Source organism: Artibeus jamaicensis, unplaced genomic scaffold (assembly GCF_021234435.1).
Source record: "Artibeus jamaicensis isolate MK-2021 breed Jamaican fruit bat unplaced genomic scaffold, CSHL_Jam_final contig_233, whole genome shotgun sequence".
NCBI lineage: Eukaryota > Metazoa > Chordata > Mammalia > Chiroptera > Phyllostomidae > Artibeus > Artibeus jamaicensis.
Genome location: NW_026521486.1, coordinates 23345691 through 23413671, shown reverse-complemented (window position 1 = coordinate 23413671; position 67981 = coordinate 23345691). Strand labels below are relative to the sequence as shown.

General features: G+C 37.0%; 2 protein-coding genes across 2 annotated transcripts; both read right to left on the bottom strand.

Annotated features, from left to right (window-relative positions):
• Nucleotides 1-26434: 26434 nt before the first annotated feature.
• LOC119065720 (C-type lectin domain family 12 member A-like) lies at nucleotides 26435-43707 on the bottom strand. Its single transcript, XM_037167852.2, has 7 exons — nucleotides 43525-43707; nucleotides 42191-42274; nucleotides 35509-35607; nucleotides 33910-34122; nucleotides 31613-31719; nucleotides 28383-28492; nucleotides 26435-27652 (listed from the first exon to the last, which is right to left on the bottom strand). Exons 1-6 carry the CDS (start codon nucleotides 43613-43615, stop codon nucleotides 28409-28411), a joined length of 678 nt encoding a protein of 225 aa, XP_037023747.2. The 5' UTR covers nucleotides 43616-43707; the 3' UTR covers nucleotides 26435-27652; nucleotides 28383-28408.
• Nucleotides 43708-48776: 5069 nt separating this feature from the next.
• CLEC12A (C-type lectin domain family 12 member A) lies at nucleotides 48777-67734 on the bottom strand. The gene is made up of 6 exons (XM_037167886.2): nucleotides 67416-67734; nucleotides 63746-63844; nucleotides 55139-55327; nucleotides 53477-53628; nucleotides 52163-52269; nucleotides 48777-49054 (listed from the first exon to the last, which is right to left on the bottom strand). Exons 1-6 carry the CDS (start codon nucleotides 67504-67506, stop codon nucleotides 48877-48879), a joined length of 816 nt encoding a protein of 271 aa, XP_037023781.2. The 5' UTR covers nucleotides 67507-67734; the 3' UTR covers nucleotides 48777-48876.
• Between the last annotated feature and the right edge of the window lie 247 nt (nucleotides 67735-67981).

Here is a 67981-nt window from a genome sequence, read left to right as displayed (position 1 = left end):
GTACAAGCTAAAGAGAGTGGTAAACTCATCTGTGATGTTGATTTTGCTAGAACAAAGATCTGGAATTTACTGGAAAAACTGGAATTCCAAGCTAGGTTGCATTTCAGAATACTGTGACAGTTTTTTTTGGAAGAACATCTCCACACATACCACCTAGTAGACTGCTATTCTCTAAAGATTTGAAATTATGAGCTAATCAACATTTTCTTTCTGAAGCAACAGGAAGTCTAGAACAAAGGAGTTAAAGTGTAATGTGAAAATTTAGCAAGAATTTAAAATAAAATGTATTTAAGCACAACTTAAATATAATTATTTAAGCATCATTCACATAAACAGGGTATACCAATTTTCATACAGTACTGCTTTTTATAAAGCAACCTTGCTTCGTTTCTCTTTAGTAGCTTACTGCCAATGTCATTCTCACGAAGATACAATTATTTACTAAAGGTCAAGAACTCTGCCCCTGACTCTCACACATCTTGAGTTTTTCTAGATTCCTGCAGTAAAGATAATTTCTTCTTTTAGTCATCTATTTGTAACCATAGAAATATCTGACCTTAATAGTTAAAATATCTGCTTTGGTTATTTTGTTCCTATAAAGAAGTTACAAGTGTTTTTCCTCCTGTGGTATGTGGTATCTTCAAATTAGTACGGCACGTACGCTCTGACTTTCACACTCAGTGGGAAGACCATTTCTGTCTCTGACCTCGGAGTGGCCCTGGAATTTGTGGAGATCTTATTGCTCATAGACCTTTCCGCTGCCCTGCCACCATCATGGTGTCCCTGGCAGCCCCTCTACAGTAGATGAGTGACTCCAAAGCGTGGGACACCTCATGTCACAGTAATTCATCTCTTATTGCTTACTGCTGATGGCTTATGAAACATGGTGTATCTCAGGAATTTCAATCTCTCTCTCTCTCTTGCTTTATCTCTCTTCCTAGTCAAACTCCCTCAGAGATATTCACACACACACACACACACACACACACACACACACACATAAATTTCTTGGCAAAGGGCTGCGTTTGTTTTTATTTTGAATACCTTTTCTTCCCTCACTGAGTAGTTATGTGATTTCCAAACCAGCCTTCACATTAGATTTACATAAATAGTGTCTTAAAAGTTCATGTCTAAGATCTAGAGACTCACAATGGCTGGGCTCCATTGTGAATTTCCCAGGCTCCATAGGTAATTCTTAACTCAGCCAGTGTAATGTTTGGGTAAATGATCTAACTTCCTGAGCAAACATGCAGAAGCAAAGTGCTGGAACCAACCTTAAATTGGATGGCTCTATCTTTCCTCTCTTTTTTTTAAGTTTGATTACCACTTCCAGCACCCCACTGGAATGGCTCTTTTTTGCAATCATAGCAAAATTAATTTGGTTTGTACAGGTCAGTGCAGATCTAAACTGGTAGAGAAGTAATTGCAAATGTCAGCTATTTTATCAGGTGTAGCTTTGATCAACAACTCCTTAAAGAAGGGGTGTTATTGGATGGTCAGAATAGACAGGCAATCTGCAACTGGTCTATCTGATCCGTGTAGAAGTAAAGTAGTTCTCAATTTAGCTGCACATTGAAATCATACTGCCTGAGATTATCCCATCTCTTACGATTCTCATTTGTTTGCTCAGTGGTGTGGTTAAGCTATTAAAAAAATTGAATTTTCCTATGTGGTTATAATGTGTAGCTAAGGTTGAAAAACCACTGCAGAGAGATCGTTCTAGTGATCCTCATGTTGGTGTGTGTTGCATCCACCAACGCGAGGGACAAATTGTCAGAAACTTTCAGGATTCAGAGATGTTATTTTATTGGCCAAAGTTTTAACCTGCACAGGGGTGGACCCTCAGAGTGTCCGGAGACACAGTGCTCATAAGAGCTGCAAACGAGAGCCGCCCTAAGCTCTTACAGCTAAGTCTTTTTATAGACATGAGCAAGCAAGCATTGTATAGAAGCAAATGCGGCTGTTAGCGACTGGCTACTAGGGTGGCGTGAGCATGACCTAAGCTTTCTGGGTTTTGAGTAATGGAAAAATTTTAATCTAGACACTTGAACAGGTGGTCCTCTACTTGTTCAGCCCCACTGGTTTTGTAGTTCCGCCTTCTCCACTCCCTATGTTCTTTCTTAATTTCCTTGTGGTTTCTGCCTCCAGGCCAAATCTCTTTAAGGCAGTCCCTATTTTATTCTCTATTTTTCTGGTTTCAACAGTGTGGAAGTAGCGTATTGGTAAAATAGCCAATCCTCAATGACATGTAAGGGAGTGTCCCCCAAAAGCCATAATTATCTTCTGGAGAATGGGCCCCCTTTTAGTACTGGCTTTTGCCACTATGTGAGAGTTCTAGGAACCCATCTGTACCAGTGGACCAGCTGGCATCATTGTGAAAGGCTGCATTTGGCTTCCGTGAATTTTTTGGAAGACTCTTTCAATGCATTTTCCCATTTCATGATGGGTGATTTGTGAGTGCACCTGCCCACACTGCACTGAGTGTTCAGTAGTTTTTGACCAAAAATGGCATGACCCCAGTGCCACATCCTCCTATTCACCCCATCTCACTCTGAGTAACTTTTCTTTTGTTTCCCTGGATGAAAAAGTCCTCAAAGGGGAACTTTTTACTGATGTGGAAGAGGTAAAACAAAAAACAGCAGAAGCACTAAAAGGAATCAGAATTGAAGAGTTCAAAAACTTTTGAGCAGCAGAAAAAATGTCTCGATAGGTGTATTACATCAAATGGACAGTACTTTGAAGGTGACTGAAGTTTAAACGTGGAAGAACAAATCCACAACTTTTTATAAATAAATTCTAGGTTTTGGGGTTACCAAGTTTTGGGGGTATTAAGAAAGTAGGTGAGCTTGTCTCATTGGCAGGGACTCTATGGAGTTGGGACAGTGAGCATGGTGACTATTATCTCAGGATAAGCTTGATGATGTGTTCAAAGCTATCTGATGACTGATTTACAGGTAATCATGTGTGTATATGTTTGACCAGGTATGAAGAAAGGTGTGGTGAATGCATGGTTTACATTGTTTTCTCAGGGTAGATCTGATGGTAGCAAAATGAGACAGGAAGAAGAAATGACTGACTTTGTAAATTGAGAATTTATTGTGAAGCTGAAGACTGAAAGTAAGACAGATTCTGCACAGATGGCCAAAATTAGCAAGGTGGTCTTGAAGCAAATGTAACTCTTTATTCTTCAGGAATGTTAGCCTTGCTGAACCAGTAACATCAATTAATAGCATGGGTTTTTCACTCTCCTTCAACATGTATAATAATATAAATATGATAAAGTGCATCTTTCCTGAGTTTTCTCAAACTATGTATTAGCTTCCAAGATTTAGCCTTTCATTGGGGAGTCATATCATTTGCTGCTTAAAGTAACATATTTTCAAAGTCAGACAGTTGCAGGTTTATGTTCTTATTCTCCAGTGAAGAGCTGTATAAGCTTAGATAAGATTCATAAACTCTCAACAGCACAGGGTCACAAAAGTAGTCCCTGTCCCCCATGAAATTTGTGAAGGAAAAAGAGGCCACTTGAAGCACGTGGTGCAGGGAGCAACCGAGGCAGGTTAGACGTTATTACTGTTACACTCCCAGCTTCCACCTGAGGCGGATTCTCGTGACCGTCCGGGCCTGTGCACACTGCTGCGTGGTGCTCCATGATTTTCACCACCAGATCCTGTTTTTGTGTGCAGGAGCTGAATCTCTACTTCTGTGCCTGCAGGGTTTTTAAGAAGTTCATCTTGATGTAACAGAAAGGCAACCTTTTTTCTTATATAATGAAAGTTAGTGCGTACAACTAAACACCAGTTCATCAGAGTACAAAGGGCAGGGGCAAAAGGGCAAGTTGTAGGTGGGAGACAGCCCTAATTAATGCCTTGACACTGGTGCTGTTTCCCGTGGACTATTTTTGTGCTTTCTATGCCCTCTGTGATGTTCCTGGTCAGAAACAACGTAGGCAAGGGAAGGGTCCAGGCCCTTTGACTTTTTTAATTCCTTAACACTGAAATTGTTAGGAAACACTAATTTTTATTGTACCAAATGAAACTGTTAGGAAATACTCATTTTATTGTACCATCACTTTCAGTTCTCCAAATTTCTTTGATTCTAGACAGAATTTGTTCATATAAAAAGTTACTTTATATATCTTGAGGTTGCAAATTCCTTCCAACTCAGTTTTATTTCACAGATTACCTTGGATGTGGTAGTCACATGACTTTGAGCAGACCAATCAGTGGCCATCTCACTGGCCACAGTGATTGGCTCAGGGCAGAGCATGTGACCAATCAGCTCCCAGGGGTCAGCCGGTAGTGTTGGAATCCTGGGGGAAGAAAAGCTCTGTTTCGGTTGGAGAGCTGGGGGGGCTATGATATTAGACTGTGGCAGTTGGTGGCCATCTTGCTTTCATAAAAGGAGAGTCTCCATGAGAATGACGGCAGCAGAAAGCAAAGTAAGCTAAGCCAAGGGGTCAAGAGAGATGGTACCTGCCGAGGTCCTCAAGCACCCAGGTACAGTTTGCCTGAAGCTATCTGCCTTTAGGATTCTTAGTTACATAAACTATGTTTTCCTGCTTTGGTTATTTTCTTGTTTATGCCACTTTGAGATTTTCGCCACTGGCTAGCGAAACAATTCTGACTGTTCCTTCTAGCTTGTTAATTAGAATACCTTGGAACTGCAACTCTGTGGATTCAGGCTGTCTTTAAGGAAGATTTTCCAGGTAACACTGCAAGTCCAATCTAGGATCCAAATGGATTTCAGCACTCTCTGCTGAGAGCTGGCCACAGGCTGGACCACTCACTTTATCCAAGTTAATCCTCATGTGCTTAACCTTGTTAAGGTAGTGACTGTGTCCTGATTTTTGAGGGCAAGACTGAGCTTCAGAGAACATAGACCATACTGAGGAAGAGGGGAGCCATACTGCAAAGCCAGAGTCCCCCCCTGCTACCTGGGAAGATACATGGTGTGCCTTGTCTGTGTGGCAGGTGCACCCAGCCCCACACCCAGTGGGCTCCTGAGACTTGGCTACTACCATATGGCCATTAGGACACTCACAAAAGCAATTTGCACTTAAGGGAGGAAGGTGACCTTCCTCCATCAGCACCACCATACCCTCCCAGATCCTCGACATCCAACATCCCTTTCTCATGCTTCACTTGGCAATTACAGAGCCATGTTCATTTGACCCTTGGGCAGTCCCCCATTCACAGGCTGGTATCTGGAGCTGCTACAGGGAGAGCCAAGAGCCTCAGCCCCACCATACCTGGGGACATCTCCTTCCTTTGAACCTTGGGATACCCTACTTTCCACTCGCACACAAGAGGTCTTTTCTAAAATATGCAGAGAATCTCACTCAGTTTGGAATGGGATATATCCATCACTGGTCTTTCTATAGTCACTTAAAACTCTGCTGGTACACTCCTTTCTTTGCACTGTGGCCTCTTATGGCTGCTGCAAGAGAGTGAGGTGACAAAAAATCAGCAGCACCTAAAGACATCCTTGAGGTGAGATCTGACAACTCTGACCTCACACAGGACACATGTGGACAAGCCAGGCAGAGCATATAGCTCATGAGCTGCTTTCATAGATGGAGGGCCAGGAGACAGAGGTCAGAGAGCCAAGTCTGCTGGGGAACTACTGTTCAGCAGCCCATATTCCCAGGAGACTGGTCATCCCCAGCAGTTACAGTCACATGGGATAAGTACAAAGAGGGTTGAGTGTGCCAGGGTGGGGGTGGGGGCACTAGACAGGAGGGTCAGGAAAAATTTTTCTAGAATGAGGGCCTGGATAGAGAGGACAAAGAGAGGTGACAGAGGATTGGGTTCTGAGATCAAGATCCAGACAAGAAGGGGCAGGTGTGTAGTGGAGAAGGCTTGCTTACATTTAGACATTCATTAACTTGGGTTGGCAGGGTGGACTGTGGTATTCATTTCACAACACTGTTGAGTCCATGGAAGTCACCCAACAAACATGTGCTGACTTGGCCCAAATTCACCCACTTCCATGTTAAATCGCTGTGATAGAATTTGCTGAATTTAATAGATGGATGACCTAGGCTCATAAAACTAAGGATTACAAATTAAAGCAAAATACAGAATTGAGACAGAACTAAGAATCCACACTGATAACTAAGACTTTCAACATGCAGCCCACCGTGACCTCAGGGCCTTCGCACTTGCTGTTCTCAGCCTGGAACACTCAGCCCTCTACATTGCCTGCTGCCTAAATACCTTCAGGAATTTCCTCAAATGTTCTTCCTGACTTCATTTTTCTACATGGTACATATAACTGCCAAATTTGCCTATGTTTTAATTATTTTTTTCTCTGTCTCCCCCACTAGGCTGTTAGCTGCATGAGAATGGAGACCTCTGCCTTCATGACCCACTGCTATGCCTCAGTATCAGAAACTGGTCCAGGATGCAGTAGAGCCTCAGTGATTGGGTTCTGGGTGAGTGAACACTGTAGACTAAGATAGGAATGTTTCAGGTAGTGATAAGTTATTCATTCACTATTTGCTGAGCCTCAATTAAATGCCTGGCACTGACCTAGGCTGTAGACACAGAAGTAAATGAGAAAAAAAAAAAAAAAACTCTACTGCTTCTGTGGAGCTGACATTGTGGAAGGGAGACAGCGAAGACTGCATGTTAGAAAGGGTAAGTGCTATGGAGAAAAGCAGAGCTCAAGGAAGTCTGCAGGGCTGAAGTGGACCAAGGCAGGAAATGGGTGGAAGAAGAAATGAGAGAGAGGTTAGGGGTCTCAGATCACGCAGGGTCTGGCAGGCACTTTTCCTCTGGCTGGGGTTGCTGCAGCTGGGTGCTAACCAGGGGACAAACCCTGAATGCTATGAAGGGAGTCACGTGGGTAACGGCTGCAGAGACTGTCACTGTAGTTTGCACAGGTAGGGAAGGCTCCTCTAAGAGGCTGGTATCTGAGCTGCACCATGTGCAGACTGTGATTCTAGCTTCCGTAAAGTCATCTGCCCTGCACATAGCAGTATATCTAGACACACCTCATACTAAGTCACCTTGACTTGGCCTTGTGCCTCTGTTTTTGGCCACCTACCCTCTGCCCCTGTGGAGGAATTCTCTTTCTAGGGGCCCACATTTCAAATACAAACAACCGATCCAGTGTCCACAGCCCAACCACCTCTTCTTTGGACTATCATACTCCTGACATTACCCCCCCCGCCCTAACCACCCATGGACATTACCAGGCAACTTGGGAACAGCAGTATGCCACAGAGCTCATGAAATCAACAAACCAGCCAATCCTAAACCTGCTTACCGCACCTTATTCCCTCCTTCCTATAGAAACGATAGTAACGGCTCCTGCCCACAGCTCCCTCTGCTCCTAACCTACCCTGGGGCTCCTCTGTGGGCTCTGTGTGGCATGACTTGCCCTCTACTCTGGAACTGTGAGTAATGAGCTATCTTTCCAACAGTGGTCACCTCCTGATCTGTTGACCTCATATTCTATTAGTGCACTCTATTTTAGACCAGCCATAGAACACAGTACATACTTTTTTTTAATAATACCTTCATTTAATATATATTAATATTCCTTTTCCCCATACAAATCTCAGGCACTATAGGAGTGGGGGGCAAATACAAAATTACAGGGACAAGAGCAGACATTGACAATGAGGAAGTTCAAAATATCTGTCTCTCCAAACTGAGATCTCAGGCCAAGGTTAATCAAGTCCCCAGTCTCTGCCTTTATACAGCAAGTGGGATTTGGTTGGTTTTTCAGATTAAGCTTTTAAACTCATCAGCTTAGCAGAGAACTTGTCAATTCTGAACTCATCTTTCTAACAACGACCGAGTTACACCAGACATGAGACACTCTGTTCTCTGAGTTATTTCATTAGAATCTGCATATATTAGGGTGGCAAAGTTAGCATTCCATATTTCAAAACAAGCAGTATCTTTGGGAGAGAGTGTGTGGTGCACTCATGTGGGAGGAAAGAACAAGACGATGCCCCTGGAAGGGGTTTGCTCCAGACTAGTTTAGTGGGAGCCTTGGTCTTCACGGGTTAGATCCCAGAGGAGAGCCAGGAGAGGAGGGGAGGTTGGAACCGAGCTTGGCTGTCACCCCACGGAATACAGGGCTCAACATTTTACACAACTGTGGTTCTTCAAGCAGCCTGACCCTCCAGAACAGCTGCCCTGGTCGGGATGAGGTTTGCCTGTTATAAATAAGGACACCCATGTGGGAGTGGAAGATGGAAGGTTGCCTCTCTTTCCTGGTGAGTCTGGCTGGGCCACCCCAGGAAGCTCTCTCCCACACTGCCTCTTCATACTTGAGTACTTGCCCTCATGCACACAAACCAGGGAGAGGCTCCAGCCTCAAAGCTCACCTTTCCAACAGCAGGAAGAGGAAGAAGTAGAAAGAAGGGCCTGATTCTCTCCCCTAGGCAACATCCTAAGAGCTGTACAAATTGTTTTCCTTCCTATCGTGGAGAGGGGGCTTGGTCACACACCCAGCCTAGCTGCAAAAGAGGATGGGAACTGTGCCCCACTATAAGTCAGGTGTTTGGTTGTTCTCAGAGAGAAGTGGACAGGGCTGTTGGGAGACACCTGGACAACATATTTGCCATACCCTTTTAGTGTTTCCTTTCATCACCTGACCACTTCATACCCTGGGTTCTTGTTTTATGAAAGATTGTATATCAGACAAGTTGCAAATAGTTCATAATTCAGGAACCAGCTGAAAATCATGGGCTGGTGGTATTTTTCACTAGATTTTCTGGCATATCTCTAGTGGGATTCCAGTACTGATTCTGAGGCTCTCTCCCACCCAAGCCCATTATACACATGCAGCCAGAAGTATCGCATCCAGTGGAAGTTGATAACATCAGTCCCTGCTCATGGATCCCTTGCCCTGTAGAACAACACCCAAAGCCTGTCTTGTGTTACCGAGCTGGGAGTAATGAGGGACATCAGAGGCAGCCACTGGTCCAACCAGTCAAGGTCAAAGTTCACAGGAAGAGAAAGTCTCCTTAGCAGACCATGGGGTGGGTCATCAGAGCTGACTTCTTTCCATACCCTGAGCTGGGAATATTTTAGTATGGAGACACAGAGCAGAATGCACCAGTGGGGGCGGTCCTGGAGGCAAGGGGTGCTGTCCCAGTCCTTACTCCCAGCCCCACTTTCCACCCGTGTCCTGTATGTGCCTAACACTCCAGCTTCCTTCTGACCCCAAGCCTCTTCTTTATTTTCTGTGGTAAAACTCAGGCTTCAGGGCCCCCTCCCAGTGGGGAAAGGTAGAAGGCCTGACTCCCGTATTATAGTCAGGAAACTTAGCTGCACAGGTAAGTGACCCCTCAGCTGCTCAGAGGCCCACACCTCTCCCACTTCTCTGACTCCCCAAATAGACTGGTTCATGGGACTGTGTTGTCTTATTTGGACTTCTTGGTCATAATTGACATAGGCCAGAGGACCAGAAGTTCCCCTTAGTTCTGCAAATGTTAGGTAATGTGAGTGTGGGAAAGGAGCAAACAGTTTTCAGTTTCTGCCCTGCAGCGTAGCTACTGCCCTGTGGAGCTGCTTCTGTGCAGAAGCTCTTCTGTGGAGAGCTACTTTTCCCACGCCTGTTGCTACTGGAAGTTACCATGATAATTCTCTTGTGGAGAGCTACTTTTCCCACGCCTGTTGCTACTGGAAGTTACCATAATTCTCTTTTCTTCCCCCATTTAGTTGTTCTGATTAAGTCCCAAGTACTACATCACTACGTGCTTCTCAAACTGAAGGCTGCATGGGCCCAATTCTGTGCTGGGAGGATACAAAACAGAGCTTTCCATACATCTTCCAGAAACATCAAGTTTATTACAAGATTTGGTAAAACCAAGTACTTGAATAAGAACTGTCCCTTTCTGACCCATGGAAGAAAAAAAGAGAGCATGGGAAGCAAGAAGGGCCTCGGGAAGAACAGTCCAGTCTCTGAAGTTTCACCCAGGTTGGGGCCGAGTGGAAAACCTGTAGTGAGAGTGTCCTCTCCTCTGTCACCTGTGGGCTCCAGGCCATCCTCCAAGGTCACCAGGTGTTTTGATCTAATGTTTCAGAAGGTCATGAAGGTGCCAGTTAACCTCCTCATTTTACTCCCACGCAGAGACTGTTGTGGCCCTTTGCACACCTCCATCGTCCACTGGATCAAGTCCTCTTGCCCAGGGTCCTTGTACACACCGTGTACACTCCTTGCACCTCTCCATCCCTGTCTGGGTCCAGTCTCTGGATAATCCCTCGCACCACATGCCTGTGGCCAACATCTCCAAAGCTCAGCATCTTCAGTAGGGCCTTTAAAATCCAGGGAGCCCAGCTTAACCTCCCAGGAGTCCCGCGGCTCTGCTTTGGTTGTCCACAATTTACATTGGTTCTAACCTGTTTTTGCCACCTGCCTCTTGTGGGATGGCCTAAAGAAGAATTTTTCAAACATAAAGTTTAAGAACTTCCCAGCAACACCCCTTCCTTGTTCCTCATCCGGCTAACCCTGGCTGTGAGAGAGTGAAAAGCTGGGGTCCCACTATCAGATTACCCATCACAGATGGAAATTTGCTCATAGGACTTGGCTTGGGGGCAGCTGGTTCTTACTGGGAAACCCCCAGATCCATTATGGGTGTCTGGGCTTTGGGTGTCGATCCTCAACTCCTAGGTGGTCATAGGAATGTAAGGTTCTATAATCTTCTGCCCTGAATCCTGGCATTCAGGCTGCTGATCTGTCTTGCCTATTCAGATGGAAATAGCTGACTCACTCCAGTTTCCTTTTATTGGTGGGGAGGAGTAACAGAGACCTGCTGGACCTCCCCGGTGTAGAGGGAACTATACCTGGTGGGTTGATGGAAAGACAAGGGTCTTACCTTGATGGTGTGGACCTCCATATTGGTGTCTTTGTGCTTAGGATACAGTATGTGCCCATCATGTTGTCATACCTCTTGCTTCTTAAAGAGTCATTCACCTGGTACCACTGAAACCTCGTGTTCCTCAGGATCTCTGTTGTATGGCGTGCATGCTCTCACAGAGCTGCTCACTGTAAGACAAGTTCTTCCTCTTGGCCCATGTTTCATCATGGGTCCACCACAATTTCTTTTGAAGTTTCTCTGCTGTTGGGGTTCAAGGATCCTCAGTGTTTAAACAGTTGATTTCATTGAAAAGTTATAAAAACGGTATGTCCTATTGTCAGTTCAGTGTCCTGTGGTGAAGCTGCCATAGGTGCTCCTCACAAAAAGACAGGCCCCCAGTGAGCAGCTCACACAGCACCACTTCCAGGCTCCATGTGTCTACTTTGTGGCAGTCACAGCTTTGGCCGTGGGAGGAGCTCTGTGGCGAAGTAAGAGAGTCTGCCACAGAAGGTGCTCGGCTTGTGGCTGGTAACTCATTGCTGGGGTCAAAGTTATGTCATGTCTCTTTCTGTCAAATATTTTTCGTTGCCTCATGACAAAGTGCATTCCCTGACTTCAGGTCCCTGTGCACAAAGCCCTCTGGTGGCAGTACTGCCCAGTGAATTCCAGCAGCTGGAATTTTTGTCAAGCTACCTTTTAGGTAATGCTGCAGTGGCCCTGTAATTTATCTATGTGTTCCCACCATTCACATGTTCCATAGAAAGGAAAAGTGTTGTTCTCAAGGATATCACCTGGAATAATTTTGTAATGTTGGAGTGATTCATAGGTATATTTTATATGTATTATCTGTGTGCATTATCCACAACTTTTAAAGTGGGAGAAAATGCACATTTTTAAAAGAAAATAATGAATTTTCATTTACAAAAGGGAGATAGAGTCCATATTTTGGTCCTCCAACCTCCAGCCATGATGTCACAGTCAGGTGAACTGAAGCCCCCCGTGGCCGTGCCCAAACACCACATGCTACCGCTGTAACAAATGAGAAAAGAGGCAGGTAACTGCCCGACACCCTATATTCCTCTTCTATTTATGTTTGGATGGGAGTGAAAACTTTCAGGCTCTCTATTTGAGGGGGAAGAAAGCAACATTGGGTAAAAGGAGAAGTTATTCATCCATGCAATGCTGTTGCAACCGAGGCCTCAGTTGATGGGTGGGGACAGCTGGCTCTGAACTGGCAGTAATTCCAGGAGACCCCAAATGTCACTGTGGCCGACCAGTCAGAGTAGGGGCTTGTGGAAGTGTGGTGACCAGTAGAGTTGTAGCTCAGAGCCCTCTCACTGTGAGTCCCAGGGGTCCTCCAAACCCATCCCGGTATTTTCCTTTCCAGGAATGCACACTTAGCTTAGATACCCTCAGCAACTGGCAGAATCTGCACATAGTTTCCCTGATCTGTGCAGCGAGTGCTATTGTGGTGGGAACATCAGTCCAGGTGGATGATGTTCCTTCGCTGATCTGACGTGCAGATCCAGGTTGGAATCGCAGACTCACTACATCTTCCTTTTATTGTGGGGCAGAGATGTCCCACTAAACCTCCCCTGTTCAGGAAGGACTATACTGACTGGTAAGAGGAAAGGAAGGGCCTTAACTTGATGGTATAAACCTCCAACTTGGGTTCCTTTGTTCTTAGGATACTGTGTGTGCCCTTCATGCTGTCATAGCTCTTGCTTCTTAAAGAGTCATTCACCTGGTACCACTGAAACCTCGAGTTCCTCAGGATCTCTGTTGTATGGCGTGCATGCTCTCACAGAGCTGCTCACTGTAAGACTTAAGTTCTTCCTCTTGGCCCATGTTTCATCATGGGTCCACCACAACTTCTTTCGAAGTTTCTCTGCTTTTGGGGTTCAAGGATCCTCAGTGTTTAAACAGTTGATTTCATTGAAAAGTTATAAAAACGGTATGTCCTATTGTCAGTTCAGTGTCCTGTGGTGAAGCTGCCATAGGTGCTCCTCACAAAAAGACAGGCCCCCAGCGAGCAGCTCACACAGCACCACTTCCAGGCTCCATGTGTCTACTTTGCGGCAGTCACAGCTTTGGCCGTGGGGGGAGCTCTGTGGCGAAGTAAGAGAGTCTGCCACAGAAGGTGCTCGGCTTGTGGCTGGTAACTCATTGCTGGGGTCAAAGTTATGTCATGTCTCTTTCTGTCAAATATTTTTCGTTGCCTCATGACAAAGTGCATTCCCTGACTTCAGGTCCCTGTGCACAAAGCCCTTCAGGTGGTAGTACTGCCCACTGGTGGTACTGCCGCCTGGTGGTAGTGAATTCCAGCAGCTGGAATTTGCATTAAGCTTCACTCTTGGTAATGCTGCAGTGGTCCTGTAATTATCTGCATGTCCCCTGCATTTACATGTTCCATGAAGAAAAAGTATTGTTCTCCAGGCAATCGCCTTAACAGAATAACTTCGTAATGTTAAGGTGATTCATGGTACACATATATATTTTATATGTATTATCAGTGTGCATTATCCACAACTTTTAAAATGGAAGAAAATGCACATTTTTAAAAGAAAATAATGAATTTTCATTTTAAAAAGAGAGAGCCCCCACTTCGCCCCTACAACTCTTTTCTGTTATTAGAGGCAGAGGAACTAGCCTCCCTCATGCTATCAACTGCAAATGAGAAAAGAGGCAGGTACCTGCCAAACATGCTGTATTGCCTATTATTATATATGTTTGGGATGGAATGAGGAATTTCAAGCTCTTTATTTGAGGGTGAAGGAAGCAATATGGGCAAAGGAAAAATCCATGTTGTTTCGTCCATCCATCCACGCAATTCAGATGCAACAGTGGCCTCAGCTAATCTGTGGGGACTACTGCATCTGAACTGGCAGTAATTCCAGGAGACCCAAAATATGTGGCTGACCAGTCAGAGAAGAGGCTTATGGAGGTGAGGTGACCAATAGAGTTTTAGTTCAGATCCCTCTCACTGTGAGCCCAGTGAGCCTCCAAACCCATCCTGGTGTTTTCCTTTCCTGGAATGCAAATTGGAGTAGATATACTCCGCAGCTCAGTGCTGTCAGTGAGAAGTCCAAGTGGAAGCTATTCAATTGGCCAAAAATTTCATTCAGTATTAAAGCAAACATAAAAGACACAGTTTTCATTTTCATCAAGAACTTAGTTGAACACATGCACTGTTTTGTTCTACTACCCTCTGCTTTCAGGCAACTTTATAATTCCAACTTTCCAAAACTTTTTGTCTTTTTGAGTGAAGAATTCTTCTAGGTGCCTTTTGCAGTCTTCCAGGGAATTGGAATTTTTTCCCATTGAGAGAATTTTGAAAAGACAGAGATAACTGGCAATTTAATAATGGTGCAATGTCTTGTAAACACAGTAGATAAATGAGAACTTCCCAGCCAAGCCATAACAGTTTTTGCCTAGTCATCAAAGACACACGAGGCTTTGCATTACCCTGATAGAAGATTATGCATTTTCTGTTGACTAATTCTGGTCAACTGCTGCTTCCAATTGATATAGTTGGGAGAAGCACTTGTTGGAATTAATTGTTTGGTTTTCTGGAAAGAGTTCATAATAGGGCACTCCCAATCCCACCATATACACAACATCACCTTCTTTGGGTGAGGATGGCCTTTGGTGTGGTTGGTGGTGGTTCATTTCCCTTGCCCAATGACCCCTTCTGTTCCACATTGTTGTAAAGTACCTACTTTTCATTGCACATTATAATTTGCTTTAAAAATGGAACATTTTCATTACATTTAAGTAGAGAATCCCATGCAGAAATATGGTAAAGAGGGGGGGGTTGCTTAATTTATGTAGAACCCAAACACCAAAGTGGTTAACATAATCAAGGTGGCATGAAGGATATCCAACACATGATTGTGATTATTTTAGTATGTCAGTTATCTCCCATGTGAAATAACATTGATTGTTCTAATGTCTATTTAATCTCCATCAATTAATGTCTCTAAGTGACCATGGAGCATTGTCCAGCAAGAAATCTCCAGCATGAAATTTTGCAAACCACATTTGATATATTCAGTCAGTCACAACATCTTCCCCACACACTGCACAAATGGTTTTTTTTGCATTTCAGTTACATTTTTGCCTTTCTTGAAATAATAAAGCATAGTGTACCAAAAATGTTGCTTATTTTCTTCCATCTTCAATATTAAAATGGCCACACAAAAATTTACCAATTTTAATGATTTTTTAAAAATGCACACTGATGTGACATCTGTCACATAACAATCAAACAAAATTGTTTCAAATGAAGTTGAAATAACAGAGTGTTACTACAGTCATCTTACAGGAAAAAAATGAACAACCTTTTTGGCCACCCTACTTTGCAGATGTGACTTGCAGATCCAGGTTAGACTAGTAGACCCACTATAGCTTCCTCCTGTTAGGGAACAGAGATCTTGGTTGGGCAAAGGACCACAACTGTGTGGTTGAGGAGAAGGGAAGGGCCTTACCACGATGGTATAGACCTCCACCTTGGGCTTTTCAGTATAAGTTATGTAGCCATGCTGCTGTCATAACTCTTGCCTCATAATCAGTCATGGTCATGGTTTTATTCAAACCACATGAATTGGTAATAAACAACCAAAAGCAACACTGTATTTCTAGAAGATTTGTGGAGATTAGGGCCACCTACCATCAAGGTCTGAAAAATGCAGGGGTGGTGACTCTTACCCCATCTTCATCTAACTTGCCTATTTGATCTGTGAAGAAGGCAGATGGGTCTTGAAGGATTATAGTAGATTATATCAATCAGCTGGTTATTCGAGGTGAAGCTCCTCTACCAGCTCTGGTTGTTTTTTCTAAGCAAATTAATTCATTTCCTAGTATTTGGTGTGAAGCTATCGATCTGGAAAATGCTTTTTTCTTCATTCTTATCAATAAAACATTATGCTTATGTCATAATTTAGTTCACAGAAATTGTGATCACCTTTTCCTTCCACAGATTTCACACTGGCCCATTACATTGATGATGATATTCCAATTGAACCTTCTAAGAAAGAAGCCGCAACCCCTCTCGATTTAGTAGTAACACGTTGTGTGTCAGAGGGTGGGAAATAAATTTGCCCATTAGGGGTATTCTTTTTCAGTGAAATTTCTAAGGGTCCATTGGTGCAGGGCATAACAAGAAATCTAAGGTAAAATTATTTATTGTATGTGGGCTCTTCTACAACCAGAACTGAGATGCAATGCCTACTGGGCCTCTTTAAATTTTGGAGGCAACATGTTTTTCATGTGGGTATTATTCAGGTCTATTTATTTCTAGCTAGAAATAAAGATTTAAGTATTGTCCATATTTTCTACTTAAAGCCATGTGTAAAGGTGAGGCCCGCAAGAGTGTATATACAACAAAAAAATTAAATACAAGGTGGGGCAAAAGTAGGTTTACAGTTGTGAGTGCACAAAACAGAGTTTATTCTGTTCAATTGTTTATTCTGTGTAATTGTTTATTGATTATTGTATTATTTTCCATATGGACAGCATGGGTTTGCCAATCTGGAAATCACTGATGTTCTTTGAAAGTACAGTTTCGGTGCAGTAACAAAGGCTGAAGACAAAATAGGAGAAATGCTTTTGAGAAATAGAGAAAGCTAAGAGATGCTGTCCAGATTCTGGACTCTAAGGCTTTATCTCCCTTTATTTGAAATATCTTTGCAATTAATTTTGTATTTCCATGTCATTTATTGTATGAAATTACTGATTTTTTAAAATTTTACATTAACTTCTATTGTCATAATTTGCATCTTTCCAGTAAATAAAGACAGTTGTAACCAATTGAGAAAAAAACAGAAGATAAATTAATTTACTAACTAGGGACCTCAACTGAATGTGTCCTGGAACTTCCTAAGCAAATATTTTCTTAACACATTTTTTCTATTTCATCTCTACTTCTATTGAGTAAATTCAATCACGGAATGATATATAGTTATAAGGCTCCATTTATTCCTGTTCTGTAAATTCTGTAGTAATGTAATAATGTGGGAAAAGACAGAACACTGAGTATAATAATGATTGAATTATAATAATGTCTTGGCTTCACCATGTGTTAAATACAATCTTAGGCATAAAACCTGAATTCTAAAGTTCAATTTCTTTTTAATTGTGATATTCATAATGATAGCTTATGTAAATCACAAGGCAAGACAAGAAAATAATATCTGATAAGTTGTTTTTAATGTCAAGTGTCATACAAATAAAATTTTTTCTTAGTATCACTTTCTTTTTTATTCTTTGGTATATTGTTTCAAAAGGATAATGTGTAGATTCTAGTAATATAAGTGAAGAATTAGAGGTAGATTCTGGTTTCACATTAAACATGAAATTAAACTTCAGATTCAAATCTAAATGTAAAATAAAAATAGCAATACTTTGAGAAAACCCGCAATGTGGAGCATTTTATTTCAAAGAACACCATCAAACATAACACATGATAAACAAACTGGGGCAGTGTATGTTCACCGTCTAAGCATGCAGAGAACAGAAGCTGTTGCACTGCAGAAGTTGTCCGCATTCTATTTCTTCTCTGTGAGGTCCTTAGCAAAGTTTAGGAACTTGACTTTTATGCTCCCATTCTTATTTCTGGTTTGAACTTCAGATTGGCCTTATCATCTTCTTTCTCATCAGTCACTCTGTACATTTTTTTCTTCTACTTTTTTCCAGTTATTCTATGCCTTATGAAAGTAGGAAGAATATCTTGATTTCAGGACAAAAGACCAGGCTTTAAAATCAAACTAACGGTGGGAAACATATTTTTTCTACATTCTCCCAGATTAGTTTTGTTCTGCTATTTCACTAAAACTTGGCATCATTTAACAAAATCTGTTTTCACCCAATTCCTTAGAAAAGGACTCTTGTGCTAAACAATTCTTCCAACTTACAGTAGAGCAGTCACGAGTAGGACAGAATCTTTAGATGTGTGTCTCTGTGAAGGCCTCCAACACAGGACCAAAAGGTGTAAAGAAGAGGACGTGACTTAAGAATCTGAGAGAAAAATTTGTTCATTGCAGTGGGTGTAAAGAACAAAATGAAGGTTATGGATTTAGTTTTCAGGGAAAAGCTGCATTTTTTTCTGTAAAACATATCCATTATAGAACATTGAACCTACTGACAGTATAGTTCTCAATGGAAAACTTAAGTGCACACCTTTCTAAATCATAAAAAGGGAACTAACCTTTTTTCTCATGTCCTATGCTAAAATTTTGTATTTTTAAAACCAAGAAAAAAATTTTTGCTTACTATATTAGAAAGCAATAAAAACTTGCAAAAATTTGTTTGCATGTTCCCCTTTAGTCTTAATATTCTTTATTTTCTCTAATTATTCTAAATTACATGCATATTCTAAGGGGAAAATTCCCTTAAAGCGAACATTTGCTTGAGAAAAAGATTGAGATACCAAAGACATCTTCTGTGCTAATCTCATAAAAGGTAACAACGCTTGAGCAAGTGTGTCCAGTCTATCTTCAACACATCATTCTTTGATAAACCGGAAGTATTTCCAAAGGACTCTATGAGGACAAAGTGAGGCAAATACATGCTAAACATATGTTGGGACTGAGCTAAAACTCACGCTCTACATTCATCCTAAGAATTCCATATTAGCAACCATAATTGTTTCTAAATGTTTGTTTATTATCAGTAAACAGCTTGCCAGAACTGATTGGAGAATAGATAAGTAAAATTAAAATACAAAAAATATTTAGAAATTAAAAATGAAGTACAGTAAAGGTTTTCATTTTGTTTGTTTCTGCTGCTGCTGCAAGAAGTTACCACTCTATTGTCTCTCAAACACTGATCAATTAATAACGTGACTAAAGTTTATTTATTTATGTATTTACTTATTTACTTACTGACTTACTTATCTTTGGTAAGTAAGTGGAAGTGGAGAAAGTGGAAGGGAGGGAGAAAAAGAGGGAGAGAAACATCGACGTGTGGTTGCTTCCCATGGGCCACACTGGGGACCAGGCCTGCAGCCCAGGCATGTGCCCTGACTGGGAATCGAATGAGTGACCCTTTGGTCCACGGGCCATTGCTCAGTCCACCAAGCCACCCTAGCCAGGGCTGGAGTTATCTTAATGGGTTAAAATTTTTTTCTATGTTCTACTAGTATTAAATCACCTGCACTGGGTATGAAAGAATGATTAGGAATTAATATGATAAATACAAAATATAATATTAAAATTTCAAGGAGAAACCGTCAAAGACTTTGATGTAAGATATGTATTTTCTTGATTTTAGGAAATTAAACACTATAAATACTTATTTTATGAAGAAATGTGGTACATAATAACATTGGAGATATATTTTGCTTCCCATATGATTGAGAGTTTTATATGGCATATATGAACAGACTGTTCTGGGAGAAGAGATAAAAGAATGGAAGATACCCAAGTTATTTTATACTAAAATTGTATATAGAATGGAAAGTAAGGAGTAAATTTAAAAGTTTCAGGGGTGTGAGTTATCTCAAACTGATGGTTTACCGTACAAATAGCATAAATATACTGAGTATAGAGATCATGTATTAAGAAAATATACATTCGAATAACATAATATAATTAGTCCTAAGTTCTATGTAATGATGTCATAGTACATAATTAAGACTTTATAAAATGTGCTAAAATTTTGGTTATAGAAATGTATGAATTAGGAATTGGATGTTTTCTGATTTTTTTTAATGAAACCTAATAGATATTAGAATGGAGATGTGGAAAATGGCATTTTCACATAGATTAGGACATGGAATGAGCTGATTTGGAGAATGTGAAAGATACAGAAGAATAGAAAAAAGTTTCTAGATTAAAAATTATTTGACTTTGGTAGGAGAGTGGTTAAAACTGTGGCAAGAAATATTTCCCATGTTTCTCCACTGAAAAATTAAAAGTTGGTGTAATAAACTTGTCTTTATTGAGTCTGATGTTGTTTTGAATTAATAAAAAAAAAGTGAAAGGTTTTCTTAGGCTCCGCCGAGGAAGAAATGCCAATTAGCCACAAAGTTACGGAGTATAGAGCTTTACTGGGGTTTGGGCAAGGTTCCCCCATCCACAGACTGGGGCCTGGGAAGTCGTTCCCAAGCAGGGAATATGCCAGGGTTTCATTTGGGTTGGCTCTCTTCATGGGAGCTGGGGATTGGTCCTCTTTGAACAAAGCGGCAATATATCATTGGTGGCTTTCCCCGGGCTCAGGTTGCTGTGCGATAATCCGTCTTGGCAAAGCCCACTCTTTCGCCTCCCTCGTTTGACATCAGCCATTTTTCCCAGGTTGTAGTTCAGCTGCCAGTTTGTCCTACCCTGCCCATCTTGACAAAAAGCTGCTCAATTGGGAAGATAAAAAGTTTGCTCCCGAGTTTAAGAGACAGGATACTTGTAAAAATGATTTGGATATTATCAACATTTTGGTAAGTGTTAATATTTGGGCATATGCAGAAAACATGTATAAAGAGAAGAAGGTCTCAAGAAGAACCTCAACAAAGGACAGTGGAAAGGAAGAGCCTGAACTGGTAAAAAAGTAGTCAAAGAGGCAATAGGAGTACCTCTCATGAGTGAAGTTAAGGATGAGAGAATTTCAGAGGCATGTGTTATCTATAATATGAAATGTTCTGAAACTGAAAAGTGCCTCTTTAATGGCGATTTTATGATCAACAGTGTTCTTAAGTGTGACTAAAGTTCTCTTAGAGTGTGTTGAGAAGTAATCTAAAGGTGAAAAACTGCATAAAAATTACCCATGAAGCTTCTCTTAAAATGAAAGTTTTCCATATTTTTGATAAGAAAACATGTAATTGCCTGTATGCTTCACAGTATGACTCCCAGAATATGTGTGTCACTTTATCCACTGCTATGACTTTGGTTAAGGTTGCTAAAAACAGCTATTTAACTTATTATCTCCACCTAAGTTTTTTTCTTCCTTTACTTCCACTTATTCCCTTTTGACAATGCAACTTTCTAAACATATCACTTACTCCGTGCTAGACTGATTGTGATAGTTAATTTCATGTATCATCTTGCCTGGGCTAAGGGATGAACAGATAGCTAATAAAAATTATTTCTGTATATATCTGTGAGGTTGATTCCAGAAGAAATTAGCATTTGAGTCAGTTGACTGAGTAAAGAAAATCCACCTTCAACAACAACAGGCACCATCCAATTTGTTGAAGGACCAAATAGACCAAGAGGAATGGCAGATCTCTCTTCATGAGCTGGGACATTCATCTTCTGCCATTACACACGAGAGCTACTGATCCTTGGGCCTTCAGAATCTATGACTGACACAGCATTTGTCCTGTCACTAGGACTTTTGTACTATTGACTTCTCTGGTTTTCAGATTTGGATTGAAGTGATTTATAATATTGGCTTCCTGGATCTCCAGTTTGCATGTGGCAGATTGTGACGTATCTAAGCCAATCCCATAATAAATCTCTTTTTTTAAGAGAGAAGGGAAGGGAAGAAGAAATAGAGGGAGGGAACATCAATGTATGGTTGGTTTTCATATTTGGGACGTGGCTCAGCACCCAGGCACATGCCCTGGCCGAGAATCCAACCAGCGACCCATGGCTCAAAGGCTGCCACTCAACCCATTGAGCCACACCAGCCAGGACGAATGTCTTATTTTCTTATATCCTATTGGTTCAATTTCTCTGCAGAACCCTGAGTAATACATAGATTTTTATCGATTCAACTTCAATAGCTTGTGCGCTCTTACACTCTTGGCAATTTTCTTTTTTAATTCTCCACTCATTACTTTAACCAGCACCCATTTTTCTGTAATAATTCTAACATCTTTTAAAGGGAGGCTATAACTTACCTTTGTATTCAAAGTGGCTTCCATAAAATTGCTATTTAACACATTTTGTCAAATATTTAATAAACATAAACATTGATGGTTCAAAATTCATACCTCCAGATTCTTTTCCTCTTTCTTTCTCCTATCTTCCTCTTTTTTCTGAGCTCTAAACTTATATGTTTACATTCATGTAGTAAAAACTGAACTCACAGTTCACAATACAAATTCACCTCTATGTTTGTTTTATTATTACATTTTAATGAAATATATTAATATCCAGTCATTTAAATATAAACTTGATTTATTTTGGATTTCTTTTCCTACCCTCTCTAAGAAAATTGGATTATATAAGATTGAGAAGAGCAGGATTAACACTATAAAATGATGGGCCAGTTTGCAACCAAAAAATAACAATGAAAGTGATAGGAATGTTGAAAAAGTTATTTCTAGAGCATGGTCTGTATACTAGAAAAAGGAATTAGATGTAACCAAAAGAATAGAATAGAGTAGAATAAGACAGAATAGTACAGAATAGATGCAGAAATAAAGAGTGAAGGGCCATTTATGATATGGCAAACAGATTGGACTAATTTTTTTAAGTAATTGAGAGATAAAAAAAGATTTCTATTTTCTACCTACTGTCTATGCTACTTATTTTCTGTACCTTCTCCCCCCTTCTCCTTCTCCCACTCCCCTGTTGCTAATCCTCCATGTGATCTTCATTTATATGGTTCACTCCTGATCTAGCTGTCCTCTTAGTTTGCTTTTGTTTTAGGTGTGGTTCTTAATAATTGTATAGATGGGGGGAGGGCAAGAATAGTAGGGGAAATATGGAATCTAAAGAACTTGAGACATGTGGTCATAAACTAAAGGGGGGAATGGTGGGGGAGGGGTGTGCAGGGTGGAGGGATATGAAGGGGGGAAATAGAACAACTGTAATGGCATAATCAATAAAATATATTTTAAAAAAAAGATTTCTAAATGAGAAGTTTACTAGGTCATATTTGTTTTTCCTGATAGTGACTTTAGAAGTTCTATATTATTCACTGATAGGCTCCTTCAATTAGAGTTTTATTTGAGTCACTGAATTTACTCTATGTTTTTGATATTGCACAACTACTATTTATCTCCTTGAAACCCGTATTAACCTCATTTTTGTTGTTTTTGTCAGTTATTAGAAAAGAATTTGGCATTGTGGTAGAAAACTTGGTTAATGTTAGTTGAGGAAAGAATAACAAAAGAACTAAAGGTTGCATGTATTCCCAAATCTAGACTTTTTTTGTAAAGTGGCAGAAAAGAAGTAATGCAATAGCCACAGAAGATATACATGTTTGTATGTACCTGGGAATGATTTAATAGAGAGGGAAGTTTGATGATACAGGAGAGAGAATAAAACTGCTGTAATGACACCTTGAGTAGCTAAAGGAGAGGGAGAATGTGGAAGCGTTGGTTAAGATCAGGGATAGCCTACTCATAGTAATACTGTATGAGTAAGGGCACAATACGTGGACAAGGATATATGCAGCTTAACAGCTATGGGGGTGGGACTTTGTGGAAGTTTTTTTTCTATTTTTTCAATCGTATAGGAAGAAAGATTATTAGATGACAGTGAGGATAAGGAATAAAGTGTTTTGACTTTTGAAGGGAAAATGTATAGAAAAATTGGGTAGGCAAGTTGGTGAGTATATGTACTAGTGAGATTAAATATAGATTTTGAGCTGCATTAAGACCTATTTGAAGTTAGTGAATATGTCTTTGTCTAGTCACTATCAACTGAAGGGTGTAAGTGTGGGCTAGTCAAAGATTCAGTGTGATTCTTGTTGGTGTTTTTTCAGTATAAGGAAGTAAGCAAGGGAGTTGAAAGCATATTTAAGGGGGTGACTAAAAACTGTTCACTAATTTAAGTTGTCAGTAAGGAGAGTGAGGATATGAGGGAAGCAAGTGGCAATGAAGAAGGTAAGGGGTCATCAGATAATAAGAGCTGGTGAAACAACATTTCTTGGAGTCAGAATAATGGAGAAAATGATTTGGGAGTGCAGAAGGCTGAATTTAGACCATGGGTCACTTCAAATTAAGATTATGGAGGGTTTACAGGTATTGACAATAATAAAATTTTATAACCAAAAGGGTTAGCAGAATAGGTAAGAAAACATGCAAGATCACTGGAGGTCAAGGAACTGAGTGTCTAGAATGTTGGGAGAATCACTAAATATTAGGAGAGTACTAGTGCTAGAGATATTAACAGTGAACTGAAATCTTCAAGGAATCAGGAACATGGTCAAGGGTTGGCAGATGACTGAAATAGTGTTGTGTAATGGTTGTAGTAGTCTGTGGTCAAGAGAGTCAACACTAGAACTTTTAAAAAATTATTTTATTTTTGTTCAATTAGTTGTCTGCATTTTCCCCCTCACCACTCCTCCCCCCACAGCCAAACCCACCTCCCTCCCTTGATTCTACCCCCCCCCTTGGTTTTGTCCCTGCATCCTTTATAATAGTTCCTGAAAACCCTTCCCCCCATTATCCTCTCCCACCTCCCCTCTGGTTATTGTTAGATTGCTCTTACTTTCAGTGTCTCTGATTATATTTTGTTTGTTTTTTTTCTTTTATTGGTTATGTTCCAGTTAAAAACACTAGAAATTTTTAGAGATGGAAGGAGGAAAGATGTTCTGGAAATTGCAAATGAGCAAAAAGAACTTACAGGCTTAGTTGTACAAGGAATGTGGGAAACAAAGCCACCAACAAACATTTGTGATATCTGCAGAAAACCTAGAGAAATGGATTTCAATTAAAGCAAGAAGGTAGAAGAGATATACAGTGAATATTTGAGTTTATATAGATTTTGGTGGTGAATACAATGGCTTTCAGATGGTGAAAAAAAGCTAGATTTTCAGATGTCCACACGGTTTTGAAAGTCAGAAAAGATGTTCGGAGCCCTATGTATACACATTTCAAACTCTAAGCCAACCACTACAGAATTTTAAAAAGAGGTGTAATAGATATTCTAAGAAAGGAGATAAATAAAATTATAGAAAATGCTCAAATAGAACCAGAGAAGGTGAGAGAGAGAGAGAGAGAGAACAACCCACCTAGTTCAAAGAGTAGAAAAAGATACAAACGTGGCAGGTATTAATCCAACTATACCAACAAACACTTTAAATGTGAATGCTCTAAGTACACCAATTAAAAGCCAGAGCCTTTCAGAATGGATTTAAAAAAGATCCCACTATATGTTGTCTACAAAAAAAAACACTTTAATTGTAAAGACACAGGTTATATGTAAAGGGTGGGGAAAGATGCATCATTCTAACACCAATCAAAATAAAACTGGAGTAGCTATATTAATTTTAGACAAAGCAGACTTAAGAACAAGAAAAATTATCAGGGATACAGAAGGGTATTACATAATGATAAAATGGTCAATTCTCTAATAAGGTATAATAATTTAAAAGTGTCTGTACCTATCAAGCTAACATCAAATTATAAGAAGCAAAAACTGGTAGAACTAAAAAGAGAAATATTTTAGCACCCTAAAGGTGAAATGAGTTTCTTATTATTCATAACAAGTCCATTTCAACCGATTGCCTGAGTTCATGTTAATAAGGTGACTTTTGGACATCTCCTAAGAGGGTAGAGGCTGGTTGTCACCGACTATGTCAAGGGAACATTGAGACTATAAATACTGAAAGCATGTGAGGACTATCTGAGAGTTTCTCCTTGAGTGAGGTGACTCTTCCCTAACCTAAAAACTCTCTGAAGACCCTTTTGATATTTGCTTCTGCTGTGGCTTCATCAGTAGTGGTGCTTCAACCGAGCAGGGGTCTCAAGAGCGATCATCTTTAGAGCATCTCAGCCTGCCTGCTAACACTGGCATCTTTGTTGCCTTCCAACATGCTTTAGCTATGAAATTTTTGCTTTGTGCTGGAAGCTGGAAGTCAGTTCTTGATAGTCACTGACTCTCTCAAGTGTGCCTTCGCCTAAAATAATAGTGTGATTAGTCTGTCATTGGTTTGGAGTGTTATTTCTTTATTTGGCTTATTAAGAAATATTACCCTATATGTTTTGGCTTATAAAATTATTGTATTTCTCACAGTGAACCTATGCTAAATAAATTGCTGGCAGGCAAAATCAATTTCTGGAGCCTAATTTTGCTGCCTCAACAAAACAAAACAAAACAAGAAGGTCACACTGATTCTCTTAGGTCCTAGAGTGAAAATATGCTTCTTACCACCAGACACTAAAATCCTTTTTTTAAAAATTTTATTTAGTTATTTTTCAAGTACAGTTTTTTGTCTATTTCTCCCATCCCAGTGCCCCCCCCGCCCCATGCTCCCCACCTCCCTTCCATTTCCACCCCCCTTAGTTCTCGTTCCTGTGTCCTTCCTATTTGTTCCTCCAAATCCCTCCCCCTTTTTCCCCTTAACTTCCCTTCCTTCTCCCCTCTGGTCACTGTCCCCTTGTTCTCTATTTCAGTGTCTTTGTTTTTATTCTGCTTGCTTGTTTGTTTTGTTGTTTAGCTTCCTGTTAAAGGTGAGATCATATAGTATTTGTCCTTCAACTGCCTGGCCTATTTCACTCAGCATAATGCTTTCCAGTTCCATCCATGTTGTTGCAAAGGGTAGTAGCTCCTTCTTTCTCTCTGCTGCATAAAACTCCATTGTGTATATGTACCACAATTTTTTGATCCATTCATTTACCGATGGGCACCTAGGTTGCTTCCAACTCTTGGCTATTGTAAATTGTGCTGCTATGAACATTGTGGTGCATAGGTTCTTTGAAATTGATGTTTTAGGATTCTTAGGATATAATCCTAGCAGTGGAATTGCTGGGTCAAAAGGCAGGTCAATTTTTATTTTTCTGAGAAAATTCCATACTGTTTTCCATAATGGTTGCACCAGTCTGCAATCCCACCAACAGTGAACTAAGGACCCCTTTTCCCCACAACCTCTCCAACATTTGTTGTTTGTTGCTTTGTTTATGATAGCCATCCTGACCGGTGTACAGTGATATCTCATTGTGCTTTTAATTTGCATCTCTCTGATAGCTAATGATATTGAGATTCTCTTCATCAGACACTAAAATCTTATTCTTTATGGACATTTGGACAGGCTATTGACTCTACATCATGTAATTTCTTTAGCTGAGTTAAAACAACAACAAAAAAAGATGTTAAGCGTACCACTGAAAATATTCAAGCATCCTAACAGGAAGTAATAGTGAAAGAAGTATGATAGGAACTTTTTTACCACACTGTGCAGATAAGAATCTAGCACAATTAAAGAAGGGAAAGCTAACCAGAGAAATATTGACACTGCCATCATTTCAGAGTCTTGATATGCATTCAGAGGACCTTACTAAAGGAAATGTATTGACATAAATAAGAAATGTAGTTGCAGTGAAGAAGACTAAGACACCTAAAGGAAGTAATGACAGCCAAAAACATCACATGGAAGGAACTCTTGAAAATATTTCATGTCTTTAAGACCACAGAGTAAATGTTAAAAGCTGATCCCAACCTAGAAAAGAGTATGGCAATTTGCTAAGGCATGGAAAAGATATTCAATATGCTTAGTAAGTTGGACCACAGAAGAAGTTGCTCCATTGTTCATGCTACTCTTAAAAAAATGAAATAAACCACTTTAATTTTCAATGTTTCTAATATTACAAGTTCTAATGTACTAACTAATATTAATTTCACTATACTTATTTCCATATTTACTTATAATCAAAAGTAATAGAGTTTTAATGTCTTGAGAAAAAAATTTCAGGTCACAAAACAAAATTTTTTCCTTTGATTCTGAGATTGGTCTTTTTGCATACTTTCAGCTTGCATGTGATATTTACATTTTGTAATATAATAAGCTATAAATCTGTGTTTACCTAAGACTAAAAATGTGGCATATCTACTTTGTTTTCACAAATATTAACTACTAGAGTCATGAAATTTTCCAATTGCTTAATTTCCATTGAATACTTCATACTTCGCTGTTTCAGCACTTGAAACATTTATAAAGGTGCCAAACCTGTAACAAAAAAATAAATAAAAATGAATGGTATGCTTTATTTATTTTTTAAAAAATAGACAATCACCTCACGGATCCAATCTGTTATATTCAAAACTTATTGTTGTTTCATTGATAAAAGAAGAGAAAGTGACAATAGCTATGGTGATTCTCTATCCTCCTGTGAGAATTCACAGGAGCCCTTAACTGTCTAGGATCCCAAGCCACCCTCTTGGCCTGGTCTCACCTAAGAAGTCATTGAGGAGTAACCTCAGCTTGCCCAGGACACTTCTGATTTATGCCCAGTGTCTTGATGTAACTGACAATACCTCCTTTCACTCTCAAAAGTGTTCTAGTTTGGAAATAAGTCATGGCTATCCTGATTATAACTCTCTTAAAATACTTACATAATCTTCATTTAATGAAGTATGTAAACATATTGTTATACAACATGTAAAGTAGTAGAATCAAAGCAGTTTTGTTGACTTCACAGAGACACTTTCTTTTATATCATAAAGGGTAATACCCTTGACTGTGATTTGATTTTGTGTTTATACTTCAGTGCCTTAGAAAATCAAGGGATGGTAGTGTGAAAGGAAAGGCAGAGAAATATAGCAAAGCTCCTGAATTTCTACATCTTGTGTTCCTGATTCCAAGGGACTCCTTTTACATAGGTGATTGTCAGAGAAACATGCAAAATTAGTATACATTTCTTTATTATTGACAAGATAGAAGGGACAGATTAACTCACAGGTCAAATTATAAAATTTTGAAACATTATCTGCCATCTTTTTTTATCTTGGCGCACGTACAGTTCAGATCCTTCCAGGAGACTGGTGATGGGAGACATGTAATGAGCAGCTAAACACAAAAGAAACATCAATTACTGCTCCTTTATACCTCTGGGAGCTAATTCAAGTACAACAGAACTGGATTCATATCATCAAAATTCCACTCAACATTTCACTTATTCTTGATTCCTTGTCCTTTTTCCCTCAGTGAAATTTAAAAACCTTGTTTATTTTCAGGTTTCCTATTTAACATCACTACACTCTTAACATCCATCAGATGATAGGCAAAAGTAGAAAGGATCAGAGGAGGTAAGTTCTTAGTCCCCCAAATAGCACCGTATCTACATCTATAGGGGTTCTAATTTTTTTCTGCATTCACTGCAGAATGGTTCCCATTCATTCAAGACTAGACTTTCCAATGAGTACCCCCACAAATTTCCAACTGACTACCTTTCTTCTACTCCTTCAATCTTTCTCACTTACTTGGAACCTACCCTGAAGTAGGTAATAATGTCCTTAAAACTCTCCTGTTCTCATGGACTTTATTTAGGGACATAAAACATAACTTCTCTTACATTAACTTCAAAGACTTGAAAGAGAAAATCTGGAGTTTCAGCTTTATTTTACTGCTTCTTCCTCATTCAGATTTAAAGCCATCTCTATTCTCTCTGAGCACTGTACTTTTCATTTTAATATATGAAAGACCATAATTGCAGTAAAATAACCATTTGCATGATTTACTGTTTTTATTTACTTAGATAAAAGCTTCTGTAAGATGGATAAAAGTAGGACTTATTATTACATCCCCAGAATTTAGCCTATGTTGCAGACCTTAGTAAATACAAGAGATATTTGTTTGAAAATAATAAAAATATTATCAATATTTCACCCACATTATTTTATATGTAACACTCTTGCCTGAGTTGTCTTTTAATTGTTAACTAGCACTTTATTTTGAGGCATACGTTTGGTTTCAAAAATAGGCGGACTGTAATTTGAGGCTGCATTCTGGTGCTTATTACCCATGTGGCCTTAAGAAACTTATTTATTTTCTATGAAATTCAATTTCCTGGTCTGAAATTTAGAGATAATGATAGGTATATCATAGATCATTTTAAGGTTAAATAAAATATTAGATAGAAAGGCTTGTTCCAGTCTTTGGCTTGTTATAAGCATATAATATGTAGCATTTGTCATCACTTTTTGGGTATTTTCACTGTTTACATTATTCTTGAAACTCCTTTTTTTATCAGCTTCCATTCTTTCTCCTTTTTCTTCAGTCACTCATTGTTAAACACTTGTGCTAGTGTCCTATTTATCTGATCCACATACAGTGTGAACGTGTAGGTTTTTATCCTGTGGTTTCTCCTTTTTTCAATTTACCAAGTCATTTTGGATAGTTTTTAATTTAGCAAAGCTGCCTTACCAAGATCAAATTCCCCTCGATGATGACTCATCTGTTATTTCCCCAAAATATAGTAAACATTGATAAATGTTTGATAAGTAATTAATGTTTAATAAAATCATGGGTGGGTACTTTTTAAAAAATTTTCCCCACTACTACCATCTCCCATGCACCCCCAGGCTTGCATTTTATGTTCATGTGATTCTCACAAGTACCATAAACTTGCCATATTAATGTTCACAATCAGTATCAGTTGCAAAGATAAAAATACTATACATATACTTGATAATTTTTTCTTTTTTATTTTTTGTTGCTCAGTTACAGTTGTCCTGCCTTTTCCCCCATTGTTATCCCCTGCCCCATAACCCCCCCACTCCAAGAGTCAATCCCCACCCCTGGTGGGGTTTTCCCACTGGCTGGCTGACTGACAATCAAACTGCCCACCACATCTTATCTGCTGTTGTATAAGCACAGACAGTGCAAAGTGTCATCTGTATTTCTTGGCTTCAAAAATTCATATCAGTTGAGATTCTGTTGATTGTTCAGGACACTTGTGAGATGATCAGCCAAAAATAAGTGCTGGTGGCACAAGCAGTTGGGCTCAGCTTTCACCTACTAATCCACCATCTTCTAAATCCTCTCTCTTAATTTTCTCAATTTCTTAAGTAGTTTTAAATTTTTTCTCTGATTAAGATGTTTCTATCCTTAATAAATTATCAAAATAATACATGAAACCAATACAAAGTCTTTCCTTTGACATTTTAAGTACTACTTTTCTTATAGAAAGAAGATCACAATTTTTAAAAATCAGACATTTGAAGAAACCTTGCATATACTTCAACTAGGTTTAAAGTGTTCTCAGTATCACAAATGGATATACAATAATGAATAAGACACATTTTTCTCTCTTTAAGAAGCTAAAATCTAGCAGAACGCATTCAAAGCTATTGACTAAAAATATAATGATGAAAGAGAAAGCCCCAAATTGATAATAATATTTGCAAAGAAGCAACAAAGTTGACACTTGAAAATTGGCTTGGATTAATCAAGTTGAAAAGGAAAAAAATTGTAAGTTCGATAATAAAATCATAAAGGGCAAAAATCACAGAGACATGAAACTCGTTCAAATTAATGATGATAATAAGATCTGTTGGGTTGGAGCATGTTGTTATAGCAAATTAAACAATTAGATGTTGCTGGATAGTAAGGCCTGAGCATTCCATAGTTAAGTGTTTGGCATTTTTTCACTCAAATATTAATAAAAAGAGTAACAGTAAAATAATCATGAACATTGCAGTAACTTTATCTGATTTCTTTGTATTTTAACTTTAATAACACTAAGTAGGGTTGTAACATGTGAAAATAAGACAGATTATTTATATGATTGTACCAAGTGGACTATAGTCAAAACTGTAATTTTTCATCAGTGTACAATCACTATAAGAGGGAGGAGAATTCCATGATTTAGTTTTTAATCCATTGTCTATTAATACATGCCTCAAAAGCAATTGCGAGGGATAAGAAATGCCAAATATATATATTTTTTTCAATAATTTACCTGTTGTGATATGTGTTATGGACTGGTTACCCTAACAATTGTATATTCTTGCTATTTGAACCTGTGATATAGGAATTCTCCAATGAACTCCCCTCAGAGGGAGGGGTCACTCATAAAAGGCATAAAGGCCATTTATTAGTAACAGCCAAGGATTAATATTTGTCTTACCTGCACCGTTAACAATACCAAAATATTTATGTGGACAGACTACAAATCATAACACAGACCTGAGTTCTATTCCCAAATATCTCACTGTCACATCCCAGGGAGGAGGAATTACTTTTGCTCTCATTCTGACATTTGCATTCCTTTGAGCATGAGCAACATCTGAGGTCTGAAAAGCAAGCAAGGAAAGTCTTTGACACTTGTACACACATATGCATAATATGTATGCAGAGATACACAATCAATAAGTATATATATCGGAGTGTCAAAACATCTGCATTATATATTGTAGTTATTAACAAAGCTTATATATTAAACGAGGGATTGTTTAACATATGAGAGAAGGAACAGAATATGATATGAAGTTAAAAGGGGTATGGATCTGAAATAATCTGAAATAGAAGAATCATAGATACAGAGGCAGAAAAATGATGGAGGAATTATTAAAAGCACGCAGAGAAAACTTCAGTGTGTTTGGATTGTTGCAACAAGACCCTAGTCCATCTCTAATATGGTAAATTTTCTACAGAAACCTCATCACTTTGCTGTTTCCAGTGATGTTGCTTTAAATTATTTACTGTTCTGCCATTGCTTTCAGGTTAAAATTGAAACCCTCCACATTATTTCCACAAACCCTAATGACATTCAAATTTTATTCCTTATCAGTCCACATATATCTTGAATACCTTGAACTTTTCCTGAGAGTGTCAGGCTATTGTCCATCACTTTTATTTAATATGCTTTCACTCCCAGCATTGAATATTGTACCCTCATCTAGTCTTGACTATCCCCTCCAACTACATTGTTTTTTTTTGCATTATATATTTATGATTATGTGCATTTTGTACACTGAGTTATAGTTATCTGTTTACTCCTCTGCTTTTCCTATCATATCATAAGATCCTCAAAATGAAGAATTGTTAAACTGTTATGCTGAAAACTGTATATTATCAGGGTCCCCTCCCAAGTGCTTGACAATTTTTTTTTTAATAATGAAAGAAGGTAAGAAAGGAAAGAGTAAATAAAGAGTGAAAGGAAGACAAATTAGTAAGAGGGTATAGGATTTTCAGCAGGGGAAATGATGTGGTTCCTCTCTGAAGAAACTATTTAGCAAAGCCGAAGTTTATATATGGTTGTTAGTGCCACACTTTATAACCATCTTCATTTGGGAAGTTTTCTGTTTATACATTCCACCCTGGTTTCCACTCTGAAAATATCCAGGTAGATGTCTCATCTCCAGAGAAATCTAACAGAAAGCCTATCTTGTTTTAATAGCAAAAGTGTAAACCCAAAGCAACCATTCCTTTCTTTCTTAAATGTGAACAGAGAAGCAAGAATTATAACATATATTTGAGCACCAGCACGAGAGAGAATTTCCATTATAAAAGAAAAAGAAAAAAAAAACCTGTGTATCCCCACCCCCCAAAACAAATTAGGAAAGACGAGTCATATTTTAAATGACTCCTCTAATTAACATACTTAGATGATTCCAAAAGTAGTAACAAGATGCTACAAAAAACAATACTCAAGAATCACATAAGATGTTATCGGGTTAAAAAATGTGATTGTCAAAATAATAATCAATATAAAGATTGATAAATAAAGTTTAGAAAATCTCCCACAGTCTAAAACCAAAAAGAGACAATTTGCAAATTTTAACTTTTGAAGCAGAGATGTCATGAAAACAAAAAAAGAAACAAAGTAGAAAACATAAACTTATTCGTAACAGCACATATTTTCCCTAAATTTGGCATAAACTTTCAGATTGAGAAGGCCCACAAAGTGTACCCCAGATAAATGATTAAAAAATACTCATATCCAGAACATCCTAAAATTTCAACTCCTAAAAACTGAAGTATTTAAAAGCTAAAATCAGGTCATTTTTATGGAATGAAAATCACACTGGGAACAGACTTATTAAAAACATTGTTGGCTAGAGACAATGATGCAATCTTTTCAATGTCCTCAAAGAAATTAATTTTTAACCTTCAAATTTATATCTAGCCAAAATAAAGAGCACCTCAGACATGCTAACATACAGAACATTTATTCCCTATATGCCCAACAAAATTTTATTAAAATGGGAATTTAAATTAAGGAAAAGAAGAAGAAAGAAGAGATTTAAGAGAACTGAATTTAATGAGAGAGAGAGAAGGAAATTCGTTTGATAAAAGTGATGGTTAAATAGCATACAAAGAAACTTAGTCAAGAAGGATAAAAAGCATTTAAAAAATAATTTATAAAAGGTTAAACTTCAGAACTATTTCAAGATCTTGAACCCAGTGAAAAGGCTGGAGAAAATTAGAGAACCCTAAATTATTGATGAGACTATATGAAACAGATGGGTGATTTCACTCACCACTGTTCTGCTGCTTTAATCTCTCGTGGCATTTTGAGGCGTACTCTTTCAACTCTTGTAATGCGTTTTTTAACATATTTTTGAAAAAAATGTGCTCACTTGAGATATTTTTATACATATCCAGGTATAATGTTATATTTTTCTCCCACTGTCCTGTTATGTTCTGTGGCTTGTCATATTCTGGTCTGTTGCTGAAGAAGAGTTTTTGGTAATCTGTAATTCATGGCAAGAGATTAGACTTTAACACAAAATTTTCCAGTAAATTATATTAATATCATAACAGTTATTTAACAGTTTAATAGAAAACATGTTAAAAGATAGCTACATGCATGTAGAATACCAACCTTACATACTTTTAAGATTAAAATTAATTGAGATAAAAATGATTTAAATTACTTAAGGGTGCACAGGTTTCTTGTTTATGGAAATGCCCAAATAGGTTTAAATGTAAAATGGAAAAAAATCTACATGAAGCAGAAATTTCAAAATAAAAGACAGTGTAATTCAGTATATTTCTGAGCCTGTGTGTTGTGAATTTAGGTTTTTTGAAGTTATAACCATAATTTAAGAAGAGTTTGAAAGCACATGACTCAGAATTAAAGAAAAAATTTAAACACAGGGACCATGTCTTTAAGAACTTCAGAAGATTCAGCCCTGGCTGGTGTGGTGCAGTGGATTGAGGGTTGGCCTGCAAACCAAAGGGCTACCACTTCAATTCCCAGTCAGGGTACATGCCTGGGTTGCAGGACAGGTCCCATGTAGGGGACACTCAAGAGGCAACCGCTGTTGAAGTTTCTCTCCCTCTCTCTTTCCCTTCCCCTTTCTCTAAACAACATCTTAAAAAAAAGAAATTCAGAAGACCCAGAAAGTTTCATAAACTATCCATTCTGTGAATTATTACAACATAACCTGGCCTTTCTTGATAGATAGATATTAGTTACCTGGCAGCTCTGCAAATTAATGGAAACTTTAATTTTTAATTTAAGTTCTGTAAGGATTGAATGAGATAAAGATCACCAAATGAGCATTCAAGAAATGTTGGCAATTATAGTGATAATCATTTTCTATTTCCTCAAGATGCCTTTCTCCTTACTGTTGTATGAAAGAATGAATGGGGAAGGGCTCTTCCCACCAGCATGCAGACTTGGGCAGACACATCCCCAAATATGGAGTGGTTTAAAAAGTCTTTTAATTCTCAAATAAATAAATAATGGATATTTAAAGAAACAAATTATGGCAGGGGTTGGGGAAGTATTCAAGGAAAAGAAAAAAATATGATCAATATAGCAAAAGATGGAAACATGAAAGCAAAAGGGCTTAAAACTATAAAGTACAAAATAAAATGACACACATATGATCAAAGATTTTCCACTGATCATTTATTAATCATACAGAATTTTAAAAGTACTTTGGACACTCCGCACTTTAAATTGAGAAAAATGTACCTGTTAGTTATGGTTGGACTGAAGATTAAATAAGACTGTGTGTGAAGAACTTGAGAAAACATTAGTGCTTAAAATATTAAGTAACATAATATCAGAATAATGTGATGTGCATGATAAAGTGAAGGAACAGCTTCAGAGAAAAGGGGAAACTTACCCATTAATATCAGGGTTCCCAGTCCAGCCATCACTGCCAAGTTCAGCATCAGCACAGTGAAAGCCACAATGACCCACACTTTCCATGGATTAGAATGTCCTATGAGGAAGCACAAATTTAGAAGAATGAGATGAAAAACACACTTTATGCTACTCTCTCTTTCCCTAACCTCCTCTGAACACAGTGTATAGGACCATTTAATTCTATTTTAATGAAAAAATAATTTGCAAAATCAAACAGCACTCATTTATGTGAAGTGTCTAGATTCACATCTAACACTAAAAACACAATTTCACATAAATGTAATTATAGTCATATTCTGAATATTTTTATGGACACTGCCTGGTTTATAATTGATCAGTCATCTCCCCCACCCCATGTTCCTAGTCTTACTTTCCTTGGTCTGTCTTCCATCTCCATGTAATCAGTGTTCACCTCCAGCAGAATATTCTTCCTCACTTTTCCACACTAGTATTGCAATGTTTTACTCAATCCAATTTCTTTCCCATTCTCTGATGATTGACCTTTTTAAGTGTTCTCTTTAATATCAGCTTCTTAGGAAATCACCTATTTCCTCTAGATTTTAAAATTTATTGCCATAAATTTGCATGGACTCTAGTCATATGTATTTATTCTCTCCCAGTTTATGGCTGTATTTTAAAACTATTCCTAATATCTGATAATTTTGCTTTTGTTATCTTTCCTTAATTTGGTATTGGGTTTTTTAAATGAAATATCTTCATGTTATATTCTGTCTTCAAAATTATTCTATTTGTAACTTAAACTTTTAAATTTATTGATTCTCTCTTAATTTATTTTACATTTATTAAAATATGTATTAATATTCTCCAGGTCCATCCAGAAAATTAAGTAAGCGAATTAAGCCAGTTAGTGAAAGAAAAATACCACATATTTCACTTATACATGGAGTCTAGTGAGCACAATACACTAACAAACAAAACAGCAATAGGAAGTAGGGGGGTGGGAGGAGGATCAGAGGAAATCAAATGGTGAAGGGATTAACCAAAGAGTATTTATGTACATCCATGGACATAGACAGCAATGTGAGGATTGGAAGTGGGCAAAGGGAGAGAAAGTGGGAACCAGAAGAGCATAAACAGTAAAAATAAAATTAAAAAATAAAAAATACATAAGTAAAAATGTTTTATTAAGTTTGGCTATTCTATGTTCTCTGATAATAAAATATTTGAGGCGATAAATCTTTCTCTTTGATAACTTTAGCTGTCTTCAAACATTTTTTATTACATTTTAAATATCTGTAATTTCATTCGTTTTGTTTTTAATCAAAGATATATCATTAGAAATATATGTTTTCCCAAGTATTTAAAATTATTTGGATTATTCTAATATTATTACTCTTTTTATTGTATTATAACCAGAAAGATAGAGGTCTATTAATTTCCAAAATTTTAATATTTAGTAGGTTTTTAAAAAGTAAATTACTAACTCTTTGTGCTAAAGATACATTATCTAAAAAATTTACAATTATATAAAATATGTGTATTTATATCTACTAAGTATAATAATCTAATTATTGAATCACTTCATATTTATCAGATTTTTGCTAGGTATCCTGTAGTAACAAAAGTAGTACATAAAAAAACCTTGAGTCACATTTACTTCAAATAAAATCTCCTCTTAAAATTTTTGTTTTATATATTTACCTTAATTTTTTGGTGTACATAGGTTTATGGTTTTTAGATTTACTTCATGAATTATAAATTTGATCATTACTTAACATGCATTTTTCTGATGTACCCAGACTTAATTTTTTTTTAGTTTTTCTTAGTACTAGAGAAGTTCTACTTGTATATCCTTCTTCTTCTAGTTACTAGTTACTAGTTACTAGCCCTTAGACAACAATCTTACTCCCTCCACCAAAGTGCTCTAATAATTTACAGTTTCTGATTCATAATGACATAATATTATATATAATTATCAATCCCACTGCCCCACCTGAGCTTTCATAATATCTTTACTTCCTCACTCTTTCTCTCCCTGACCTTAGGTTTTAAAGTGAAAATTTTGTAAAATTTGTCCTAGACTATTATAGACTCTCTCTTGGAATACATTTATTTCATTGCAAAAATAATCGAACAATTATTATAATTTTATTGTAATCATCTCATCATCAAGTATTACTTTTTTATAACCCTCTGAAGTTTCCCTTATTAATTCTTCTGTGTTTAGAAAGTTTCCAGAGTATGTTTCTCACTTGAAGTGTATGATGATTTTCTGTTTTATTAGAATGGATGAATTATATATTTTCTGAATTCAGGATGAGTAAATGGTAATAACTTCTCTTCGTTTTTATTCAGTATTAGAAGGTATCTAATTGTCCTTTAATTATTCCCTTGTTTCTATTTATTAATTTTGCTCTTCATGGAATCTTAGTATTTACCTATTAAATTACTTGGCTTTATTACTCAAGTCTATCATGATTTTAATATCTCTTTAATTTTGAATAATTTCTTTCATATAGTCTTCCAGGACATGCATGGGACCTGAATGATCTTTACTTTTTCTTTCAACTCATCTGCTAAATTTATTACAGTGAAAGTCATATTATTTCAGTTTAAATTTCTATGAGGCTATAACTTAATATCTTAAATGATGTTATTATGTTGGGTGTTTATTGTGCTTGTCTTTCTCTTCCAGGAATTGTTTGAAGTCAAATTGGCTTTTTCTTCCTCCTCTGGCCTCCAAGTCCCCTGAGATCAGCAGCTATTTTTGATTGTTTTGTCTTAATTTTATTTACTCTTGTGTTTGACAATAAGCTTTGAAGTACTTTGAGAACCATTAAACCTACGCGTGATGAAAAGTACATGTTTCTTTCACTATGTGTGCCAGCTTACCAGATGGCAAGCTGTTAATTCTATGAATCCATGAAAAAAGACACCTGGTCCAATATCTTCTCAGATGCAAAGGCTAGCATGCTCTACGATTTAGAATTACAGAGGACTGGTTCTGCATGCCTGTTCAGTTTGGACACTAGTCCTCTGAGGCCAGAAAGACAAGTAAGTCCTTCTGAAACTACACGAGAAGACTGGCACCATTTTCACAGGAGACTGCTTGGGGTGGTGTATTGGAGGCCCCATCTTTCCTATATGGAGTCCAACAACATCAAGAGACTAGGCCCTTTTCTTTTTGGGGAATTTCCTAACTAGCACAGAAATAAACAAATCCATTGCCCCTTCTTCTCGTTGGAATCCCATGACAGTTTTGGACATATACTGTACATATCTTCAGTGCCCTGTCTGTGCTAGCTCTATTCAGGGGAGGTGTTTGATAATAGAAAATGAGGGAAAAAAGAAGAATAAAATTGCATTTGAGTTAACTGAAATGTTGATTGATCGGTTTGGAATTGTTATACTTAGATCTCATTCTTCTCCCTTGGTTTTCTCTAAAAACTACAATGAAATGTAGAAAGAGGGTTAAAGAAGGCATAGAGTCATGATAAAAAAAGAGGAAGAAAACCAAAGAAATGAAATTTCAGAAGGTAGACTAGTAACTTTGTGAGCCCTTAGAAACTGAAGCAAAGTCAGCATTGAAGAAACAAAAGCAGCAAGCTAATTCTCATTTAAGAACCCAAAACAGCTCCAGGAATTGATGATATCTGGTACTTTCCATGTGGAGGTATAAGTGATCTGAAAACTAAAAATGTGCCTAAACATCCATGTAAGATACAAGCAGACTCCCCTCACCAGTATTTTTCCTCCACTCCATAAAACTGAGTTATCCTCTCTTATCCTTTCTCATAGGAGACTGCCTGGGCAGTGTATTGGAGGATTCATCTTCAGAACAATTAACTGTCCAAAGACAGTGAAAAAAAACTACCAACACTGACAATGGAGTTTTTCAGTGAATTGCCCCAGTCCATGAAGGCTACATTTAATAAGCCAATCACATCTATACATGGTACCAACAAAATGGATTTCTTTTCACACTTACAGGTAACCAAGGATCACCAGATATTTGAAGAAAACTGACAACATGAAAGACTGAGGAAAAATAAAACACAAATGAGCAATTTAGAAAAAGCAGAGCTAATACAATGAAGAAATTTCAAAATTGCTGTAAATACACTTCCTGGTAGAAGTGTAAATGTGAAAAGTGGTTTTGACAATTTCTTATAAAGTTAAACATACTCCAATCAAAACTAAAATTTTACTCCTACATAGATAGTTACCTAATATAATTTCTAAAAAATATGTCTACAAAAAGACATGCACATAAAAGCAGCTTTATTCATACTAGCCACAAACTGGAAATAACAAATATCTACCTACAGGTGAATGAATAAATATTGTGGTATATCCATGCAATGGACTACTACTCAACAATGAAAGGAATTAACTACTAATCTGCACAACATGGATGAATCTCAAAAACACTATGCTAATGAGGACTTCCAGCCAAAATGGAGGCATAGGTAGATATGCTTTGCTTCCTTGCACAATCAAAAGAAGGACAATGATCAATTTAAAAACAAAAAACAACCAGAATTGCCACAAAATTGAACTGCATGGAAGTCTGACAACCAAGGAGTTAAAGAAGAAGCATTCATCCAGACTGTGCCACAACACAGTGAAGTGGGTTGCCCTGCTATAGTGAATACTTAAAGCTCTGCCCCTTATAATGCAACAGGCACACCAAGACAAATAAATATGGCCCAAATAAAAGAACAGATCAAAACTCTAGAAATAGAACTAAGCAATGAGGAGACAGCCAACCTATCAGATGCAGAGTTCAAAGCACCGGTGATCAGGATGCTCACAGAAATGATTAAGTACAGCCATAAAATAAAGGGAGAAGTGAAGGCTACACAACATGAAATAAAGAAAAATATACAGGAAACCAACACTAAAGGGAAGGAAACAAGGACTCACATCAATGATTTGGAACAAAAGGAAAAAAATAAACATTCAACAGAAACAGAATGAAGAAACAAGAATTCAACAAAATGAGGAGAGGTTTACGAACCTCTGGGACAACTTTAAATGTTCCAACAAATGAATCATAGGGGTGCCTGAAGGAGAAGAGGAAGACCAAGAAATTGAAAGCTTACTTGAAAATATAATGAAAGAATACTTCCCCAATCTGGTGAAGGAAATAAACATGTAACTCCAGTAAGCTCAGAGTCCCAGAGAAATTGGACCCAAGGAGGAACACAGCAAGACACATCATAATTAAATTACCAAAGATTAAAGATAAGGAGAGAATCTTAAAAGCAACAAAAAAAAGGAGATAGTTACCCCCAAAGGAGTGCCCATAAGATTATCAGCTGATTTCTTAAAAGAAACCTTACAGACAGAAAGAGCTGGAAAGAAGTATTCAAAGTCATGAAAAACAAGAACTGACATCCAAGATTACTCTATCCAGCAAAGTTATCATTTAGAATGGAAGAGCAAATAAAGTGCTTCCCAGGTAAGGTAAAGTTAAAGGGGGTCATCATCACCAAGCCCTTATTATTTGAAATTCCAAAGGGGTATATCTAAGAAGAAGATCAAATCTGTGGACAGTAAAATGACAACAAACTCACAACTATCAACAACTGAACCTAAAAAATAAAAACAAATGAAGCAAACAACTAGAAAAGGAACACAATCACAGAAATGGAGATCACATGGAGGGTTATCAACAGGGAGGTGGTGGAGTGAGAATGGGGGGAAAGCTACAAAGAATAAGAAGCATAATTGGTACAAATAGACAGGGGAAAGTTAATAGTATAGGAAATGGAGAATCTAAAGAACTTATATGTATGACCCATGGACATGATCTAAGGGTGGAGGGATGCTGAAGAGAAAGAGGGTACAGGGTGCAGGGTCGAGGAGGATAAAGGGGAGAAAGAAAATGGGACAACTGTAATAGCATAATCAATAAAATATACTTGAAAAAATTGTAATTATGCTAATGAAAGAAGAAGTCATGAAGAGCATATGTTATTCAAACTCATTTTTATTAAATTCTAGACGAGGCAGAACAGTCCAGTATGACAGAAAACAGGTCAATGGTTATCTGCAGCCAAGATTCTTGATAATGCAGTGAGAATAACTTGGAAGTCACGCAGGTGACAAATATACTCTGTATATTAACTTCAGTGGTATATAGATATATATTTCTTAAGTACAATAAACTATACAGTAAATGTGAGAATATTATTTTCTATTTAAATTATGCTTCAGTAAGGTTGACTTGAAAATATAATTTAAAAAAACCATCAGAGAAGAGATTTTCCTATACACATAAGAATAGATTATAAAAAGCCTTAAGAAAACAAGAATTTGTTGAAATAAAATAATACTAAAAGCATATTTTCTGATAGGAAAATTAAAAGACAATTTAAGAAAAATCACCCATAAAATATAAGAAAAGGATATAATTATAAAAATTGGGATGTGTCATGTTATAAAAAAAAGAAAAACCCAGAAAAGGATGTGAAAACTGGGGGTAGATGGAGAAAATAATAAAAAAGAGATGGTTTCCCATAAAGGGCAAGAGTGTATCACCTTGTGTTTACCCTCCTTACTTCATTTCTCAAAATTTGTCTACCTTTTATTTTTAAAAGTAATCTCTAATATTTATGCCACAACATCTCACATACTGTCTTTTTTAAATTTCCTTTCGGCCCAGTCTGCCTATTTATGCTGAGAGTTCTCACCTCTCGCGGCTCTGGTCTCTGCCGCCTCAAATGCACTCTTAGCTGCCTCTGGTCTGTTGTCAGCCGCACCATTCAGCTCCAGTTCTGGCAGTTCATGATTGTATTTACAGGGAGAGAAATGTAAAAGTATTTTTAAATTTTTTAAAAATCACTCTTTGTTCTAGTCCTCTTTTTACTTTCTCACTATTCACATATCCCCACTATTTTTTACTTGATTTTGATAGTGTATTTTTCTTAATACACAAACTCTTTGTGACTTTCTACAAAAGTGAAATTTAAGCAGCCTACCCAGATGTATGTAAAACAATAAAAATATTGTGAAAATTGAATAACAGTTGTTTAAGATTGGGAAATATGTGACTGAACATAAATTGCTTCTCCAGTTTTGTAACCTCCTGAGATCAATTGCCTATGATATTAATTGGATGGTGATGATGTAATACCTTTATACATGCAGGTCCTTCATCAAACATCATAGAGAAGATGACTCTATTTGGGAAATTTGTCTCTAAAATATAATCTACTAACCCAATGCCTAAAATTCTATAATCAGATTTGTTTATATGAACTGCTTTTTCTTCATCATTTGAATATCAAATACTTTGGGGTAAATAAGCAAATTTAAAATTCCACATATTTATGGAAGATGTAATTTTATATTAAAACCTAAAGGACTTAAAAACAAATTAAAAAACATACAAAATATTAAAATATGTAAATTAAAAGTTATAAAGAACAAAAATAATCTCAGGAATGTGCAAGAAACCATATATTTCATTGCAATAACATTTCAATAAATATGATTTTGATGTTTTCAAAAGTTATCTTCCTACTGCTTCAGTGTTATATCTAACTCTCTAGGGATTGAACTGATGGATACAACATACTGATGGATACAACATACTGATGGATACAACAATTATGTGGACTGGAATTATATTATGTTGAAATAAGGAGCCTTCAATCTATTCCATCTTAGAAAGAAAGATGTGTTTACATCACTGAGTAGAGTGTGATCCTTTGAATCCCATAGCATTTGTCTATTTAATATCTTTTAGCAGTTAAATTAAAATCCTGGGGAATTATTTTCATGCTGTTACTGTTTTTCCTTCCCCTAATAGCCTATAATCTCTAAAAAATATAAAAAATAATGATCTTACAAAATAATAAGATAGATAAATTCAGGGTCTGGCACGTAGCAACTTTACTACGAACTAGTACTGCATAATTGAATCTCAAAAGAGTCTAACAGCCTTGAGTTGAAGCCAGGAGAACCCACCAGTAGTATAGCTGAATAGTCTTTCATCTGTCTGATCCTGCATAGAGGACCTTACCTGTTCTCTTGAGACTGCAGCTTTCCTTGAGTTTCTTTGACTTAGAAGGATTTGGAAATTGGAGAGTAGCATAGGTCACTTCCTCAGACATTACTGAACAAAGAAAGCACAATTCAATCACTCTGTGCACTGAGCTATCACCCTGAAGTTGTTCTTGCTGTTGTTGGGTGATTCCTGCACGAGGGAACTAAGCCGAGTGAACTGCCTTTGTAAAAACCAGCAAAAAATAGTGTCAAAAACAGAACTGTTACTTCTGCACATGTCTTATCTCCCTTTTCTAACTTCCTCCAGTAAAAGCATCAAGTTGAAGAAATGGTCTTAAGAGAAAAATATGGGTTTTAAACATAAATATTTTTTTTTAATTTGTGGAAAAACCATACGGCTATCCGGACTCAAGACTACCCTGTGAAAATACAAATTCAAGTTTACTTATTCCTGCATACATGAAGTAGTTAATCACATTGTGCCTGTGAAAACACTGTTATAATTTCATGTACTACTTAACCCACTCCTAACTCCCAGAAAACCACAGGTGAGTTAATTCTCAACAAAATGTTTTTCTTTTCTTTTCTTACTTCCTATTTTTCTGGATTAAAGAGAGTCCTGAGAAGTTAAAAAACAGTATATTAATGGACAAGAAAAAAAAGGCTGATATACTTTAAAGTGGCAGATCTTTCTTTAGAGTACACCCATCAAGATAGGATATGATTTCTGATTATTTGAATTTTGGGAGGAAAGTAGTGTATATATTTATATTAACCTATTTTCAAGATTGCAGAATTGAAACTCGGGGAGACCCAGTGCCCCGCTTGCTGTCCAGCACAAGATTAGTCAGTAGACAGAATGCTCGCTGTGTCCTGATAATCTGGCATAGTGACAACCATATGATACATCTTCAATTGGTATCTCTAAATGGATAAATTATTAATTCATTAATAAATAATCAGCACTGTTCAGTGTAAAGAAACTATTAAATATTCTTATTAATAAAGACACCTGTTTTGACTTTCAAGAAAGATTAAACATTGTTCAATAGGCTTACAGAGGAAAATCACACTTAAACAATCTAACCTTACACATAAAGGAACTAGAAAAAGGAAAACAAACACAACCTGAAGTGAGTAAAAGGAAGGAAATGATAAAGATCAGAGCAGAGAGAAATTGAGTCTAATAAACAATAAAAAAGATCAATAAACCAAGAGCTTGTTCTTTAAAAGGATAAATAAAATTGATAACTTTTTAACCAGACACATCAAGAAAAAAAAAGATGAAGGGCCTAACCAAATAAAATGAGAAAAATCCAAGATGGAGGTGAAGTAGGTGGAAGTTACACTCACTTCCTCCCGAGACCCATCTGGAATTGCAGCTGAAATATAGAGCAAGTAACCTGAATTACCAACTGAAGACTATCTCAAGTGAAGTCTTACATCCAAAGATTTCCAGAAGAAGCCACATTGGTACTACTAAGAAGGGCAGAGATGTGCAAAGGGCTGGTCCTGCTCCCACGGGCAGTGGCTGAGATTCCTGAGGGATATCTCAACTGCAAAAGTCCCCCCTAATAAGTGTGAGGTCTCAACTCCAATCTGGGCTCCTTACTCCTGAGCATCAGAGCCTGGAACAAGCACCCACATAACATCTGGCTGTGAAAATTTGGGGGATTTTGTCCAACAGGAAGAGATGTGAGTCTGCTAGAGAAAAAGGCACCCTTTTAAGATCTCTTCAGAAAGGAACCTTTGATTCTAAATATGGAGAATATGAATGGGTCCATAAGCCCCGGGAAATGGATACAAGTAGAAGAAAAATCCACTTATAAAGTAACTGAAGAAATAGTATTGGATTTTGCGGAGCAGGCCTATCTTGAGACTGTGACAGAAGATGCTTCAAAAGGGCATTTACTGATAACACCTTTCCTGTCTGGACAAATTACCTCATGCCATTACCTACCACTTACTGTTTCTGTAAGAAATACAAATAAATGTGATTTTGGTAAGAGATTAAAAAAAAAAGGCCAAAGTACAAAATCTTGTTCATAGCCATGCATCCTGGACCCTCGCGGAAGGAGGGCAGAGCAAACTCAAGTCACATGAGGGGAGACTGGAGTTTGTAGCTTTGTGGAAAAAAGTAAGTAAGGGTTAGCCACCCAAATCCCTGTGGTGAGTCAGTGTCCTGCACAACAGACCCTTTCTTGGGTGGGGCGCTACCTACAATAGGTCATCATCCTGGAGGAAAACAACAGCCCCACCCTCTAAATTCCCTCTCATCCCACCTTGCAGAGGAGTCAGCTGCCTAGGTAGGGTGTAGAGGTCTGGGAAAGTTCAGAGTGTGTCAGTGACTGAGCTGTGTGGTTTTGGGGTGAGAAGCTATTGCTTCAATTTCCCATAAACCTGACTGACAACTTCCCCTTATAGGAGATTCACTAGCCCAAGTATCGCAGTGGCCCCTCCTCCTGACTCCTGGTGGCCCCACCAAGCCAAGATCTAGACAGAATCTGGGACAGACTAAGTTGTGTGGCTCTGGCACCTGGACCAGACCAGCCAGACCAGCAGCTCCCACTCACAAGTGATTTAGTAGTCCCATCCTGTCAAATCCTGGCAGCCCTGCCGTCCTGAGATCAGGCTCCTGACAAAATCTGGAACAGACAGAGTTGTGTGGTGTTGGGACAGGGACCATTTTTCCCTTGCATGCCCAACCAGTGCAGAGCCCTCCCTTCGTAGGATCATATTTCAGCCTGTTTGGGCCTGATACCCTCTGCTGGCCTGACCTTGGTGACTCCCTAAAACCCTACCCCACCACAAAAGTGTGGGGGCAACTGGATGGGTAGCAGCTAGATATGGTATCCCTGGGACAATTGAGGAGCGGACTCCAACCAACCACCAGCACCGAGTTTGACTCTGTATCAGTCTAATGACACACGCCTTCACTTGGTGACTCACTGAGAACATACCTCATGCAGAGCAAGTACTGACAAAGGCTCTTTCAGTAACTGAACCTAACAGGAAACTGACAGGTAGAGGCAAGCAGAGGAGGATCTCAAGGTGCTTTAGGAATTTTGCTAACCTTCCCCTAGGCCTGGTGCTGGCAAAAGCCAGCTTTTGAAGTGCTAATAGCTCTGCATTTCAAAATGCAGCATTTCAAAACTTGGGTCATTCATTCTCAAGTAAAAATATGTTCATTTACAACATTGGAGTTACAATGAAATTCCTCAGAAATTGTCCCACGAGAGTGCAGTAGTCCCTGCAGGACTGCACCATTGCACCTGTGGATAGACCTATGGTTACTGTGGGTTGGTCGGCTAAGAAGCCAGCAAGATGAGCTGGATGTGGAGGGAGATGATGACCTGAGGCCTACCAGGCACTCCAGCTTTCACCTGCCATACTGTTGGATGAGAGTAACCTTTTGAAAATAATGATCTCTGCTTCATTGTTGCCTCCTAGTTATTCTATGAGTTCCCTTCAATGCCTAATTCTGACCAGTACCTAAAGCGGCCAAGGGATTCTGGGAAAAGTGTTTCCTGGACTTCAGAATACTGATGATAGTTTGACCACAGAAAATCCAGTGCATTACACATTCTGCTAACTTTTAGTATTGTCAGACTTTAATTTTACTCATTCTGGAGAGTCCCCACTATATTTTTATTTTAAATTATTTTCTAGTTAACAGTGATATTGAGCAACTTTTATATGTATTCAGGCTCTTTGAATATCCTTCTTGATAAGTACCTCTTTAAATCTTTCTGCCCATTCCTAATTAGAGTTATTTTTAATTATTAATTTGTAGGAGTTCATTACATCCTCGTTACTAGCCTTATGTAAATATGGACATGAATATGGTATATTAATACAAATTCAGCACATATCAAAAAATTCAGCACATGTATAAAAATTTAGCACATGTCTTTTTCAAGGTTATGACTTACATTTTCACTTTCTAATAGTGTTCTTATTTATAAAATCCAACTTCTCTATCTTTTTCATTATTGGTATTTATTTAGTCCTGTTTAAGAAAAATCTTAAAAAATCTTGTTCTCTTTCCATTTAGTTGATGTTTTCTTTAGCTGTGCAGAAGTTTTTTAGTTTGATGTAGTCCCATTTGTTTATTTTTTTCTTTATATCCCTTGCCCTAAGGCAGGGGTGTCAAACTCATTTTCATCAGGGGCCATATCAGCCTCTCAGTTGCCTTCAAAAGGCTGAACGTAATTTTAGGACTGTATACATGTAACTACTCCTTAACTAGGTGCAAGGAACTCAGTGCTGCCGCCAGGTAGAAACAAGGTGCTGGGCCAGATAAAACAAGGAGGAGGGCCGGATTCAGCCCGAGAGCCTTGTTTGCCACCAGTGCCCTAGGGGACATATTGGTGAAAACATTGCTGCGTGAAATATCTGAGATTTTCCTGCCTATGCTTTCCTCTAGGACTTTTATGGTGTCACAACCTCTACTTAAGTCTTTTATCCATCTCGAGTTTATTCTGGTGTATGGTGTAATTTGGTGGTTGAGTTTCATTTTTTTTGCGTGTACTTGTCCAGATCTCCAAAAAACAAGTTTTGAAGAGCCTGTTTTTACTCCAGTTTATATCCCTGCCTGCTTTGGCAAACATTACCTGCCCATGTTGACATAGGTTTATTTCTGGGTTCTCTATTCTGTTCCATTGGTTTATGTCTGTTCTTATGGCATTAACAGACCACTTTGATTACAGTGGCCTTATAATCAAAATAGTTCGATATCAGGTATTGGGCTCCCTCCTACTTTGTTCTTTCTCAAAATTGCTCAGGCTATTCTCAGTGGTTTACAGTTTTATATATAAGTTTTTGAAATAATTTGTTTTATATCTGTGAAATATATCATTGGTATTTTGATAGGGATTGCATTGAATCTATAGATTGCTTTGGAAAGTATCAGACAATTCCATTTTCTTTCTTTCTCTTTTTCTCAAAGTGTAAATCAGGCTGTATTACTAGAATAAACCCCAATTGGTCATGATTTATTATACTTCTATATATTTCCAGATTCAGTTTTTTTTCTGATTCCCCGTAAGGTTGGTATCTACCTTGTTTATGTCTGGAAAAACAAGAAAAAAGTACTTTCCTTTTCAGTATTCTCACCCAAATCACCATGTTGATGCTTAATAATATATGACTATATCTAAATGATATAATTTCATTTTAGGTCTGACTTTAGGTTTCTTTTACTTAGTAACCAAGGAGAAAGAAGAAATTTGAAAGTGTAAATTGTTAGGCAAGAAGCAGAAATGTGGTTTTACAGCATCTTTATTCCATTTGTGTGGTCCACAAGATGTATGTTTTTTAAAGCGACCTTTACTTGAGGATGGTATCTAAGGCAAAATAATTACACTAACTACATTCTTCCATCTGGTTCTTCATTCATGAGTGTACTCTCAATCTTCACTGGATTAGCTAACTTCTCACATACACTATATTTTCCAGAAGTGCAAGAAGTATAATAAACGTAGTTCGTATATGCTATAAATCCACAATATGCTCCATCATTTAAGTCACTTGTGTTTCTTGTAAGCCTGAAAGAGAAAATAAAGAATTACACCTGGCCAAACATTTGAAGCATATTCACACAAAAATTACTTTTCTAATATATCATTGCTCCTAGGCTCTGCATTGTCTTCAAAAATTGATTATCACTCAGAATATCAAGAGTGTCCTCATTTTTATTGACATATATAATGTCAAAGAAAGCCTTATTTTTCACATCTAGAATATTTCCCACATCTGGAATAGTTGCTGTTCTTTCAAATATAATACCTCCCTTCCCTAATACCTAATACGATTTAGAATAATGATGTTCCATTAGCTCCTCTAGTGTAACTGGCTCAGTAGTGAATATTTGACACTGTCCTCCTCAAATGTTTTTCATAATCGTCAAAATCAGGAATAATAAACCTAATGTGTGATACCTTAAGCTTCATATCATTTGCTAGTGACATATCCCTGTAGCTATGTTTTTAGAGATTCTACACTGAAATTCTGAGTTTTACCAGCCCCTTATCTAAGATTATTGGTTAGGGATCATGCATGAAATGCATGGGAAATGTTGAAATGCTGATTTCAACATTTTTTTGGGAAAAAATCAGTATTAAAACTTGAGCTTATAAATAATGATTATTTGTCAATAAATAAGTTCATCAAATTGCCAAAAGTAAAAGTTCCTATTTCAGGTGACATAATACAAATTGATCACACCCCTTTTCAAATACAAGCTCCAAAATAGTGTTTAGAACAAAAAACAAAAAGGAATTATATGTATATACATATGTAATTATCTATTATATACAAATATAATGTTATATATACATACATTATTCTATAACTTTTATTTTAGTGTTATTTATTTATTTATAACTAAAAACATCTATTATATTTTTGGTCCACTATAGATTATCTTTCTATCAGTAAAAATTATAAATAAATACATGGAAATTCTAGTTTAAAAAAAATTTGCTTATATACTTTATTTTTTATTTTTTTTTAATTTGTTTATTTTAATTGTTGCTCAAGTACAGTTTTCTGTCTTTTACTCCCATCCCAGCTCACCCCCCCGTGCTCCCCAACTCCCTCCCATTTCCACCCCCTTAGTTTTTGTACATGTGTCCTTTATACTTGTTCCTGTAAACCCTTCTTCCCCTTTTCCCCTGCACAGCTAAAGAAAACAATATTAAAATAGAAAGAGAATCAACTGTATGGAAAAACACATTTGCCAATGATTCCTCAGACAAGGGTTTAATCTCCAAAATATACTAAGAACTACACGTCTCCACCCTAAGAAGACAAACAACCCAATTAAAAAGTGGTCAAAGGACTTGAACAGACACTTCTCCAAGGAGAACATACAGAGGATCCAGAGACACATGAAAAGATGCTCAATCAGTATCACCAGCAATCCGAGAGATGCAAATTAAAACCACAACGAGATACCACTTCACACTGGTCAGAATGGCCATCACAAACAAAGCAACAAACAACAAGTGTTGGAGAGGTTGTGGGGAAAAGGGGACACTAGTTCACTGTTGGTGGGATTGCAGACTGGTACAACCATTATGGAAAACAGTATGGAATTTTCTAAGAAAACTAAAAATGAATATGCCTTTTGACCCAGCAATTCCACTATTAGGAGTATATCCTAAGAACCCAAAACACCAATCCAAAAGACCTATGCACCCCAGTGTTCATAGCGGCACAATTTACAATAGCCAAGTGCTGGAAGCAACTTAGGTGCCCATCAGTAAATGAATGGATCCAAAAAACATGGTACATTTACACAATGGCATTCTATGCAGCAGAAAGAAAGAAGGAGCTCCTACCCTTTGCAAAAGCATGGATGGAACTGGAAAGCATATGCTGAGTGAACTAAGCCAGGCAGTGAAAGACAAATACCATATGATCTCATCTTTAAGAGGAACATGAAATAGAGAAATTCTACCTTTTCAAAACAAGGTTTCATCTCTACTTTTTCAAAACAATTTTCCTCTGACACACATACTACCTTTATCTTTAATGCTTCACTCCAAATGAGATTTATTAACTATATATATTTTTAATCCTCTATTTGTACTTATTGCCTATTCTGGCCTATCATCACAACTGCCAAAGATAGAGCTGCCTTGTCTTTTCAACCCATGGACTCCTTAAAAAAAAAAACCTCACCTACTATTTTTTATTAGAAGAAAAACACAACCAAAACAAAAAAGCAAAGCTTCTATGTGCTGTCTGGCCAAGGTGGTGAGTGTGCAGGAATCACAGAGCTCAGAGTCAGTGCGGCAGCACCGCAACACAATCGCCCTGAGTTCACTCCTGCTTCACGTGCCCTCAACCCACACACATGTGTACATTCGTGGGCTTGTGGCAGTATGCAGCAGGTAACACTCTGGCTTCTTTCTTTAATCTAATCTGCTTCCCAGATTGGACATATTATAAACTGCGGATAAAATTTTGACGTTATTTTTATATGTCTTGTTTTTTTTCCATTACAACATATGAGTGCATTTAAAATTACATTTTAATATATTACACAACAAAATGTTTTATACATAGCTTGTATGCAATATACACATTCAGGTACACTTTGTTTTCTTTATCAGAAATGCTAGTCTATCTCTAAAATTTTCATTCAAAAATGGCCATTTCAAGTATCAGTTACAACACAAATTTCAAAGCTAAAATTTATTTTTTGTTATTCTAACTGAAGCATTATCATGTTCTATTCGTTTTTATCTGCAGATTTTTAAATTTAGTCTCATCATACCATCAATAATGAAGTAACTAAGGGCTGAATCACTCTTTTGTTCATCTGTGAATCCCAGCACTCAGCATCATTTGAGACATGTTCGAACCCAATAAATTGTGTTGGCTTCTATAGTGCTCTTAGATAAAAACACTATCTACAGAAATTCACCCTTATTTGAGTACTATAAATTTATTAGTGGCTTGTCAAAATAATGAGAAGACATTTGTGACAACTTCTTGCATTATTAGATACATAAAATACTTATGGAAAAGAATTCTTTATGAATGCAATTTTAATCGAAGCCACTTTTAGTAGTAATCTACAATGCTCCTGAGGAAAACTCCTTTACTCGTCAACCAAAAACACTCAAGGAAAACTAAAGACTTACCAATCAAGGGAGATAAATGCCTCATCCAAGATTTCATATTTTGTATTAACTTTCCTGGGAGATAATCCTAGCCAATAGTCATGTAACTTCTGAGACTTTATAAATTCCTACAGGAAATAAAAATGGTTGATTAAAATAACCACCTCCCACTTCTTTATATTGCCTCACATATAAAGTCTTATAAATAACTGTCTAAATGTAACATTTTTCTAACATTATAATACTATTTTTCAATGTTATTAAAGGAAATTGAGACTTTTTTTTTACTGTAGGACTTCCTGTAGCATTTATACATCAGTTACTGTAGAAGGATCTACTAATCCACACATAACCTTAATTTAGGGTCAATGTAGTTCACAGGATTCAAATACTGAACAGTAAATATTCAGTCTGGAGGCAAAGAGGTGGCTAATCACTACAAACATATGTTAACAGAAACAGAGAGTATGAGAAAAACAGCAAAGTGAGATGATAGGGGTTATAGAATAGAATTTAAATACAGTCCGAATTTTTGTAGCCATAACTTGTTTTTGAGTAAATAACCGTGAATGGATCATTTGAGGAAGAGCTATGGATTAATTTTTGCCCTTTTTATACAGAAGGCAAAGTTGCTTGAGTAAGGGAGCTGTTTTTTTAGAAAATAATTTTTTGGCTTAAAAAATAAATATGATTATTATCTGAGAGACCAGAAATTCTGAGTAATAAGCAAAATATAGAGATACTAACTAGATATTAGAAAAATAAATATATAAATAAGTCTTCCAGGGAACTCACTTTTTCCTGGGTTCAAGGACTCCATGAAATATAGCTGCCTTTGTCATTCCATCTTAATTCTGCTTTTTATATTTTACCCAAACTGTCTTTTTATTTTAGTATGTGTTGACTTTCTCTCTTAGTTAAACAAATGCAAAATGATGAAAATAAAGAATCTCCTCCTATGTACATTTTAGGGAATTGGTAAACCTCAGGAATAATTTCCAGACTTTCTGTTTTTAGATAAATGTTCATAAATTGGGTTCTGCAAAGTGATCCTCACATTTGGAAATGTTTACAGACCTGATTTTCGGTGCTCCATTACTACACATCTGCCCAGCCTCTCAGATTCCACTGATGCTGAAGTTAAAGTGTTTTATGCTGTACCTTAGCTATCTGAGATAAGTGTGCTAAATCTCAGTCACTTCATACCTCAACTAGAATAAGCCGCAATCATGTCTGGATTAATATGGTATCTTCCCCAGCATGCATCACTCCTCCTTACTCTATCTTGAGAAAAGTGACTTCCTCCCTCCCAAGCAGAGATCCATAAAACCTTACCAATACACTTTTGTTCTTAATCTTCAACAGGTTGGCATTGTAAGCAGAACATGTCATGTCACTATTTTTCCATGTGTCATAATTATTAGATAGTTTATAACAGCGGTCCTCATGCCACATCCATCTTTTTGGACAAGGTTTACATCTATGCTCTGGAAGAAGAATGCTGTTTCATTTGGTGTGTGTTGATAGACTTCATTATTCTCATGATTCTCATTGTCCTCTATGTTAGATTAACCAAATTTACTTGTCTTTCTTCTTCTTACAACAAAGACAAAGGAAATCTATCTTGTATTTTAAGCCCATATATATATCACCACAATGTGTCTAAAATATATTGGGTTGCCCAAAAAGTCCATTTAGGTTTTTTCATAAAATAAAAGACACGTTTTTTTTTCATTTTCACCAATAATTTTATTGATTGGGATATTTTGCATATGTCAGCTATCTCCCATTATTGGCTTCTAGTGAGTGGAGTCCAGGGGTGCTGCTAAACATCTTCCAATGTCTAGGACAATACCACAACAAAGAATTATTTGGCAAAAATATCAATAGTACCAACAAACTTTGTAAACCACTTTTGACATGTTTCATCAGTCACAGCACTTTCTCCATATATGGCACAAGTCTTTTTTTTGCATTTTTACCTTTCTTGAAATAATAAAGCATAATATACTGACAATGTTGCATATTCTTTTATCTTCAATATTAAAATGACTGCACAAATACATCAATTTAGATAAGTTTTATGTTTAAATGCATGCTGATATGACAGTTACTACAATACAATCTAACAAAGTTTTTTGAATGAAGTTAAGGACAACTAAGCACTACTAGAGCCATCGTATGAAAAAAAAAAACTAAATGAACTGTTTGGCCAAACTAATAATTTGAGCAACACATTTCAAATTAAAAAAATTGGATTCCAGCATATTTTCCCACCTCAGGAGCCCTGGATAATTATTAAGACAATTCTCTTTTTGTCATTCTTTAAAATTACTACATGGTAATAAAGGTTAGTCACAAGAAATATTGGGTGGTGAGAATCAACCCCATAAACATCAATCCTGCCTTCTCCAGCTATGCTATTTCTAGCTCTGACTTGTTGAATATTTGGGTGACTTTGCAAGAGCAGAAAGAAGATACTTTACTTATTACAGTGATAGAAAGTGTTAGAGATATTAAAAGACAAATATCTTCCAATTCTAAGGGTAAGGTTTAACTTTATTTTCTCTCGGCTCTCATTAAAAATTCACTGAGGTGAGCAAAAGGGCAACTCTAAATTGAACAATGATAAAATAAAATAAAAATAAACAAATGTGAAAAATTAACTGAAATTTAGGGCACTTTTAAAGAGATACCCTTTTCTCTCTATCATCTGTTGACCTCAATACCAGCAAAAATCTAGTGAATGTCAGATCAGAGAAATTGTACATTGTTTAATGTCTCATTAAGTTATTGCCATCTCCTTTAATTTTGGGACCTATGTTATTATTACTTTTTCTGTTTTTCTTCTAAATGCATAGAAATATCAATTTCTCTGTCAAATACATCTCATTCCTTTTCTCCAAAAATGACTTCCTAGGAAAAGACTGATTCTCAAGTGACACCTAGGTTTTGTTCATTGTCTAATAAATAACTTAGAGATGGATAGAGGATTACCTGGTTCTTTTCTATATAGCTCATAACATAATTTGGTAGCCAGTTCCTGCAGTGTGGTAGAGATGTTCCTGATCTTCTTGCAAATGTCCATATTATACATCAGTTGTAGAGAAACATTTTTCTGAAGTTCTTCTTTGACATTTTGTAGTTTTTTTAATTTTCCCATTTCTCTCTTTAAAGTTAGGTGAACTCCAGATAAGAAAAAGAAAATGATTTTAAAATTTTAATCTTTTAGTAGACCCACAACTGCCTTTTTGCTGAAATAGTTGTAAGACTATTAGGAGGATCCAAGATGGTGGAGGAGTGAGTGGAAGTTACACTAAGTTCCTTCCACAACCAATCTGGAATTACAACAAAACTATGGAGAAATCATCCGGAATAAACAACTGAACAATAGTAGGAGAGAAGTCTTATAACCACAGACAGACAGAAGAAACACAACACAATGTGACTGATAAGGATTGTGGAGATGTGAGAGGGCTGGCTGGGTTCACATGAGTGGCAGTTAAAGTACTGGAGGGATATCTCAGCAGACGGGGGGGTTCCCCCTGAGAAGTGTGGGGTCTAAACCCCAAGCTGTGCTCCCCAGATTACATCTCCAGAGCCTGAAAAGTATACAGATAACATCAAGCTGCAAAAAGTGGCAGGGTTTCTCTCTGACAGAGACGTATGGCTGGAGAGGCAGAGAGGCATTTAAAGGGCCAATGCATAAAATTTTCACATGCAACCACTTACCCTGCACACTGGCAAATGTGGGGGGGGGGGTGCAGAGTGCACTAAAGATGCTTGAGGAGAGACTGGAGATGGTAGCCTTGGGGAGAGAACTGAGAGAGGAGCCACCAGGATTTCAGTGCTAAGTCATCCCCCAGACTGCAGAAGCCATCTTGCTCAGGCATACCATGACCCTCTGAGAGGCATCAGCCTGAGGGGAAGCAATAGCCCTGCCCCATAGGAGAGACTCTGCTCCACCCTGTGGTGCTTAAGCCCAACTGCAGAGTGGAGAATGACTAGATTAACAACTCAAGGAGTCAGCCACAGAGGGTAGATCTCTGGTAGTCTTGAATAGGCTGCCAAAGCCCAGACTGGGATACCATCTGACATCACTAAAGGTGCATCCAGAAAGAAAAAACAATGGTAAATACTAGATGCTACTGAGATGAATTCCACCATGGTTTTCTCTATAATGTGCAATATTTTCTTTTCTGCACAGTTCATTAACATGCATTTCTTGTCCTTAAAGAGCATGCATATTAAGTCAGTAGATTTTATATTATAGTTTATTTCAACTCTTACATTTTGCTCCTCCCTTCTCTTACCCCATTTTACCTTCTCCTTTCCTCTTGTTATTTTCATTTTAAATTTTGTTTTCTCTCTTGCTACAGCTTGTTTCCATTCTGCACGCTTACTTTTCTCTCTTGTCCAGTCTCTCAAAACCAATTGTCTTATAGTCATCTCACAATCTTCTTCCTGTTCTTTTTTTTAATTGTTTTAAAGATTTTATTTATTTATCTTTTAGAGGGAAAGGGAAGGAGAGAGGGAGAGAAACATCAATGTATGGTTGCTTTTCGTGCGTCCCCTGCAGGGAACTGGCCTGCAACCCAAGAATGTGCCCTGACTGGGAATTGAACCATGACTGTCTGGTTCACAGGCCCATGCTCAATCCACTGAGCTACACCAGCCAGGGCCTTCTTCCTGTTCTTTTTTTTTTTTTTAAGATTTTATTTATTTATCTTTAGAGGGGAAGGGAAGGAGAGAGGGAGAGAAACATCAATGTATGGTTGCCTTTCATGCGTCCCCTGCTGGGAATTGGTCTGCAAGGAACTGGTCTGCAACCCAGGCATGTGCCCTGACTGGGAATCGAACCGCGATGCCTGTTCTTAAAATACTCACTTTCTCTCTCCACCTTTAGCAATCTTTGCTCATTGTTTGTGGATATAGTAGTTCTTATTGCATTTTTTCAATTTTATCTCTAGATATTAATTACCCTCATGTTTCAAATCTCAAATTTTACCATTCCTCTCTCCTACTCTATTCTGCCTTCATCTGGCCCATTCTTTTTTATCTCAAAGTTTAATTTTTCTCTGTCTTGGCCTGGTTTTCATTCCTCACTCTTAGTATTCTTTCTTCTATCATCTCAAAATCACTTTCTTTTTCTCTAGCCATCTCTTAAACATTTTTCTTTCTTTTCCCCCTCTTATTTCCATTTCACTTATATTAGTCTTAGCTCATTTATTGTTGATATGTACTGTGGTGGATCTTTTCCTCCAATTTGTTTTCTATTTTTTATTATTTATTTACTGTTTTACTTTTTCATTCTCTCTCTCACTTTATTTTTTATTTTCTGTTTAAACCTAATACTATACACTTCCCTTCTCCCCAACCCCATTCTGCCTTCTTCACTTTTTTATTTGTAGTGTAAATTTTACTTTCTCTCTTTGCATTGTTCCAATTCCCTACCCTCTTTAGTGCACTTCCCTCTACCCTCTCAAACTCATTTTTCTTTCAGTTAGTCACCTCAGATCGGCTTCTCCTTTATTATATTAGTCTTAATCTCTTTACACCCTTATTAATTAATACTAACTCATTTGTTCTTGATAGTGCAATTGTAGGTGGGTATTATTTTTGCAGGTGTGGGGTTTTTTCCTGGGCTTTGTGGTTTTGTTCTGGCAGCACCTACACAATAGCATACAAGAAATGGTTGGTGGAATGACCCTCAGTCAGCCAGCTGGAGGGGAAGAGCCAACAAAGAATGACCCAACAATAATCAAAGCCAAGTTACATCCAGAGAGCTAACATAAAAGGCATAAAGAGCATTCCAAGGGCATCAAGTTCAGGAGATCAAAGAGACTGCATTACTGAATTCCACAGATCTTCTACCATAGCAGTTCATACCACAAAGACAGAGAACCAAAGCAGATCATTTTGAGAAACAGAAACAAACAAGAAAAGTCTCCCCTAAAACGGTGAACAAAGAAACAACACCTAATTGAAAGGAAAGGAGGAATCCCCAGAAAGTGGCTAAATGAAATAGAGGCAAGTCAACTATCAGATAGTGAGTTCAAACCAGTGTTTATAAGGAAGCTCAATGAGCTCAGTGAGAATTACAAAGAGCTACAGGAAAGCTACAAGGAACTTGTTTGAACTACATCAGCATGAAAAAGGACATAGAAACTATGAGTAAGAGCTGGGAGGAAGTAAAGAATACAACTTTTGAATTGAAAAACACAGTAGAAGGGATTAAAAACAGGAAGACAAGGTATAAAAAAATCCCACGAAGAGCAAGAGAAGGAGAAAAGGCTAAAAAAGAATAAATATGGGTTAAGAAAGCTGAAGAATAACATGAAAAATAATAATATCCATATAATAAGGATACCAGAAGAAGAAGAGGAGGAGCAAGGGGTAGAAAACTTGTTTCAAAAGGTGATGATAGAAAATTTTCCTAACTTGATAGGAGAAAAAGTCATAAAACAGAGAGAGTCCCAAACAAGATGAACCAAAGAGGCCCACTCCAAGACACATCATAATTAAAATTGCAAAATTCAAAGACAAAGAGACAATCTTTGTCAAAGAGAGACAAAGGCAGCAAGAAGAAACAGGAAGTAACATACAAAGGATCTTCCATAAGAATATGAGCTGATTTCTCAACAGAAGCACTACAAGCCAGAACGGAATGGCAAGAAATAGTACAAGTAGTGAAAAGCAAAGGCCTGCAACCAAGACTCCTCTACCCAGCAAGGCTCTTGGTTAAAATGGAAGGTGAATTAAAGAGTTTCCCAGACAAGAGAAGGCTAAAGGAGTACACCCTGACCAAACCAGCATTGCAGGACATGCTGAAGGGGCTGCTTTAAGAAGATAAAGAAAAAGAGTGTGAGAGAGGGTACATCGCTACAAAGGGGGAAAATGGAAATGAATAAGAGCCTATCAGTAATAACTTTAGATGTGAATAGATTAAACGCTCTGATCAAAAAACAGAGGGTAGCTGAATAGGTGGGAAAACATGACCTACATATATGCTGCCTAAAGAGATGTATCTGAGAACAAAAGGCCTACAAAGATTGGAAATGAAAGGTTGGGAGAAAATATACCAATAAAAAGGACAATGAAAAATGCCAGGGTTGCAATTTATTTGCAATAGATTAGACAAAATAGACTTCTAAACAAAGGGCATAAAGAACATGGAAAGACACTTCATAATACCCAATGGTAGAATCCATCAAGAAGACATAAACATCATAAACATATATGCACCCAATATAGGAGCTCCCAAATATATAAGGAAAATCTTGGAGAACTTCAAGAAAGATATAGACAGAAACACACTTATAGTAGGGGATTTTAACAACTTACTGTCAATATCGGATAGCTCTTCCAAACAAAGAATCAACAAGGATATTGTGGTACTGAATGACAAACTAGATCAACTGAACTTAATTGATATATACAGAACCTTTCACCCCCCAAAAACAAAATACACATTCTATTCAATGCACATGGAATACTTTCAAAGATAGACCACATGATATGTCACAAAACAAGTCTCAACAAATTTGAGAAAATTGAAGTAGTATCAAGCATCTTTTCAGATCATAATGGCTTTAAACTAAAAACCAAGCTAAAGAAAAAAACAGATTCATGGATACTGAATAACACATCATTAAACAATAAATGGGTTAACAATGACATCAAGGAAGAAATAAACAAATTTCAGGAAACAAATGAGAATGAACAAACAACTGCCCAAAACTGATGGGACACAGAAAATGCAGTCCTGAGAGAGAAGATCATAGCAATACAGACCCACCTAAAAGGAGATAGAAAAATCTCAAATAAACAACCTAACCCCACATCTAAAAGAACTGGAAAAATAACAACAAACAAAGCCCAGAGTCAGTATAAAGGAAATAATCAAGATTACAACAAAATTAAAAGACATAGAGCCTATAAGAACAATTCAAAGGATCAATAATCCAGGAGCCAGTTCTTTAAAAAGATAAATAAGATTGACAAGTCTTTAACAGCTTATCAAAAAAAAAGCATGAAGACACAAATAAATAAAAATCAGAAAAGAAAGAGGAGAAATTACAACTGATACCACAGAAATACAAAGGATTATAAAAAATTACTATGAACACTATATGCTAAGAAATTTTAAAATCTAGTTAAAATGGATAAATTTTTAGAACCATATAATCTTCCAAAACTGAATCAAGAAGAAGCATAAATCCTGAACAGACAATAGCAGCTAGTGAAATTGAAGCAGTAATCAACAAACTCCCAGCACTCAAAAGCCCTGTACCAAACAGTTTCACAGAAGAATTTTACGAAACTATTAGGAAGAGCTAACTGCTATCCTTCTCAAATTATTCCCCCAAATCCAAGAAGATGAAATTCCCCTGAACTCTTTTTATGAGGCCAGCATCATCCTAAACCCAAAACCAGATGCAGACACAACAAAGAAGGAAAACTACAGGCCAATATCACTGATGAACATAGATGATAAAATTCTCAACAAAATATATTGGCAAACCAGATCCAGAAATACACTAAAAAGTTTATGCACTATCATTAAGTGGGATTCATCTCAGAGATGCAAGGATGCTACAATATTTGCAAATCAACAAATGTAATACATCACATAAACAAAATGAAAGATAAAAATCACATGATCATATCAATAGATGCAGAAAAAGCATTTGATAAGGTACAGCACCCATACATGATAAAAACACTCAGCAAAGTGGAAGTAGAGTGAGCATTTCTCAACATAATAAAGGCCGTATATGAGAAACCTACAGCCAACATCATACTCAATGGGCAAAAACTAAAAGCTTTCCTCTAAGATCAGGAACAAGACAAGGGTGCCATCTCTCACCACTTCTTTTCAGCACAGATTTGAAGTTGTAGCTACAGTGAACAGACAAGAAAAATAAATAAAAGGCATACAAATTGGAAAGGAGGAAATGAAACTGTCATTGTTTGCAGGTGAAATGATAGTATACAAAGAAAACCCTATAAACTGCAGCAAAAACTATTCAACTTTTTAAAAAATATTTTATTATTTATTTATCTTTAGAGGGGAAGGGGGGAAAGGAGAGAGGGAGAGAAACATCAATGTATGGTTGCCTTTTGTGCGTCCCCTGCTGGGAACTGGCCTGCAGGGAACCGGCCTGCAACCCAGGCATGTGCCCTGACTGGGAATCGAACCGCGATCGTGTGGTTTGCAGGTCCGCGCTCAATCCACTGAGGTACACCAGCCAGGGCAAAACTATTCAACTTAGTAAGTGAACTTGGCAAAACAGCAATTACAAAGTCAATATAGAGAAATTGAAAGCATTTTTATATACAATGACATATCAGACACAGAAAATAGGAAAAAAAACATTTACTATAGCAATAAGAAAAATGAAGTACCTAGAAATAATTTTCTTTAATATTTTATTTATTTATCTTTAGAGGGGAAGAGAAGGAGAGAGGGAGAGAATATCAATGTATGGTTGCCTCTGGTGGGTCCCCTGCTGGGAACTGGCCCGCAACCCAGGCATGTGCCCTGACTAGGAATCGAACTTCGATCCTCTGGTTCACAGGCCCACGTTCAATCCACTGAGCTACACCAGCCAGGGCCCTAGGAATAAATTTAACTAAGGAGGTGAAAGACCTGTACTCAGAAAACTACACAACACTGAAGAAAGAAATTAAGGAAGACACAAATAAATGGAAGCATATACCATGTTCATGGATTAGAAGAACTAACATAATTAAAATCTCTATATTACCCAAAGCAACTTATAGATTCAATGCAATACCTATTAAAATAACATGACGTATTTCACAGATATAGAACAAATACATCAAAAATTTATATGGAACTACAAACAACCCAGAATAGCCTCAGCAATTTTGAGAAAGAAAAACAAAGTGGTAGGGATCACAATACCTGATAGCAAACCATTTTGATTACATGGCCTCTATAATCAAAACAGTCTGGTACTGGCATAAGAATATACACACAAACCAATGTAACAGAACAGAGAGCCTAGAAATAAACCCATATCTCTATGGCTAATTAATATTCAACAAAGGAGCAGGAGCATAAAATCAAGTAAAAATAGCATCTTCAGCAAATGGTGTTGGAAGATCTGGACGGCTACTTGCAAAAAATGAAACTAGACCTCCAACTTGCACCATACACAAAAATAAACTCAAAACAAGTAAAAGACTTAAATGTAAGTTGTGAGACCATAAAAGTCCTAGAGTAGAACATAAGGAGGAAAATTTCAGATATTCCATGCAGCAATGTTTTCATCGATATGTCCCCTAGAACAAGGGATATAAAGGGAAGAATATACAAATAGAACTTCATCAAACTAAAAAGCTCCTGCATGGCTAAATGAAACATGAGCAAAATGAAAAAGGAACCAACCAAATGGGAAAAATATTTTCCAATAAATTTCAGACAAAGGTTTGATCTCAAAGATTTATAAAGAACTCATACGACTCCACTCCAGGAAGACAAACAATCCAATTAAAAAATAAGCAAAGGACCTGAACAGACACTTCTCCAAGGAGGACATACAGAGGGCTCAGAGACACATAAAAAGATGTTCAGCATCACCAGCCATCAGAGATGCAAATTAAAACTACAATGAGATACTACTTCAAAACAGTCCGAAAAGCCATCATTAATAAATCAACAAATAACAAGTGCCATTGAGAATGAGAAAGTGGAACCCTAGTGTACTGTTACTGGGAATGAAGACTGGTGCAGCCACTGTGGAAAAGTGGAAAACAGTATGGAATTTCCTCAAAAAACTAAAACTAAAAATGGAACTACCTTTTGACCCAGCAGTTCCACTGCTGGGAATATATCCTAAGAATCCTGAATCATCAATTTAAAAGAGCCTAGGTACCCCAATGTTCATAGCAGCATTATTTACAATAGCTAAGTGATGGTAACTGCCTAAATGCCCACCAGTAAATGAGTGGATCAAAAAACTGTGGTACGTTTACACAGTGGGATACTACACAGCAGAAAAAGGAATTCCTACCCTTTGTCACAGAATGAATGAAACTGGAGAGAATTATGCTAAGTGAAATAAGCCAGGTAAAAGACAAATACCATATGGTTTCACCTAAAACTGGAACATAAACAACAAAACAAAAAGCAAGCAAAATAGAGCCAGAGGCCCGGAAATAAAGAACAAACTGACAGTAATCAGAGGGGTGGGGAGAGGGGGATACTGTGGGAAGAAAGGGCACGGTCAAGTCAGGGAACGCATGTAAGGGATCCATAGACAAGGACAGTGGAGAGGAGATTGATTGTGGGAGGTGGCATTGGGCAGGGCAGGGGAGAGCAATGGGGAAAAATCAGGCCAGTATAACTGAACAATAATAAAATTTTTTTGAAGAATATTAAATGTCTAGAGCATTCATTTCACAGGAGTGAGGGAAAGAGATTATCATACTGCAAAAACTTACTTATAAGTCCTCTTTTTGTTTACATATAACTTATAATCACTCCAAAGCCTCTATTCAAATAGTGAACTTCCTTGTAAAACTCATATAATTCTAGGTGTCTTTCTTTTCAATCAAAACATGGGTAATACATACACATGCTTCCTAAGACTCCCAGTCCAATCACCAGCAGAAGGCACAGGAGCGTAAGAGCCAATTCTCTTTTACGTAACCCATGGAAAGGAGCAGGAGGTGCTGTGGAAAGCAAAATTGGCAAAGAGAACAGGAAATGATATACATCTGAATTTGACTGATTGATTGATTGATCCATTCATTCAGGTTGCATTTTCTTTCCTAATATATACATGGTAAAGTAATGACATGCAAGGACACCTTAAAATACTTTTTAAAAAAATGTCAAGAAATAGTCAAAAATAATTTTCAGCTTTTTTGCATTAAACTAGTTTTCAAGGAGACTTGTTCATTGTTAGGCTGATTCAAGAAACACAGGCAAAAAAATAGTTTACATAAGAAAAGTAAGTAACCTATTCAATCTGGACACAATATATCTTTTCCGTAAAAATTGGAGGAACTGAGTATGAGGCAGGTAATGGAAGTCAATTTGAGTGGACTCCTTGTTTGAGTGGACAATCGGGGGATGTCAAAGAAAATATTTTCAGTTACGTATGTTTTCCCCAGAAAATCATTTCTGTGGAGCATAGTTAGTGATAGGCTGTCCCTTCTGAGGTCTCTGGATGTCCTCATAAAGCGGTATCATTGCTTCCTTAAATTTGTTTTATTGTTTTCTAACAACAAACTTTTGTTGATTGTTTTCTTTTTACTAAAGAGTAAAGCCCAAGGCAATTTCCTGATTTACAAAAGCATGATTTATGAACTTTATATGATAATTATTGTACTTAAAAATGGAACAGGAGATATTAAAACTGAAAGCACAGAAATACAAGATCATAACAGACTGCTGTGAACAATTAATTATATGCAAACAAAATTGGATAACCAGAAAAAGAATAAATTTCTAAAAGCTCACCATGATTTAATCATAATTAAGTAGAAAATTTGAACAGATTTATTACTTGTAAGAAGATTGAATCAGCAAGCAAAAATCTCTCAACAAACAAAATTCCAGGACCATACAACTTTACTGGAAAATTTTACCAATATTCAAGAAAAATTTAACACCAATATTTCTCAAAGTCTTCCAAAAAATAAGAGGGAACACTTCCAAACTCACTTAAAAGGCCAGCAATACCTTGATACCAAAAGCAGACAAGGATACTAAAAGAAAACAAAATTACAGACTAATATTTCTTATGAATGTAGATGAAAAATCATGAACAAAATATTAGCAAACTGAATTAAAAAATAATTTTAAAAATTATATACCCTGATCAAGTGGAGTTTATTCCAGGTTTTCAAAGATGGTTCAACTTCCACACATCAGTCAGTGTGATACCCACATTAACAGAAAAAAGGATAAAAATCATTTGATCTTCTCAAAAGATGCAGAAAAAGTATACTACAAAATCCAACCTCAATTTATAATAAAACTAAACAAAGTGTGTATAGAAATAATATACCTCAACATAATAAGAACTATACATGTTAAGCCCATACATAGCTAATATCATACTTACTAGTGAAAAGCTAAATGCTTTTCCTCTAAAATCAGGAACTAGATAAGGATGCTCATTCTTGACACTTTTTATTCAACATAGTTTTGGAAGCCTTAGTCATCCAAATTGGAAAGGAAAAAGTACAACTGTCACTATTTACAGATGGTATGATATTACATATAGAAAACCCTAAATCCTAAAAAAAAAACTATTAGAACTAGTAAGCAAATTCAGTGAAATTGGGGATACAAATTCAATACACAAAAATCAGTTGCATTTCTACATACTATTAATGAACTATCTGAAAGACATATTAAGATAAAAATCCCATTTATAATGGCATCAATAAAGAATGAAATACCTAAAAATAAATTTAACCAAGAAGGTGAAAACCTTTATATTGAAGACCACAAGACATTAAAGAACTGATGAGAACACAAATAAGTGGAAAGTTTTCATGCTCATGGGTTGAAATGATAATTGCTAAAATATCTGTCCTACTCAAGCAATATATAGATCAGCGCAATTTTTCTTAAAATTCTAATTGTATTTTTCTCAGAAATACATCAAACAATGCTAAAATTTGTATAGAACCATAAAAGGCCATGAATAGCCAAAGCAATCAATCTTTGGAAAGAAGAACAAAGCTAGAGATGTTACATTCTCTGATTTCAAAGCACAGTTGAAGTTTTTCAAAGAAAAAAAACACAGTACATTGAAAGTATATATACAAGATAGTAAGGGTAGATATTACATACTATGAAGTTCACACTATACAATATAAACTTTAAGCTAGATAATGAGAAATGTAGATAAAATTCAATAGTGAATAAGGCATGTTTTCAAGTTTTCTAGAGAGTCAAAGAATTTCCAAAGTGGAAATTTAGGATAAAACAGATTAGTAGAATCAGAGATGAGAATGAATGCATTAGGGAATAGAAACAATAATTGTATATTAAATTAATGTTATGTGCATCTTCTTATACTATAAAATGGAGAAATATGAACAAGGAAATTAAGATAAAAATATCGCAAATTTTTAATTGCCCCTTCTTTAAAATAAATCTATATTAAAGGACAATTTCACAAAAATGAGCTGTTTTTCTATCTAAACTTTTACCATGCTGATGATAAACAGATGCAATAACAAACAGCAAAAATTGTATTCAGAGTAATGTTAGCATTTAAAAGAATGTCACATTTTATGGGAAAATAAGAACTTAATAAAATATGGGAATTCTTCTATTACTCCCCTCTCATAATTCCACTATTCCTATAAACTTCTTGACTTCTCTGTAACTACTGTTTATTTTATTTCTAACATAAATACATTGAGTTCAAATATGGATATCCTTGGGCAGATTTCACCCAAAAGGCCAGGAGCCAGAAGGTAGGAACTGTGTATAATAAGAGGAATATGGGATAATAAGAGGAATAAGTAGGATGGAAATGAAAGTATATTTTAATGGAGTATAAACTGGTAGTCATCACAGGTATTCCATTTGCATCATAATTTAAATTAGAATGGAAGAATACAAAGCTTCCAGGTATAGTGTAGTTTTGAATGTTTTATCTTCAAATATTTCTTTGTATCTTTTCTTTCTTAATCCTTTAATGTGTCCTTTATTTAACTTAAACTCTTCTCTATTTTATTAATTTGGGGAAAGATTGCCAAAAAAGGAGTATTAGCACAATATATGCTTGATTGGTAGAATATGAAATAAAATCAGTTATCTCTGACTCTCTCTCTCTCATAGACACACACACACACACACACACACACACACACACACACAGACAAGCTTTTTTTTTATAAAAAGGAGTACAAATAGCTATGACTTTTCTTGACTTCCTTTCATGGGGAAAACAAACATTTCACAATCTAGCCATATTAAAAAATAGTATTCTATTTATTATCTTGAGTGTTATATTAAAAGATAATTTTTTTAATTTTGAAAGATTGAATGTTCAAGATGCTGATTAATGTCTTTTTTAAAAACCCCTTTATAATAATTTCCTATGAACATTTTTGGTGCCTTTGATAAAAATAAGAAGCTTAATTAAAATTCCAAGTTGAAGGTCATTGTCAATTTATTAGTATCTACGGTGCAGAACTACTACCCTGACCCTTCTATCACCTTCTATACTCCCCTTGTACCAGCTTACAGAACACCCATAGCTCAAAATCTTACCTTTTATGCCAACTTGGTCAAACTTCTGCACATGTTCTATCTCGCTGGAGTCCTGGAACTTTAGATTTGCATAAGTAACTTCTTCAGACATAGATGGTTATGAAAAGAAAGCTTGACAAACTTTAAAAGATGAAGGTAACCTAGCAGTTGTGATTTTCAATTCGGTTTATAAACTGAAGCTGAACAGGACAAGCTTAAACTTCTGTTTTCAAAATCCACTGTACCAACCACTCATAGGTGTTGAAATGAGCGGCTGCCCTGTGATGGCCTCAGACAAGAACAGAGAGCTGGTACAGGAGAGAAACCCTTCCTCTTATCTCTTCCCTTTTCTCATTTCTCTGTGTCTACCAACTACAGCTTTCGAAATTGTGTCTGGATATATATTATCAGCGTTGTGAAAGAGGTGTGAATCACTAGTGCAACATGATGCAGATACAACAGAATTTATTGGATACAAACTTTCAAGCAGAGAAGTAATAAAAGGGACACAATCCTCAAACACTCACTACTCTACAGAAATGGCTGACACCATGTTCTGCCCATGTGATGGCAAAGGTTCAGATAGA

Bases quoted from the DNA above. Each gene is read 5' to 3' on its own strand.
- LOC119065720 (XM_037167852.2), bottom strand. From the start codon at position 43,615: ATGTCTGAGGAAGTGACCTATGCTACTCTCCAATTTCCAAATCCTTCT. The intron at 42,275-43,524 runs GTAAGGTCCTCT...ATGAACTGCCAG, and splicing joins CTGCAGTCTCAAGAGAACAG to AACTGGAGCTGAATGGTGCG. The intron at 31,720-33,909 runs GTGAGTGAAATC...CTTGCTTTTCAG, and splicing joins ATTAAAGCAGCAGAACAGTG to ACCTCAGATGTTGCTCATGC.
- CLEC12A (XM_037167886.2), bottom strand. From the start codon at position 67,506: ATGTCTGAAGAAGTTACTTATGCAAATCTAAAGTTCCAGGACTCCAGC. The intron at 55,328-63,745 runs GTATGTATTACC...TCTTATCTGGAG, and splicing joins GGGAGTCTTAGGAAGCATGT to TTCACCTAACTTTAAAGAGA. The intron at 53,629-55,138 runs GTAATCCTCTAT...TTCTTCTTCCAG, and splicing joins GCTATATAGAAAAGAACCAG to AGCATAGATGTAAACCTTGT.